Genomic DNA, 70,935 nt, shown 5'->3' with positions numbered 1-70,935 from the left:
CCCTGAGGTAGCTAGGCTTTATGACCAAGGACATCACTCGCCTCCAGATGATATTGGAGCCAATTTTTATCCACAGCTAGGTCCCTATAGCTCCAGAGATCCCAAGGTCCTTGATGACCACATGAGGCAAATGAGAATTGCCGGGGTGGGGGTGATTGTTTTCTCATGGTACCCCCCTGGAAAAGCAGACAACGAGGGAATCCCCAGTGATGCAATAGTTCCTACCCTTTTAGATGTCGCAGCTAAGTACAAACTCAAAGTCACCTTGCATATTGAACCTTACAAAGGAAGAGATGACCAAACGGTCCATGATGATGTGAAATACATTATAGACACATACAGTAAACACGAGGCATTTTATAAATACAAGACAGTTGACGGCAGACAACTGCCGATGCTGTATATTTATGACTCCTATCAAACCCCAGCAGAAGCTTGGGTACAGTTGATGAGACCCGAGGGATCACATTCAGTGCGTAACACGCCCTATGACTGCATATTTATTGCGCTGATGGTTGAAATGAACCACCGAAAGTATCTGGATGTGGGTGGATTTGACGGTTTCTACACATACTTTGCCACTGATAAATTCACCTATGGATCAACTTGGAGATTTTGGCCTCAGCTGGACAATGTTGCCAAACAGTCAAACAGTTTATTTATTCCAAGTGTGGGGCCAGGATACATTGACACACAGGTACGGCCATGGAATGGCGAAAACACGAGACTGAGAAAGAATGGAGAGTACTACAGAAATAGTTGGAAAGCTGCTTTGCAAACTAATTCACATATCATATCAATTACCTCGTTTAACGAGTGGCATGAAGGAACACAGATAGAGAAGGCTGTTCCAAAGTCTTTGCCTGGACAAGTTTACAAGGATTATAGTCCCAACTCTCCCGACTTTTATCTAAAATTAACTAAACAGTTTGTGGATAAATTTGCTGCAAAACATAAATAAAGTTTATGCCATAAGGCTTGTACGGTAGTTTTTCAAACTCATTAATAATTCATCATTCATCAAGGGAAAACAAAGAAAATCCCTACTGTGACCGTGGTTTGGATCACGTTCCTAATTACCATAAAATTTTGCCAACTTTGGCCTTGAATTTCCCCAAGAATTACTGATCAAAAATTATTTTTATTTTAAGAAGCTATATTAACCACTCGAAAGTGTGTTTTATCAGAAATCCAAACAGCTCAAAGTCGTTTTAAAAAAAATGGCTGGGCCTCGTTTTTTCAACCTATTTCACAACTCAGTGTTTGGATATCTGATGAAACACACCTCGTGTTGCATATATTACATGAAGTGTGAGCATTGCAATGGGGTGCAGTTTTGCCTTACATGGAAATCACTGTCATCACCATTTGCCCTTAATTTGTACATGTTCAAACAATTAGCTGGTGTCTTAAGTTACAGTAAAGCAAAGGCTTTTGCTATTTTGGCTTGAAAAAAGGAAAGCAAAATTTAGTCCAGTTTACAAGTGTGACTCAAGAACTATAGGAAAGGAGGGGTTTCCAAGCTGACCTCTGGTCTTTGAATGGTAAGACTATCCGATGGATGTTTTCAATTTGAGGCATCAGTAGCGGGTCTCACGACGTCACAGAAGTAACTAAGTGGGCGATGGTAGAGTTGATAAGAGAATCTGGGTACTTGAGTTTGAGGCGTTCACATTCTGTTGTAAATAGATCCCAGGTCAACGACAAGTGAAAAGCACGGTTTAAAATTGTCTTGACTAGGGACCTTTTGTAGCAGTTATCAACATGACTCTGATGGTGAAGGAGAAGACCGGTGTTTGCTGTCAGTAGCAACAAAGGACCAGCTTTTTCAATTCAATGGTAAGCTCTCAGGCAAACTTGAAGAAAGGGAAAACTTGATTGCTTAATCTTTGAAATGCTTTGGATCCGCAAGAAGAAACCGAGCCTAAACACCCAGTCAGACTCCATTCACGTGAAACGATTTGTCTAACGGGCAAAACTCTCATTTTATAACCCCTCTCTGAATGAATACCGTACAGTTATTTTTAGTCTTGATTTAATTTATTCTATTTCACACCTTTACTTTATGTATAAATTATCTTTTCTGTTGCATTCTTTACTTGATAATGTTTTGGGAAATTACACCAACTTCAAATCCAACAGAAGGTGGAACATTTTCTTTATTAACTTCTTAAAGCAAGTAAACTACACATATTTTACACTTTGATTAAGCAAATGTAGTACAGGACATTCTTTTCCAGAAAGTGGTCTTTACAGTACAACACATAAATCTGAACACTATTTTAACTTATCACTAAGTTGTATACTTTTATGGAGATTGGCTATCATCCAATCAGAATTGGAAAATAGCTTTCAGAAAACCAACTGAAAGCCACAGTTGAAGAGTGTGAATAAGTTACCAGTGTTCACAATTACATGTGTCACGTCGTTAACAACAGAATCTTCCTAATAGCCACCACAGTCAATCTGAACTCTTCCTAACTCATACCAAAAGCATTCCTCCCCATTCCTCATTTAATAAGAGTGGATTACACTCAAACACGCTGACATCCAACTGATAGCTCAAGTTTTTAAGATTCATCTGTAGTAAAAACAATTTCCTGTACTGTCCTACATTGCAAAATTATCCTATATTATTATAGATTTTTCTTTCTTCCTTTGAACTACACCTCCAAAGGGCATGTTTGTGGGCTGTTCTCAAGTCAGCAACAAAAATATCTTGAAATTTCCGTTACGCACACTCTTCAAAATTAAACTTGATATTCCACAGTATATTTAGCTTTACTTATGAGCTTATCATTAAGTTAAATAATCAGCAAGACGTCTCCAAACTTTGTCTCACTTGTGTGTGTCCAGGCTACAGCAAAAAGTGTGTTAATTAATTTTAGTGCTATGGTACTTTAGTTGAGAGACTAGATCAACTTAAGTGCTATACCATTAACATAATTATTGAAGGGGTGCCTGCAAAAAGAGCCCCAGCTGACTTCTCATAAATTTATAGATTCCCCTTCCAAATTGCCTTGTATTCACTTGTGAAATGAAAAGAGAATTTGACCTTAAATGAAAAGTTACTTAAGAGTTAAGACATTATTCTGTGCACTTCTTCAATTAGTATTGTTTTCATCATCAACCTGTAACACAGCTCTCATTGCTTGTGTTTTGCTTTATAAATAAAGTAAATTTAACTTAATAAAACTAGCACAAATGAACTCAATTAACTGGTTAAGTCTACCCCTCTCACACCCATACATGTAGCTCTAATAACAAATGATTGTCTGAGACACAACTCATACAATCAACAAAAAGAAGGCTATCATTGATGTTGATTAAAATACAAACTAAACACAATAGTGGGTGAGCTATCAGACCAAAGATTGTCTTCACAACTTTTCCACACATAGCAGACAATTATCGGAGACGAACTGTTTTTAATCAATAACAAAATAGGAGGCATTTCTCCCTCTACAATTTATGTGATGCAAGGTAAAAGTTTAGTGGGACAGCAGTTCATAATCACACTCACAATATTTAACTTGAAATTTCTATTTAAAAATATTAAGTAATATAAGCTTTCATTTTCAAAACACAAGTCCATGGCCCAGCTCCACGTCGCTATTAGCCTGCATTTCAAAGCAAGGTGCACACTCTTGCATAAGAAATGAGCTTTGAAATCAATTATTTCATATCAATCATTTTGGAACTTGGCCAACATTTGGATAAACAAGCTTAACCCAAATTGGAAATGGCCTTTATTTTATAGATACATGTATATTTTTATGGTTCTCATACTGTAACACTCATACTAACATGAAAAATCTCTGAAATTCTTCTTCTAGAAAGCATGCTTTGTTATGCCCACAAGGAAGTCATATAGAATAATATGAAGCACATAATTATATAAAATAACAACACCAGTTATCAAAGTTTCACTTTATGATACAATTAACTGCTCTCAAAGCAAAAATCTTTCCTTAGGCTAACGTAAAGTATTGAGTCAGTTTATTCCATTCTTCTGGTTGTATTGGCACTTCTTATATCTACAGAACACAAAACAAAGATTAGGTAATTATTAAAGTGTATACAACAGAATTTTTTTATTTGTTAGATCAATTCTTTGTTGTTGTTGTTATATGAAAATTAAAAAAAATTCCTTATAAATACAATACTGCAAAATAAGGGAGACTGTAGTAGTAGATAGTATAGCTGTGACGTCAATACAGGAAAGCTACTTTTGTGGTTTCTCTATTCCACAGATGTTTCATTGTGAGTACCGTAGTCATAAAATTTTGTTGTCTACACAGTTTTCTTCCTCTGCACACAAAAAACAACTGAGGAATAGAGAAACTGCTAACTAACGATCCTGTATTGACATCACAGTCCTAAAGTACTATCCCTCGTCTCCCATCTTGCGCAATGTTGTGCCCAACCAGACGTGAAAACCACGTTTTTACACATCTGAAACCAGAGGAAGGAAAACTGATAGGAAATTTTTTTTTTCAATTTTCATACAAGAACAACATGAAGATTTCATCAAGCAAATAAAAATAAATTCTGTCATACACACTTTAAATATTGTCTAGTTAGCTCATTAACTGGGTTCCAGCCTAGAGAGCAGAGGTCAGATCAGAACTTAAGGACGGTGCCTACTTTTGTTACTGTGCATACATTCTGTGCATCTTGTGATACTTGGGTTTCCTATGATGGAGAGGTGCCTACTAATACAGGGATATTTTTGCGTGGTTTAAAACTATGCGGAGAAAGCAGAACTTAGCAAGTGCTCTTGTTATTTAAAAAGAAAATTGGTGGTAGCCATGCATTTTTCAGAGATAATAAAGCTTCAATTTGATAATAAATACCATACATTGCTTTGTAGTTTAGCACTTTTATGAATTATTGCTTTTTTTTAATTATCCCTAAAAAAAATGCATGGTTACCCTCAATTTTATTTTTGGATTCCAATAGCCCTTGCTAAGATCTGCTTTTTCCACATAGTAATAAACTGTGCAAAAATACCTCTGTATTAAAAGGACATAAAAGCAGCAAATTATTTTGTAACAATCTTAATGAAGAGAACAAGACTTTTAAATTTGAAAGACATGTTTCGGCAACTCTTCACCTCTGTATTAGTAGGCACCGTCCTTAACAGGCAATCATTTGCATGATGGTGGAGAATAATCCTTTAGGATCCTGTGAAATCCTACAGGATCCCAAGATCCTAACCAGGAACCTAAACTGGCAGTAATTCTTTAGGATCTGCACAGCCTTTTCCTACTTTCCTGTGGCCTACAGTCCAAGTCATGTTAAGTAAGAATACTTCACAACCCGTGCTCCCCCCAACCCACCCCCCAGCCCCCCTCCCCCGCCACCTCTCAATTTTTCTTGTAATTCTGCTAGCCAATCTTGTGAACTAACATTGAGAGGGCGGGGTGACAAGATCTGCCCCAACAAATGTGACTTAGACTGTACAGGTCTCAAGCTACAAGATAAAGTATAGCATCCTGTGGGATCTTACATGTAATTACACTGTGACTAAGACATGAACAGTGAACACTTTATTAAAGAAATAAAAAATGCGCCGAGTGCATTGTAGAGTTATATAAGCACGCGGGAATTTTTAAGAACACGAGAGAAGTGCAGAGAGGCACGAGCCATAGGCGAGTGCCTCTCTACACTTCTCTCGTGTTCTTAAAAATTCCCAAGTGCTTATATAACTCAACAATGCACGAGGAACAAGATTTTTATTTCTTTTATAAAATATAAACAATCGAAACTCCTCAGACAAGTGCGAATTTTAATGAATCAACATCAAGTTTCTCCTTACACAAAATAACGCGTAATTTAATAGCGCGCGCTCTTGTCGATCACGACACAATCACAACAGGGCACGCAACAGCGCAATCAAGTAAAAAGTCAAACTGTTTTAGTTTTTCGTCATGTCGTAAGCAAGTTGAAGAAGTTAACTCCAAGTCAAGTTTAAGTTTTAAGGTGTTGAGAGACAAGTTGAAGTTAATTAAAAGTCTGGAAACATCAGTTCTTTGCGAATCGCTGGAGTGACAGCGCATTCTGTCTCTGAATTTCTCAGATTTTTCACTGGCAAAAAAATCTGATGTGTGCTCCGTACATATGTACAATTATAATGCACAAACCATACCTATGCTTCGTGCATTGTGGAGTTATACAGAACTCAGTTTGACCAATCACAGTGCTTGCTTGACCCTGGCTATTTTATAATATTGGTTAGGGTCCCACAAGATCCTGTTTGGATCTTATAAGCAGGATCCTACATACACTTTCTACCAGGGAAATAATCTGAAAAATCCAGATTATTTCCTAATGGGCAGGAAGTGGTCATCTTCTGTTGTGCAAAATAACATACCACCATCAACAAATTCTAGGGATGCATGATCTACTTTCAAACTATAGTTACTATGCTGATCACCCATTCAGCAAGAAATGTTACATGAGTCTCTGAAGACTACCAAAAATAATTTCATTGAACCCCTCCAAGGGGCATCTCTAGAGATGCCCTTTAGAGGGGGTTGAATGAAATTATGTTGGTAGTCCTTGGAGCACCTTATGTTCTCAATGGAAAACAGGGGATTGGAATTTGCATTAAAGGCTCTTGTTTTGTTGACTTTGTTGTTGAGCCCTTGTTAATAATATGCTTTAGCGAGAGGGAAATATAGCAAGGTAATAAAATTTCATGACGGTCACGTGGTGATTTACAGCTCCTTGACAAAAACATACCGCATCAATATCGGCTTCTTCTTCTCCACCATCTTCGTAAATATCATCAAAGAGGATTTCATCTTCTTCTCCTTCATTTCCAAACACGGTATTATCATTGATCTTGACTGTAAAAGAGGAGGAAGGAATAAACAATTAACCTCCCTAAACATAGAAAACCACAAGCACAGATACACCCCCTTACACATGTACCTCTTCCCACCCCAGATTTGTTTAACCTGTGTGATGATATAAATGCAAATACAGTCAACTCCCCATAACTCGAACCTTCAAGGGAAATTGAAAAAGGTTCGAGTTATTTGGGAGTTTGAGTTATTGAGGGTAAAATTATATAGAAAATGACCTGAAAGGAAAGGAAAATTGGTTCAAGTTTGCGCCAGGTTAGAGTTAGCAAGGGTTCGAGTTATCGGGAGTCGACTGTACAAGATGCAAAATTTCTGGTGAAGCAATGATTTTGCTGAACAAGTTATCTCAGGCACAGTTGGTTACTTCACTTTCCATAGATGATTCTTTTCCTCTCGTAAATTCACACAATTCTCCAAGATGAAAATCAATAAATAATTATTGTGAATCTGTGACTTTCTTGTACGTTTCAGACTCTGTTCATTAACTGTATGGGAAAACTGGATGTTTTGTGACCACAATTTATGATCTCATAAACTGACTTATCCATATATGATAGTCTTGGTGTCAAAGGCCATTGTTTCAAATCCTTTGGACTTTTTAGTTGAATGCAGTGCTAATAAGTTTTGATTATACAAAAATAAGGGGAGAGAAAAGGAAATAAAGCGGAGGGGTCACCATATATGGTGATTGCTGGCTAAAAATATTTTTAGACAATATACATATTCTGGTTGCTTACTTAAGTATAGTTAAAAAACATATTTCTGCACCGGTGCTGTTTGCAAAAATCGTAATCTGGAGCAAGTACCTGTTTCTGGTAATTCACCATAAGCTTTCAAGTTTCTTGCTTCATCGGGATTGTAGCGCAAAATGACGTCTGCTTTGCCATCCTTTAGATTTCAACAAACATAATTATCATTTAGTGACTAGGCAATGGACTACAACCAAGCAATGTAACAGGCAAATAAACAGAGAGAACACTTTGCCAATCACTGAAGTAGACGACCGCAGCTAAAACTTTTAGATTTGTCATACTAGTTCACCTTTAGTTAATGACCTAAAAGGAAATATTCCTTTTGGCATTTAAAACTCAATGAGCTTATGTTACGTGTTAAGTAACTAAAGACAATAACTTGGTGACTTTCCAAATAACACAATCTGTGAAATGCAAAGTCTGTTAGTTTTGAAGGCAGAAGTCATGCCTTGAGAAAGGCCCAGTTTTCATAGCATGAATCTGCATTGAGAAAGACATAAATATTATGACAGTACAAACCACGTCAGTTCAACCACCGATCTTCAGATTTGCAAATGAAAAAAAAAATTATTAGCTAATAAATTAATGAACTTTAAGGGGCTACATCGTGCCGAGTTTTACATGATTTGGTCAAAACTGGCTGCATAGGACTGAAATTAAGCACCTCTTCTCATTTAGAAAATGGTCTTGGAACACCAAGACCAAGATATCAATGGATAACCAAACTAGAGTATAATCAGTTTTATCGATTTTTCCAAACATCACTTACACCCATAACAATTTATTGAAAGGGTGGATGCATAACCGCCTTAAATGTATGTCAAATGTTGGGCCGTTTTCTTTTTCCCTGATTTGTCTCAATTTTTGCATGTGGGCTTCCTTTTGGTCAACAAATATTGCCCTACATTTTTTTCGCTGGTTTGCTCTTCCTTTTCAAGACATAATGTATGCAAAAAAACTCGGTTTTCCGATCGGCATCTTTTGGAGATCTTTTGTTGAACAAGAAAATATATTAAAAAAAACCTTTTGTTTCACTGAACCTTCTGTTTAGCTGGGATAAAGAAAAAAATAAGCTTGCTGGGCGAATTTGACCCCACAAATCACAAAGTAAAAATTAATGTTGTACTATGTTTCTGGCACAAGAATCAGTCTGTATGCATACAAAATTAGAGGGAATTCAGAGAAATTTGGATGCCAAGGCCAAATCAGCACTTACAGGTACATTGTTTTTGAACTGCATGCTTCAATAATAATAATAATAATAATAATAATAATAATAATAATAATAATAATAATAATAATAACAATCATACCTGATAGTCACGAAGACCCAAGAGAATAAAATCTCCTTGATTGATCCAAACCTGTAAAGAAAAGTTTGCAAGTAATTTTAGTGTTTTCTACACCTCAAGTAAACTGTAAGCATAAGAAGTTAAAACAATCATAAAACCACAATTTGAACTCTAATGGCACACACATTGCTGTCTCCATCAATGTTATTTTTATCTACAGCATTATGCACTTTACATCAGGAGGTTTCAAATATCTTTCTTGACTGTGTGGTGTAAACAGCAAGAATTAGACTGAAACTATTTCTGTTGCTTTGCTATTGTATTTTTACCCAGGCATTGCCGCGTCAAATTCACCGCAGCTTTCGGTTGCTTTTATCTTTGCTGCGGTTGGAGCTTTTGTCCCAACGCGGAAATCACGATTGGCAAAGACAACAACAACACTTTATCTATCCTTTTACAGGTATTTACATTAACACAAAAAACAGCTTAGAAAGAAAAGCAAGGGTACTGGCAAACTGAAATAACCATTGGGTGAAAGACGAGGTTCCACCGCATGCAAATGATCCAATACCCGTGGTTTCGACGAGACGAAACTACTCGAACCAAATCAAACGTTTCATTAATCACACATAATCAAACTCTATTGAACTTAATCGAACGATTGGGTTCGATTGAGTTCAGCAATCGAACACAATCAAACTCTCACAAAAAATTGGAGCAATGGAACCCAATCAAACTTTGATTGAGTTTGATTAGGGTCGATGGCTGAAGTTGGCATACATTCAATTAAAAATGTGAGTTACATAGGAAAATTGCTCCTGTTTTGCTGAATGTGGAGGCTTCTCAGTTTACCTCACGTGACTTAATAATCCAAGAACAGGTTGTTCCCATCAAATTGGCAGTCTTGTATTGTAAAAAAATACTCAGTGAAATTATGCACAACAACAACAACAACAAAATGTTATACTGTTGAATCAGCTTTGTTTCAGTTCACTGCATTGCTGGGCTTGCTACATGACTTTGTTATAAGGACTCTATAGGATGATAAATCAGTTTTGTTTCAGTTCATAGCATTGCTTGACCCATTTGTTACGTGACTTTGCGCTAAAGTGACTCTATATGATCATAGTTAGTAGTGGATCATAAACGATTTTTCAGTAAAGCTACATCAATCCATTGTTTATTTCACCTAATTCTCGGTTGTTCTTGCATGCTTAAAAAGACTTTTCAAAATTTTTGTCCATTTCGAGTGATGGTTTAGAATGCTTGATTAAGTTCGATTGGGTTCGGAAATTGAACACAACTGAACTCTCACACAAATTTTTTGGTCCGATTGTGTTTGATTGCCAAACTCAATCGAACCCAATCATTTGATTAAGTTTGACTTAAGTTCAATTACCAAACAGTTCAAGTAGTTTCGTCAGGTTTCGAGCGGTACTGTAAGTTGCTAGATAGCTAATTGTGAATAGGATCTCTGTGCATAGATAATGTACACCTGTTTCAATCCATATATGTACAGGACAGATGGAAAACATTTTTCTATCCAACAGCCACACGTACGTAACAGTGTACTTTAATCAGGTTATAATGATCGATAACTCCCTTAGCTCAGTTAGCGTTACAAACAATAGAAATTTACTGCACGTTCGGGAGTATACAAGTTATGAACGCCACTTGGTAATAACTTTGTGTATATATGGTATAAAATGCGAAAATGTACGTGTAAAATGAGTTCAAGGAAGTTGATAAATTTCTATAATATAAAGACCAAAACAAAGACAGAACTGGTGTATGTATAAGAAGAATAAAACGTCTGACACAACGACTGAAATCCGAGTTTTAACACAACAAAGCATGAAGAAATAAACACTTTGATTTTTCAAGTCTTACAACAGACCTTTTTACGAAGTTTTCCACGAATATGACAAAGTCGTTTGTTGCCGTCGAAACACATCGCTTCCAGCCTTCCGTTCCCCAACATCTTGGTAACTTGGGCATATTCTTTGAAAGTAAATCGAACAAACAGAAACGTTATATAAGTTATGAAGCTAAAATGTACGTAAGGAGGAAAAACTTTCAGATCACCTTGGCCGTCCTCTTTGAACACGAGTTCGCGTTTCTCTGACTCATTTTCATTCTTTCCTCTTCGTCGATTTTTACCTCCCTTTCCTGGCGAAAAACACAATTATTAGACTCTTGAACACGATATCTAATGACAAATGAAATCAGATCACTGAAAACCTTTGTTTTTCGGCATCCTGAGTGTTAAAAGAAAGCTTTTCTCCTTCAAATGTTTTAACCCACGTTATTTTCGCAGCAAAAATGGCGTCAATTGAATCTACTGTTCGTACGAGCAGCGGAGACTATCATGGCAAAATGACGACACGTTGTGCAATCGCTCAAAGTCGGCAAGTTTCGTCCACTTCCGGCAGGGTTTCGTAAAGTCACAGGTTACCCATCCCTCTATCTAACCTACTAGCTACTGTAAAGGTTTTCAAGGAAAACTACTGCTGCTGCAGGTTATAAATTTAGCTTCTCTTAGGGACTCTTCATATGAGCACGGTCGACCGGGCTGGCTCGGTTTTTTTGCGACCGTGAGATCTCGGTAACCCGAGTTGGAAATTTTTCCCATATGAACACTTACTCCAGCCCGGATACCAGGACTGTCCGTGACGAAACATTTTCAACTGCGCATGGCTTGTAAGGTCGCTGAAAAGTCGGAACGCGGTTCTACGGGCATTTTGGGGTCCTTTTGGACATTTTTCATCTCGGTAACCGGGATTGAATTTCCCATATGAACAGAAGACAAAATTCATCCCGCCTACCGGGCCAGCCCGGCCCGGTTACCGGGATCATATGAAGAGGCCCTTTCGGATACTTAGGGCTTTTGAACAGACCGGAATGTGAAATCAGAACGTTGAAAAATGTTGAGCTTTGTTATTCAGTGTTTGTTTGTTTGTTTGTTGATTGGAACCTTGTGAGAGCGGATTTACCGACTAATTATTATTATTTACTTGAAATCATAGCAGTCTGAGGTTTCATGGGAAGAACAACTCCCCCCCGGCCGACTGTAGGTCAACAGTCGGTCAACAGCGGGCCGACACTTTCTTCCAGTTAGATCTTTCACAGATACTGCGTATACTTGCAGCATTTTTGTCCGCGGTCCTTTGCAGTTTACTCTTTACCATAAACCGCGTGATGTTGGCCGTCCATCGGGTGACTGGCGGATGGCGGTCACGGTCGGTTGGGGGGAGATGTTCTTCACACTGACCGTCTCAAGCAATTTGAAGTAATCGCTTCATACTTTTCAGACCAGTCCCTATAAACTTTATCGTATCAGTCTGGGTGCATTGAAAAAACGTGTACGGTAACTTCATGTTGGCGCTTAGGTAGGTAGGTAGGTAGGTAGGTAGGTAGGTAGGTAGGTAGGTAGGTAGGTAGGTAGGTAGGTAGGTAGGTAGGTAGGTAGGTAGGTAGGTAGGTAGGTAGGTAGGTAGGTAGGTAGGTGGGTAGGTAGGTAGGTAGGTAGGTAAGACTTCATTTATCGAGGGTTTCATTTGACAGTGAATGAAACTGACAGCTCATGACCCTCAAAACAAAAGATAAATAAATAAATAAATAAATAAATAAATAAATAAATAAATAAATACAGTCGAGCCTCCCGTAAGTGGACATCCTTGCGGGACCAGAAAAAGTGTCCGCTTAAGAGAGGTGTCCGCCAACGGGAGGTCTCCGTTAGCGGAGGTTCGACTGTAAATAAATAAATAAATAAATAAAAATTTGAGAAAACACTGTGAGCGCTATACATACAAACATATTTAAGCAAGGAATATAAAACTTACTTACAAGAATGATTGCGTAACAATTTGATTACTTAAATTGATTTAAGAAGTGAACGTTTAAAACTGTTCGCTCTAGGGCTCCGTCTGAGGTCGGCATGTTCCATTCTTTGATAGGCCCGTTACATTGAATGTCCGTCCACCTTAAGGACAACTCTTTGTGGCAAGGGCAACTTAAATTAAGATTACAGAACCTGGTTGTCCCATTATGAATGTCACAGTTTCCCGTAAGTTAATAATTTTTGTCAGTCACGGGTATTGTCATTCAGTTTTTTTTTTCTAAGTTAAGGTACAGCAACTCACATACCTTCAGCACAGAACTTTAAAGTGTTAAACAAATTAACAGAAGAGGCTGTTATTTTGGCGTCAAGAATAATTCTAGCCGCTCGCTTTTGAAATCGCAGAAGTTTCTGTTGAAAATTTTCCTCACTGCAAGAGGTCCATTTCGAACTGCTGTAGAGTATCAAAGGCTTAACGAAATTTCCGGTCGTCTCTTCTCTCCCGCCGGCGGGAGAGAAGCGACGACCGGAAATACGTCTGCTGTGCGCGGGCTACCGCCATAACCAACATAGACTTAATTCATAAACACTCAGATAGTTTCTGAGTGTTTATAATAATCTCAATCCCGGTTCTGACCACTCTGCTTGACGTTTAAGATCTTCCTTTAAAGCCTGGATAAGATGCAGGATGGTCAGTTTCCACTGAACCGGGGCACTATAAAGCCCTTGTCTTTAGCAGAAATGTTCAATGTAGAGTGACATGTATTTAAAGCCGGTTATGTCATTAACAAACAAATCAAAAAGAATCAGGGGAACCCAACGGATCGTTTCGGTAAATTATCTGTTCGGAAGGCCCTTAATCCCCTACAATTTTCTAAAAATAATTTTCGCCTCGAACTTTCGTGATATGGGAAATTTAAGGCCTGGTGTTTTCGGATTGATAAAAATGTCGTTTCGGGTACCGAAAAAAGGTCAGCTAAGATATTTGGAAAGGAAATAAGACCTAAGTTTTTTGGGAAAAGGACAAAAATGCCCTAGTAATTTCGAAAAGACTCAAGTTCCCCTAGAATGACCGAAGATAAAAATATTATAGCGCAGCTTTAAATGAATCTACAGAGCTTTAAAGGCACTCCAGAGAGCCTAAAATAGCGTTTCAAAAGATCTGAGGGAAAACTCCCATTGGGTGCCCCTGAAGAATAGGACCCAGGATCGATCCTTGCGCCGGGCACTCCCTGCAATAACTACTAACTTGATCGAGAAGCAGTGGTATTGTTTTCTGAAGTTGAAAGATATGACTCATTAACAGCAAGTGCCTCTAGCACCTAAATTTTGCTTCAGTCGAGAAAAAACTCCCTTTGCTTCGGATCATTTTGGCGAAAAATATTCGGCCGTAGGACGTTACTTTTAAATCACGCGCACCATAAATTGCTAGCTTTTAAAAGTAAAATCTTATGATTTATCAGATCAAAGGTCTTTTTGAAATCAATGAAAGTTAATAATGAAGTGCAATTTGGTCTGAAATCATCCCTAGTTTCCCAATTCCTTCATAGAATCAAAGTAGAGATCATACCTATCCTGCCAGTGCAACTCCGACTCAATTGAAGCCATATCACGTTTGCTAGAAAGATTTCCTTTAAGTCAGCTCGCTTCTGAGATTTCGAAAGATGCGCGGCCAGAACGCCATGGACACATTGAACGTTCGAACAGCAAGCTGGGTATAACAAAAGTTCCCTGGCACGGGGGGAACAGCGGCCAGCATGCAGTTGTCCACAGGCAAACAGATTTGTTCCCGGGGCCTCCTCGTGTCCTTTTTGTCAAGACCGTCAAAAGACCATTGTTTTCATCGACCAATCAAAATTACTACCGGACTATTCAACCTAAATTTCCGATACAGAATCAAATATATGGACAACCTGTTGTCCTTTTTCCCAGAAATTTGGAGATTCCGGGAATTTTCTGTTCCATTGGTCATACCCTGACTGAAATTATCAACCAGTTGAATATTTTTGTTCCATTCAAACTTAAAAAAACCATTGTGACTGTTCCAATAAAAAGAGAAGTTAGCATGACGTGTAAGAAATAATACAAGAAAAGTGAAGTTTCTACTTACACATTTCAATCAAACAGTATTCGGTCTTAACAAGTAATTCGTTCTTCCCAGTTGTAGTTAAGGCTTTCGTTCAGGTGTTGTTTTGAACGCAAGTGAATGCTGTACGATTCGCCAGTGAAAAATCTAGTGTCATGGAATCTCATCTCACAAAAATCGCCCCCACGACAGAGTCAGGAAAGAGCTCTGGGGGCGAGTATCCATTGAGCGCCTCTTTAAAAACGGGTGGCGGGAAAAAGCCCGCATTATAATTGGACATTCGTATACACCATCCTTTTCGTTATCAATGCAGTCGTTTCTTTTGTGTTCACTTGTCGCCTTTTGTTGTATTCGTTTCTTTCAATCAACCCTAATCATACGTATCATTCGATGAGTTTCCTTTGTAAAGGTTACCGAATTATTACTAATAATATGACAAACTTTGTTCACACTAATTGTTCGACGCAGCAGTACCAGTAAAAAGGCTAATTAGCTTGCATGGCGTGTTGGAATGCACGAAACATGAGGTTTTTAGCATATTATATATTCAAATTTAGCAGTATTCGAGTTTGAAAAGTTATTCATTCAGATTGACGGTTAACTCAGATCTTGGTTTATGAACGAAAGTGAGTGCTGTTCGATTCGCAAAGTTGAAAGTCACCAGTGAATCCACCGCGTTCACTGGTCTTCGGTGATTCAATATATCAAAGAAAGATAAGTATTTTTGTTGTTGTTGTTGTTGTTGTTGTTGTTGTTGCTGTTGTCCAGTTTTATAGGTTTAATCTTGAGTATGTGATAATGTACATTCCAGGATAACGGTTTTGGTTTTCTACGATTTCGCTTGGCGTCACTTGCAAGCCGTCCTTAATCTTGACCAGGCAGGCACACCGATAGACGTAAATGACACTCCACATTCACCAAAACATTTTAAAAAAATCTTGGAATCTGTGATGAAATTACGATTCGCGTCCCACCGTCAAAGTGAAGTGTTAACAGTCAACTCTGCAGGAGCAGTTCTGATGTTTGCTGCGGACTCGATTAACGCAGCACATGACGTGGTTTCCGGCCGGATCCTCAGTTGCAAAGAGAACAGAAGAACGGTTCTCTAAATAATAAAACATACTGGAAACGTGCAGCCCGTGGGCTGCCTAAAGTCTCTTCGTTTGTCTACAGGAATCACCAACAAATCTCATGTGACAGCTTCGAGCGTGATGCACAACAGCAGGTTTCCCTTTAAAAGTTTCTATAAAAAGTGTGTTTTTGCTCGATCTTGTGTTGAGTCAGGTGCATGGCCAAATTCTTGTTGATAGTTTTAATTGGATGTTCTTTGCCCGTAAGAAAAGTGACTATTAAATTTCCTTGTGGCATACAAAAACGACAATAAAACATATCTAGAGCTAAAACATGCTGTTGTGCATCACGTTGAAAACAACGAATATACTATGGAGAACGTACAGGAAAGAATGGTAAACTAGAGGCGCTTTCCATTTGTCCGAACTGGCCAGCCGAAGACTGGTTATTCCTCTGAAAAAAGCACGATTTTCAAGAACTGGCTCCTGTGCTACACCTTCAAGCTCCTTCAAATTGGGGCAAACCATTTCCAAAATGTGCATTTTGAAGAATCTTTAGAGCTAACTCTTCAAAATTTCTCGTTCTATTTTTAAACTGATTGGCCAAGCTGGTCCTTTCTGGCAAGTGGAAAGCACTCTAGTATACAAGGAAAAATCAGCGCTTAAATAACAATAAAGAAGATTGGGAAGAAAGAGTACTTAGATATATTAGTGACGGGGAGCCACGAGCGTTTGAAATTGGCGATAAGGAACTATTTTGGTGTTAGAAATTTTCTGGCGAACTATTTCGTGGACAAAAAAAATTTTGGTAGGGACCTCTATCTAGGGCTTTATGCAGAAAATTATGAACCCTTTTCCGTTAAGTACTGGGAAGTTGGACGTTTTGAGGTTTCGCTTTTAGTACGTTTGCAACAAGCCACCCGTCACTAATATACCTGAGTACCCAGTCAAGAGCAGCCAACATTGCTCCATGGTGACCCATACTGGCAATTGTCAACCCTACAAGATGGGTACCCATGGACCGATATTGGCCAACATAGGCACGCATGAACCAATATTGGCATATAAGGGTACGCATGGACCAATATTGGCCAATATAAGTACCCATGAACTAATATTGGTCAATATAGGCACCCATGGAAAAGTATTGGCCAATATGGGTAGCCATACACCAATATTGGCCAATATAGGTACCCAGGAAGCAATATTGGCCAATATCGGTAGCCATATACCAATATTGGCCAATATAGGTAACAAAAGACCAATATTGGCCAATATGGGTACCCAGGCACCAATATTGGCCAATATGGGTATCCATGCAACAATATTGGCCAATATTGGTCTTTGGGTACCCATATTGGCCAACATTGGTCCCTGGGCACCCATATTGGCCAATATTGGTCCATGGGTACCCATATTGGCCAATATTGGTCCCTGGGCACTAATATTGGCCAGTATAGGTACCCAGCGACCAATATTGGCCAATATGGGTCCATGCATGCCCATATTGGCCAATATGGGTCCCTGGGTACCTATATTGGCCAATATAGGTACCCATGGACAATATTGGCCAATATGGGTCCATGCATGCCCATATTGGCCAATATTGGTCACCGGGTACCCATATTGGCCAATATCGGTCTCTGGGCACACATATTGGCCAATATCGGTCCCTGGGCACCCATATTGGCCAATATTAGTGCCCAGGGACCCATATTGGCCAATATCGGTCCCTGAGCACCCATATTGGCCAATATAAGTACTCATGGACATATATTGGTCAACGGGTACCCATATTGGCCAATATTGGTCCATGGGTACCTATATTGGCCAATACGGGTACCCATTGACCAATATGGGCTAATATTGGTCCTCGGGCACCCATATTGGCCAATATGGGTACCCAGGGACCCATACTGGCCAATATGGGTACCCAGGGACCAATATTGGCCAATATTGGTCACCGGGTACCGATATTGGCCAATATTGGTGCCTGGGTACCCATATTGGACAATATTGGTCCATAGGTACCTATATTGGCCAATATTGGTCACTGGGTACCCATATTGGCCAATATTGGTCTTTGATTACCTATATATGCCAATATTGGTATATGGCTAACCATATTGGCCATTATTGCTTTCTGGGTACCAATATTGGCCAATATTGGTTTATGGCTACCCATATTGGCCAATACTTTTTTAATAGGTGCCTATATTGACCAATATTAGTTTATGGGTACCTATATTGGCCAATATTGGTATATGGCTACCCATATTGCCCAATATTGCTTCCTGGGTACCTATATTGGCCAATATGGGTCCCTGGGTACCCATATTGGCCAATACGTTTCCATGGTCGCCTATATTGACCAATATTAGTTCATGGGTACCTATATTGGCCAATTTTGGTCCATGCGTACCCTTATATGCCAATATTGGTTCATGCGTGCCTATGCTGGCCAATATTGGTCCACGGGTACTCATATTGTAGGGTTGACAATTGCCAGTATGGGTCACCATGGAGCAATGTTGGCCGTGAACAATGAGACCCAGCAGATTTATGGGTAGTGTTTAAACAATAACCTCATTTCCATAATCAATAATTTGCTATTCTCGCTCTTTGCAATAAAAAATACATTGCTGACTTAATTCTTCCCAATAATTTTCTTGTGGTACTCCTTAAGCTCATTTCCTGTTTTGAACTTAGGCAAATCGCGAATTGTATATCACTCAAATTGGCCCTTTTTGGCCAACTTGAACACTTTAAGGAAAGCTTGGACAGTTTTCATGATTCCCACGTGTAACTAATTTTGTCATCAGCCGTCGCACGAGAATAGAGTATTAAAATTTAGTGCACTTATACCCCATAAAGCCATTGGGTCTCATTGTTCACGGTTTATGCTTTTTAGGTGTCAACGTTAATGCAATCGAGTGTATACAAACGAAAAGACCTGAGTCAGCCCACGGGCTGCACGTTTCCAGTATGTTTTATTATTTAGAGAACCATATCATTATCCATATTAAAAAACAGCTCATCCATCAACTTAATAGGTGCAGCCGGTTTCCGTTGAACGATTTGCTGGAAAATCTCGGATTGGAGATTGAACAGGAAATCGTATGATTAAAGGTAATACAGAGGGATGTTGTCACATGTCGTTCAAGTACCTCCGAGAGAACAGGTAAAATTGATAATGGTCGTATCTTCACGACAGCCAGTTTTTCTGAAGTTGTGGGAAAAAAGATCCAGTATAGATTTGGAAATTGCTATCCTAGTCTGCTTTCTGCGTGGATTACAGTGACTAACTACGATCAGCTGATGCTTGCGGGTTTTATCAACAGAGTAGATGAGGTAATTTAGAAACCGTAAAGAGATTCACGAGTGCTGATGTTTTGAGCGTTAGCCCTTCGTCAGAGCGACTCCCGAGGGACTGACGAAGGGCTAACGTTCCACACGTCAGCACTCGAATCTCTTACGGTGGCTAAATTATCTTATCAACTCTGTTGTCGTTTCCACTCCCCACCGACGCAGCATTCCAGTTTCTTTGGAAACTAACCCGCTTGTCTATTTGTTATAGGATCAACTTAGCTGAGAAACAGGTTAGTTGAGGAGGATCCCAGTGCTCGGATATTATCAAGAGAAAAAGAGAGGAAAGCTCTTTTTAAATAGGTTTCAACATCTCATACTTACGTATATGTATAGTAAGTTTTAATGTATAGTCGGACATGAGTGTTTTACTGGAAGATACTCAACTCGTAGAATTCATTCGAAACTACATCCGGGAACCGAATGGCGTATTTTCCATATCCTCAATGGTGAGGATATTGATAACGTCGTTTCTCGCTTTTTCACTTTTGTTTGTGCAAACAGTATGTAAAAAGAGGCGAGCGATAGATTTGTACAGATATTTGTAGATTTCTATATAATAAAAAAAGTTACGCGATGGCTTGAAAATATGAATTTTATTTTCTCGTGTTAAAAGCAATATTTTACTCACTGCGCTCGGTGGTAAAATATTGTTTTACCACTCAAAAATAAAATTCGTCTTCGCTCCGCCGTGTAATGTCCTCTCCATAGTGTAACAGTTACCAAACAAACACGCCACAGAATAAATTGGGTCGGAATTAAGCAACCTCGCTCCCTGGGAACGAAGCTAAGAATTGAACTGGCTAATACCAGGGGGAACCAGGGGCCCGTTTCTCGAAAGTCCCGGTAACTTTCCGGGTCCGATAAGTGTCTTTTGCGATAAACGTTTCCTTTGAAAGGGGCATTGTCACGACGAATTTGCTGTGTTTTGATCAAAACTGCTCAAATTTATATTTTACAACGAACTTGTTTTGTAACATGAAATTGCTTTTAAAACACTGGGGAGAAAATATTAAGGTTTTAGTCCTAGGAAGAATAAACCATAATAAATTTTTAGCGACTTCTCTAAAATACACAGGGAGAAACTGAAAAATTTGGCCAATTTTTTCAAGTTGCAATCCACTTCCATCCTAGCCATCCGCAGCCAAACATAATTAACAGTAGTTTCTGTGTACAAGTAGGGTCATTGTTAACAAAACTCAACCATCATTTTAACTCGCTCCATTGAAATTAATACGTTTGTTCGCTGTTCCGGCACAGTGACCTAAAAAATCGGTGACACGGCCCTTTTTTGTTAGCTCAGTATACTAAATATAATTATATGAAAACATTGGCCAAGTACTATGTCTGTAATCACTGTGTAATCGTCGAAAAAACATTTAAAAATAGACTTATCGGTAAGCTACTGGGACTTTCGAGAAACGGGCCCCAGGAGTCACTGGGCTCCTACTAGAACCCCACCCAGCCCCCATCCAAGTGGCAAGTGGGTCACCCAAGGTTGCGCATACTATTAAACATTACTAAACTTCCGATAGAGGATCTACTCTACCTTCAGCCGATGTAGTATCACTTTCTCGACTTTTAAATATCATTGTTTACTTTATTTATTCCGTGAGGGAAGAGCTGTACAAAGTGATAAGAGATCAAATAAATGCCTAAATCAGTAATCTTCCTCGGACTTAACCGTAACCTTAGGCGGCCACAAGACGTCCAAAAAAGACGATAGAGTACGTCTTTGCACGCAAGAAAAAGGAGAATCCAATGATCTTGGGATCACGCGAGTAAAACTGTCAGTCATACGAAAATAATAATTATTTCAGTAATTCCAAGGTTAATTCTAATAACTATGAATAGTCTTGAAGTCTGACCGACACTGATATGACAATCAGGTGTTTGCTAAAATCTCGACGGCAAATGTTCAACACAGTTTTGCCGGTGCATGCGAAAAAACAAAAAAACTGTGAGCATGCATCCTTCGACACCGAAGCAGCTAAATTCCTCACTTTGTTCCAAAAAGCTCTTTCTAAGAGCAAAGAATATTTCTTTAAAATGCTTACAGTACCCCATCTCTAAAATGTTGTCTCTACAGACGAGAAAAGAAAATATCTTGTTTTACCGACAAAGGGCAGCGTAGGGCCTTAAATGTCGTTTTATAGCAGGAGTGCAAAGCTTAATTAACCTTGCAGATTTCTTATTCGATTTCACGTTTCTTAAAATTGACGGAACGTAGAAAGTAATCATAAACTGGCAATAACAAGAACACTTAGTTGCGTTGGAAAATTCAGTGTGCATTTTAGCTATAGCTACAGGTTAACGTTGGTGCTCAACTGAGCACTCAACTGTGTAGTAGCTATCAGCGCAATTTTGCTGTCTGTGGTTTACATGGTGTAAAGGATCCTGGAACACTGAAATGAGGTACCAACTTAGCTGATCATGAGAAATAGGTCAGTTGATCCCAGCCCTAGGATTATCTAGAGAAAATAAGAGTCTAGTCACTATTTTCCAGTGTCATCATAATATGCAAACGGTCGAAGTCCGTGGTGACTGTCAGTTAACGTGCAGGAATATGGATGGTGCAGTGGTTAAAGCAGCAGAAAGTATCTGATCTAGCATTACTGCTTACACCAGGAGCAAATTAGGCCACAAACATAGTGCAGTACTAGTTACAAGTAAACGCGATTCCACATCGATTCCATACTGCTCAAGTTAAATTTTTATTTAGGCATGCATGGTGGCCCTTTCAGCACTAGGCTGGTACCAATAGAGGCCCCGTTATTCTTGCTCCAAGAATTGATGTCAGATTTTTTGTTCTAACTATTTCCAGTCAAAACTAGTAGGACAATAAGCAGCGACGACGGACATGCCAACGAAAACACGGCGTCGCTTGAAAATATAACTTGATTTAGTTTGTGCTACTTCGCGATAATTTCAACTCGTTCAACTTTTACAGATCGAAACGGTGAATTACCCAGAAACAAAATTGGTAGGAGTGGCGCGTTCAGGTTAATTAAGAAATAGAATGAAAAATTCACCGTCATGTGCTCACGTTCTCCACAAAACCTTGAATTTGGTCATTTCACGGTGTTGTTTTGCAAAGAAAGACAAAGCAAAAAAAAATGTACCCGCAAAATTTAAAACGCATGAGTACAGAGTGATTGCCGTTGCCGTAACCATTATGAGGGAGCTCATTAGCAACGACGACGGCGACGGCAACGAGAACGTCAAAAAAGCAATAGGCTTCATAACCAAAACAGCATCTTAAAAAGTGCACTACACTTTTTGGTGCATTTCTTTGCCGTCACCGCACGACTAGGACGTGAAATTGGGTGCGGTCTCCAAAAATTAAACTTCAGGAAATTTCATCGACATTTGACATTTAGAGCGAGTTAGAATAATCGTGGAGACGTCAGAAAAAGCGCGAACTGGTTTTAATAGTGACCTTTTCGCTGCCGTTGCCGTCGTCATTGCTTAAGTTTACTGGTATACGTCCTCTGTGGCAGACTTATAAGGGAGGAAAAGGAGTGGGTTAACGCGCGTGGACCGCGAGACACGAGCACGAAGGGCCTCATGTTTTGCCCTCGCTAGAATTTTCCCTATTCCTTCCTCAGTTTGTACACCTGGTACGTTCAATTCAGTAGTGGCAAAAAAGGCCACAGCACTTAGGACATGAAACAAACAGTTATAGTTTAAAAAAAAGAGTAGTTAATAAAATCCCAACAAGACCAGCATCATCCCTAAGCTGCATGCAGGCGATATCGCTTTGGAGCTTCTAAAATATCATTGTTTACTTTAGTTTTTTAGGGAAGAGCTGTACAAAGTGATAAGAGATCAAATAAATTCCCAAATCAGTAATCTCGTCTTTCTGGGCCTTTACCCTAACCCTAGACGACCACAAGACTTCAAGGCAGATGTCTTAATTGTTCTGTCTCTACACGCAAGAAAAAAGAGAGCACAATGATCTTGGAATCACGCGAGTGAAATTGTCAGGGTCTGTCATGCAGTCATGTGAATAGAATAATTGTTTAACTCCAAGGTTAATTCTGATAGCTATGAAGAGTCTTGAAGTCTGCCCGCCGAAATTATGATGGTCAGGTGTTTGCTAACAAGTCTCGCCTACAGATGTCAGCGAAATGTGCCGCGCAGTTTTATTCACACAAAAAAACCTGGGATCACGTCGGTAGTTGATATCACGAGACAGAATTCATTTCTATGTTCTAAAAATATTTATTGTAAAAGAGCAAAGGACACTCTAGTAAAATTACAACGGAGAGACTTTGATACAAGAAAAGAAAATAACGTCAGTGTTCACTTTCATGATCTGAATGAACGCACAGGGCGAAGTAGGGTCATTAATGTCGTATAAGATTGCCAAGCTAAACCATACTTCATGATTTCTCTTGCTTTTTCCTGTTCCTTAAATTCAAGGAATACTCTGAAGTTCCAATCTTTTGCTGTTATCAATAAAATTTTGGAAATCTTCGAAGATCCAGCAGCATAAGTTTGGGGTTCGCGAGAATGAGGTCAAAGCATGAGACACCGAGCCTTAAAAAATAGTCGCTCGTTTTACCATTCCGGTATGGGCGCTCTCGATACAAATCAAAAAAGTGTATCGAAAATGGCTTAAATTTTACCTGACTAAAGCTCCGTCGCAAACGGATCATTTTCACCCCTTGGGGACTGGAGACAGTCTGGAGTCAGGTGAACAAGCCATATTCCCAATTCCCACAAATGTCACATGACAACATGTTCGCCGATGTTTGTCAGTTTCTGTTCACTCGTCTCCTCGCATGATCGCATATGTTTGTGTCTGGGAAAAACGGCCGACAGACTGGAGTAAACGTAACTGACTTAAAAATCAGTAATGTTCTTTTACGTAAAACCTAGCTTGTCTTAAATTGGTTGTTTGTCAGTTGATTAACTTGACTTGGAAACATGTACACATCTCAGCTATTTTTAACTCGCTATCAGTATATTTTTCATTGTGTGGTCTGATATCAGTAGAATATCAGGGTTCCAGTCGAACAATCAAGCACTTGTATCATGCATGCTTATGTCATGCGGAAAGTTTTGTCGTAAAGATGGTCTAAATTGTCGGCCGCACATCAGTGTCATGACAATGGTCACTGATCAATTTTTTCCTAAGCCATGGCGGTTTGTTGCAATATAATTTGAGGTCTCGTTTGAACCAGTTCTTTCCGATCGTGTCAGTCTTACTTTCTATGTGAGCAGACTTTATAACGAAACCCGCGAGTTTCGTGGCGCTAACCAGGAAGATCAACAACACAGATCACCTCTAATCTCTCAAGGACATTCAAATCTGATCTCTTTGCAGAATAAACTTCTTTGTCAAGCCAATAGGAGAGGAAAGAAGAAAACAACTCCAGGATATATAGCTGTTTGTCGTGTTCCAAAGCGTTTTCAGAACTAATACAATATAACGTTTAATTAAACGATATTTAACGAAGACAACGTCCATTTCTATTTTAGAGCGCTAGAGTTACTCTCTGTGGTCTAAAGTCAGTTAGACCTTTTGTGTCGTGCCGTTACTGACTGTAGAAACAAGACAGTAGTAGCAGTGTGCGGAAAAGAGCAACTCTGGAAATATGCCGCGCGCATCGCAGGCAAGGCGGGTTTTCTCTGTTTGAAGCTCTCAGTCAAAGTGCGCAGTCCGTCCACAAGGTTGCTATTTTAAACTTAAAGTGAATTGACTTGGTGATGACTGGATGCCCTGTCTACACTAACTCGGTCAAAAAGAGAAGCGCGTTCAGTTTCAAATTAACTGGACAGAGCCATGCAGAGCGAAAGTAACTTTTCCCAAACGCGCGTCGAGCAGTGGTGCAGCACGATTCAAACGTTTTCAAAATTTTCAGTCGTGCATCACGTTAACTAAAAATTGATCCTTTTCGGCCGGAATATCAAAACACACATCACTTCGTAAAACGTATGTAGGAAAGGTCCACTTAAAAATTATTTTTAGTTTTACAATACTAGCAAAAACAATCGGTTCTTGTTTTGATTTTTATCGCAATCAAATCGCACGATACCTTTTTTATTTGTTAAGTATTACTGAAACACACAAATGTTATCTTGGATAGTGTCAAAATAAATCAACTTTGGTACTTTTACTCAACCAAATAATCGGGCAGGCAGCTGGCATTTAGCGGCCATTAACCCACTCTTCACTTCCATTGACAGCTGTCTGTACTGCACGTATGACCAAAAACACTTGCTATTGTTTCATGCCCAAGATAATCCGAGTGCTGTACGGATCAATTAGCTGTTCGAAAGCCAACATTGGGCGGTCCTGTTTTGGGTAAACATTCACCTCCAAACAATAACTTCTTTGATAATGGAAGCTTGTAAATTGCTTCAGTTTATTTAAAGGCGTCCTATTGTCGCAAATAACTCGATTTTGGTCAGCTTATATATATTTGATTCACCTATATCTCGTCATATTTCCGTCAGTATTGGCAGTATTGGTGTAGCCTTACGTGAGCTTGTAGAGCTTGCTTTGCTTATTCTGAATGGTCTATTGAACGGTTGGTGGGAGTGAGTTGTGATTATCTTTCTTAAGCCTAACCTGAACAAATAAAACTGGAAAAGACCTCTTCTGTGCTAGTTTTTATACCGAACCACACAAGAGGTGAGACCTGTCATTCTATTCTTTATAATAACTAGTGGTTCCTTGACCGCACACCATTGTTTTTCGTCTCCAGATCGTCAAACATATTTTCAAAGAGTGCCAATTAAACATTTACTCAATCAAGTCTTTAACAATTAAACAAAAGACTTAAAGACCATCCTTTCATTTTGGAAAAATGAACTTCCAAAAGCAGAACAATGAAGGTACGACACGATGTCGCGACGAGATAAATCTTATGAAAAAGGGTGTTTGTTTTTAGAGACCTTTACAGTAGTACAAAAGGACAAAACGAAACAGTTATCAGAAGTAACTTGACTTTAACTGTCGCTCATTTATAGCTGTCCTTTTGACAAAATTCGTGCATTTAGTAGCCTAGACTACACGGCATCAGGCGAATTGCATGCTAAACAGCCTAATGAACTCCATCGACAATTTTAAAATCGCTCTTTTAAACGGCCATTAATTATCTTTGGACAAGCGGAGCGGGCTAAAACCCATCGTTCCGTAAAATATCACTTCCAAAATCAATCAAAGGCTTATACTAACAGCTGTTTAAGGCGAGTAATTATATCAAATGAACGTTAAAAAACAACCTATGCATGCTTCCAAAACATTTGTACAGCTGTAGAGAGGATTAGCAGGTCTGTCCGCAAAAATTTGATACGCAATCAACATGTTAAGATTACCTCAGAACACAGAACCGCAAAGTTTCCGCCCTTGGTTCAAACAACAATGGGCGAAAAAGTTGGCAAAAATCCGGAAACTATATTAATTGCTCTATTTCTGTGGTCGTGTCAGATGACATGACATGCCCGCGACGTTAATGAAAAGGACCAGGAATTAACATTTGAGAAAAACATCCCCCACACTGGATTTTACAAGGCTTCCATTGTTTGATGGAAATTCGGACTATTTTAGGCGATGAAGTCACAGCTCATATTGTTTATATTTCATTAACGCGCGCACCCGCCGCTTCTGTTATTCCCGTTCTTGTTCTATCTCGTTGCAGAAGATTTGCAGGTAAGTGACCCATACCGAGGGCTGTCTTATTGGTTTTATGCTCAATGACTCTACGGAACTAAATTGACAAAACTCACAAATAGGCTCTAATTTGTTGATCGAAGCCGAACACGCGTAAAATGGGCGTAAATAGCTGAGAGTTTTGGACTGAAGTCAACTTTTGCGAATGATATGACCCGGGTAGCTTTAAGGTGAAGAAAAACATTCGCAGCCGCAATTTCCTTTAGCAAAGATTACGGAGGAAAAAAGTCGTTCAGTTACTTAAAGTAGCGGCTGTTCAAAACATGCAAGTTGATCTTGCAGATCTTGTCGATCGATGTCCAGTTCAGATGTACAGCGAATTCGGATCCGATTGAAGCGCCTTGCCGAAGTAAAAAGAAAGATATTCTGCGGTCTGATTACTTGCTGCAAGTGCTGGCGACAAAGCTTAAGGCAAAACCGGTCGTAGACGAATTCAAGTTGGAGAGTTAAATCTACAGTGGTATCAGTCTGATCATCCATCTGACCACGTAAATTCTCCCGACATTTTTCAGGAAAAAATAGGTATTATAATTATATGGTTTCCTCCTGTAACTACAACAACTACATACTGAAAACAGGCTGTATCGCTTGTTATTCTGGTCAAGTTACTTAATTTCGAAATTTAAACATGAAGTCGACTCCTGTAATGTTTGCCAATCAAAACTGCAATGGAAAACCTTTGCCGGAGTATCTGTTATTTTAATACCCGGGTTTAATAGTAATTCTGCTTCAAATACACCTTGCCACGAGTATTCAGAAACGACAGAGCTCATCACATTAAGATTTTGTTTAGAAGTTCATTAAAATTATCTAAACTTCACAATTTTGTTTTCCGTCGTCTGTCATTGTTTCTAAGGAGTCATTATAATTCATTGCTATCGTTTCCTTCGCAAGTGAACCGTTACAGTTGATATCTTGTTACCCGCAGACAACCCGGATAATGTTCCCTAACTTTCTTTACGACTGAATAAAAAGTAAAATTTCCTTCCTTAACAGGCTTTCGTTAATCGGCATTTGCCCCAAAAATTCATAAGATCGCGTCAGACTAAAAAAAATCATGACTTAGAAAATAAGAGTGAATACCCCACTTTCCCCTATAGCAGAGAAATGGCGGCAATTAGGATAAAGCTTTGTCAATTTAGCATCCGTTTTGCGGTGAATCACGCGCTAGGCGAACTGCCGTGTTGACGTTGTCTAAAGGTGAATTTTCACTGTTGCTTAAATTTCATGTGCGTACAGACGTAAATTTAGCTGGTTTGCGTACGCAAATAAGTAGCAAGCGATGTGTTGAACAGCGCTCATTAGACATTACCGCTTTTTACTTTTACGTAAGTCGTTCATACGTCGTTTGTTATTTTGTTTACGTACGTATAAAAGTTAGTCCGATGTACATCTATACGGACGTAAAACTAGTTACGCGACAGTGGAAATCCACCTTTAGATTTCATTACGAAAAAATTCTTCAGTGAGATTTTTCTTAAAAATGCGGATGTTTGGAAATGCTTTCAGTGCGAATTCCCTCCAAAATTGTCTGGTTCGGTAGGCTACGTAATTGGTCGTAATTCCGCAATCCATATAATAAAGTCGTGCATTCATTTATTCTGCGGGCAGTTCTGAGTCAGTTTACAAAAATAACCTTTTCAAACGTCGAAACAGACATGCAGCGTCAGAAAATTTTTAACGAAAATCTTAACATGCAAAAACTGTTGAGCGTTGCTTTTCTGTGATTTTTTGTTTCTCAAAATTGTTATAAACGTGCGATTTGTTTCAATTTCGCAGGTTAACTTTTTGTAACTCTTGGCAGTAAAATAATTATTATCCTCGCCGCGGATAGCTTGATATTGCCTCCCTGTAATGTTGTAAACAGGATACCTCACCTGACCGCAAGAAAAATTCCACTCAAACTAATATAAACCTTCTAATATCTGATCGTTCACGAGACATTGCTGTGACTCGTGAGTCCGTGAGATCACTAATGTATTTCGAGCGTTTTGCCAATTAAAGTGCAAAGTTTAGCATTTCAATTGTTAGAACACGGGCCGGGTATGGTTAACCGCTAGACGAAAAGCGTGCCCTAAGTAGTGCACAAGAGCATCGGATTTGAACCATAAAGAGACGGCATTGACGACCACAACTTCAAACAGTTGCTTTTTCTTCTGACACAGCTCGCATCTGCCCAGGCTCAGATTGTCCCGATTCCGTAGCGTTTTGCACGGTTGAAGCTTGAGAAATGAAGTTTCCTGTAACCGAATCCTCCACTCAGTCGAAGGAAGACTTACTGAGTTCAAGGACTGAGGGAAAGTCGACCGGACAGGTGAATATTTCATACTATACATTGTTATCAAATCTAGAAGTTCATCGGTAAGGTGATAATTAATGGTAAAAATACAAGACCACGAAAAATACCTGACGGAATGAGGTGCTCACTAAAGGATGATATTTTTTATTAGCCGAATGTTAGCACTGAGGATGAGAGCTAGAAATGGTCAGAAATTAAAGATGCATGACAACGGTTGAGCTGACAAAAATAACAACTGTTTCTCCCATGGTGGGGGCACTCAAGCCTCACCCCTCCCATCACAGAGTTTTTGAAACTAGAATTAATGTAGACTGATTTGAAGCTTATTTCTAGCGATAAATTTGAACCTCCAAGTGCATTTGTGTAAGCAAAAACTTCTTCACTGAGTGAACACTTTATTTTTTATAACGCAGTTTTTTTTCAAACAATGTTCAATGGTTTAAAGCCGCACAACAATTTATCAAACAGACTCGGCAAACAATAAACAGAACTAGTGCCTAAATGGATTTTGCACAACAGAAATTACAGCCCCTAAAGTGACGTGACAATGAAACTTTCAAACAAAGACATACACTGTTAAACTTTAATTGTTCAAGCCACTTTTGCTAAGCTTAGCGACAGCACCGTTGTATGGTATGAAACTTTGGAGTTTCATGATCACTGTCTGAGCGCCATGCAAATGAGTGCAAACAATCCGTGCCTGAACTGATCTCTCAGTTTAGTAAAGCTATGAAAATTACGGCTAGCGGCATTACTACCGCAAAATCTATCAACAGATGTTGAGGGGTTGCTCCAGTCTACCCCCACACCCCCATCAAATTACTTGATTGTAGCTACGACCGCCTGGGAGCTGTGTTTCACAGCAGTTTTCAGTCTCAATATAGGGCCGCAATACGTGCAAACGATTAGAAAGTTACTTACGAAGTGATAAGAGTGAAAAAGAACAGGGAAGTAGAAAGGTAAAAAAAAAAAGGGAAACAAAACACAAGTTCATACTTTAAAAAGGGCGAATGTTCGTGAGCCTAGTGAAGTGAGATTTTTTATCTTTCAATTCTATAATCTGCTGCATCTGGCGCGTGTATAGTGGCTCGCCTGCTGACATACTTATGATGCCTTTCCACCAAATCAGTCTCATCTAAAGCAGATTATTAACAACCGGCCTGCGTAATTTGGACTGTTAAACTTCGCGTGCTCGCGTGCGAGAGTCGCTTGTGTGCAGACACGCCCAACTGCGATCAGACTTGTCGTTGTGGTTTACAGTAATTGACTGAGTTCAGTCATAATGACTCCGGATTTATCCTTCGTTCCTGTATAATTTGTTAAGAAAGCCAATTTACTTACCGCAATCCGGTCAATACCAAGTCATATCGGTCATTTATCAGCACCATATAAATGGCGGCGCACTGACTCAATGCAATACCGTCGCCAAATTGACGCTATTTTTCGGACACGTGAACCGCAAGCTTCTACAATCAAGACAATAGGATGATGAAGTTAGGGTGCATGGTCAAACATCTAAACTCAGGTCTCCATTCGTTTGTTTCAATACGCTCGTTTACTTGTCGTGATAAGATTTAAAAATTAGATAAATCTTTCCATGACGAGATAACGAGCTTGAAGGACTAATACGATATTGGGCGTCTTGTGGTCATCTCGCTCTTTAACGCAAAGGTCAGAGTTCTCTATCTGCAAAGGTGTTTTAGACTGTTGATGAAGTCTACTTAACAGCGACCTTTCAAATGATAATGAGCTAATGAACTTAATTTCTGGAGGTTTACTTTCGTGGTATGGGATCAGTGCAGGAATGGCAAGACTGCGTCGGAGGCGGAGAGGGGGAGCAGGAGGGGGGGGGGGGAGGGGGATTGTGGGGCGAGCGAATCTAGCCAACCACTGAAGATTCTGTTTTAAAAGCGTTTCTGCGTACGTTGACGCTTTACAGCTTCCCAGCCCCGACTTGCCTTAAATGCGATCAAGTTTGAGGGCCCTCATTGATGAGCGTGGTTCTTTCCCGTTATCTCCTTTAAATTTTAATTTACTAAGCGTCCCTCTTCGAATCATCCTCCTACTCTAACATTAAGGAACTTAAACAACGACCATGGGGACGGTAATAACAACGCGAGGAATACTTTTAAAGAGCAAAAACAATGGCTCTGTGCGTGCGTCATGCACTTTGGTACATTTCTGTTAGGCCCCTGAAAAACAACAACGTGAAAAACCAAATTTATGGAGAACATGAGCGCATATATTTCATTCATTTGATTCTCTTTCTTAACGTTAACTTGGATGACGCTTCCATCACTGTGTTTATTTCTTGGATACCTCCCTCTCTTTGTACAAGTTGAAGGAGTTGGGAGGATCGAGAACTGAGTGCAGTGCTCAAAGTGATAAGGTGAATTTATATTTTCAATTGACTGCGTTTTCGTTTGCGTCAATGTCTTCGTTGTCGTCGTTCCTTGGTGTTTCATCCTGCAGCTGTCCCCTCACCCCACCTAAATTACGTTCGTCGTACGCGTCTGGTGTGACTGAATATATAGCTCAACCTCTGTAGAAATTTCACGCTTGATGCAACTGCAGTATACCGCGTGCCCAAGGTCATGAACTATTGCTTTGTTTGTATGTGGAGTGTTGGGCAACTCCAATACAGCGTTCTCGGAAATAACGAACTTTCGGGCATAACGAACTCATTCTCCTGGATTTTGAAGATATTTATCAGCTGCTTTAAAACATACAAGTCGAGAAAAAGTCTGAATTTCGCCTTAACGGTACTCCCTATTCCAGAAATTCTTTTTACAGACTGTCGCGGTATCGCGAACAACATTTACTTCAAGGCGAGGTAAGTTCTCACAGGTATTACAATTGTCATCCGATTAAAACGCAATTTTGATCTTGTCTTGGGACGAATCCAGTTGGTCAAAATACCCAGTCCAGGCCAGTCTGAGAAAATATGATTTGATTGTTGCAAAAACAGATATGTCTTCTCTCGGTAAAAGAACGTAAACATTGAGATATAGGTTTCATTAAGATATTATATAAAAAAGAAAGATGATAAAAAACAAAGAAAACGGGTTTGAATAAGATATGATTAAAATGTGTAGCTGGCGGTATTGTCTGCGCGTGAATATAAGTTTTGCCGGCGGTGGAGCACGCCATGGGCGGCTTCAGGCGGCTTTGCAACTCGTTCGCCCAACTTTCACCTTCGCCCAATTAACAACCCGCCGACTGACGGCTTTTGCAGGATGATGACTGATATACTTTGCTTGCCTTGACCGGCTGCGTTTTCCGAAAAAACGCTTTTCCTTTTCCTTTTTTCGAACGTTCGTAATATTGGGAATGGGTTTCCTTTATTTTCGGAAGGACAAAATTCTCTTAAGTGCTGAATTTAAAAAATGAAAATAATTTAGCAAACGCTCTGAACTAAAAAAAAAAAACAAACCGATAGATTAAGATCGCAGACAGGTCAAAGTATACTGCTGTGTGTTATTGCTATCCGAGGAAGAAAAGATAAGAGGTCTGATTTTAGTGAAAGTTATATTTCTGTCTCGTGAATGATTGCAAAGTTATTCTGTTCATTTATTACGATGACCTAAAAAAAGATTTTTCAAATCTAGTGCATTCTTTGAGAGGCTGTGGTTGGCATTACAATACACGCATGGTAGATTCTTGAAGTGGATGGTAGCAATGGGCTAGCAAATTTTCCACGTTTGGATGGGTACCGTTTGAAAAGGCACAACTATTAATCAAAAAAACTCCGTGAAAGGAAGCTCTAGAAACAAAGAACTTAGGTTCAAAGAGATAAGCACGGTTTGATCACTTAAATGTAGATACCCTTCCTAGTCGAAAAGCCTTGTTTTGTTGTGGTTAGCGGATATATAATTTCCTATTTTAATTTGCTGGATTACACCGCAAAACACAAAGGAGGAGAGTTCGCTCAAAGCCAAAGAAAAGTTTCGTTAAGATTTTGGTTATTTTGCTGATGATTATAATTGCCTTAGGGGCCCACTGAAATAGATTCAAGACACTTTGAGCTTCTTAAGCAAACTCCGCCTTCTCGTTTTTAGAAGCGATATCATTTGAAAGAGATGAAGCCCACTACATTCTTGAAATGACGACTAAACATTTTTTTCTGTCCAATTGAAAATTTTTTTCATTCGCAAAGGACGACACTAATCTGAGCTGTACTGCCGAGTTGCTTATGTTTTTTTATTATTATTAGTTGTGTTTAATTTGCAATAAAAACAATTATGTGGGTTTGACTTGTTAACAGATCAACAACTTTCTTTAAGTGCACAGTGACGAAAAGTGTCAAAAAAGTAAACAAAGTTGTCGAAAGTTCAAGGCTATTTCCTTTTTACAACTGGAATTTTCGCTATCACATCCGCTCCAGTGTTCTTATCTTAGCCCTGCCTTTCCTTTGAGCTCCTTTGTCAACTTCGGTTAGTTCATTATTTGCCAATGACGAGGCCCAGTTCCCTTTACGCATTATTTTGGCGTTGCCATAGTTACAAATACTTATTTTGGTCATTCTTACTACGTTGAAAAAGATATAAGAGTATTCGTAGTAAGATAAATAAACGAAAGCAATGGGGTAGAAATGTTTTGCGTGGATGTTGTGGCCGTCCTACGCAGTAACATTATGCAGTACTGGTCAATACACGATGAACACGCTTCAGCGACTTTGCCACGCATTCAGGAAAACCTGCCCAAAGATTAAATTTAAGCCTTTCAATTTGAAAATAAATCCACTTGAAGTTCCATCCATTTAGAAGTATTTTCCAGAAAACGGAAAAACGTACGATAAAATTAAGGGACTTTCGCGTGCATAATTTTCAAACTTGTCAATTTAGTACAGAAGGGTGCATGCAGAGGTGACAATGACCACAGAAACCGAATGTCAAGATTAAGGTATTTATCTTACGCCCTATTGTGCAACAATCCTCCTTCATCGCTGATTAATTTGGAGATATTAGGCTTTAGACCCCTTGGTTTGTTAAAATCTGAGAACTTAGCCCAATGTCAGTTTTGATAGAGTAGTCGCATGACATGTTTCATATGACTGAATAACGACAAATACTAGCTTAGAGAAAATAATCGCTTTCTTAATTTTAAATCTCTCTGTTCTTTGTGTCGCCTACTTTAATACCTTCAAGGAAATATTACAAATAAAGTGACAATATACAAGTCAAATGACTGGACGAGTTTCTGAGCCGTGTGGAAAAGCACGAAACCTCGAACCAGTGACAGCTAAAACTGAACTCCTGCGGTGCAAGAAAGCATGTAAAAATGTTTCCATATTTAGGACTTTTGTCCAAATTTAGACCCACCTTTCGTAATATTTCACCAGGAGTAGCATTACCGAGGCAAATTTCTTTGGTTTTGTGATTTTACGGGACAAAAAAAGAACTGACCTTAATGCCAAAACGGATGGAATATAAAGTAGACGGATTAAATTTGGCGATAGAGACCTTCCTGAGAAAACGAGACTTAAGCCTGCCCTAGTAAAAGTTGTGTTTTCAAACAAAGACAATATATGGTAAGCGGGTCAAGGCTGTTGATTGTTTGGAATTTTAAACATGATTGCTCTTTAAAACAAATACTTTGCCCTAAAGCCATGGACAGCTGGTACGTTCAATACATGTATCTTTTGTCGCACGGGCGCGCGTCTGTCCCTAGTCCTTTTGAAAAGTGCCAAACCGCCGAAAAATTTGAAAATTATGTTTTGCCGCAAAATTGAAAACCAACAACGCCGCAAGAAAGGTTTATACCACTCAATAGCTCACATTTGAATGATTACACTTACGGATTTCGAATTCATGCACAGAGTCAAAAGTTAGAATCACAACCTTATACGATGCAAACTGAAAAAGGTTCAACAATATTTTTGAGTCAATTAGGTTAATTTCAAAATTTTTATAATCAGACATGTTTGGGACTGTTTGGCGTATCTTGAAAATATTTTCTAAAAGTTTTTAATTTGAGCGTATACCGTAAACAGAGGTCATGTTGACCCCCTAAACATTTCATGGAAACCGATCCTCTCTTTGTTGTTAAAGACAATTGAAAACTCTGACAATTTAGTATCTTTGACCGCAAAATTTTCCCGTCAAACCACTTGTAAAAAGAAAGCTATTCGAAAAATCCGCAAGGCAGACTGGGGAAATTTAATAATCCATGAATTTTGAGACAAAGTCGCGCCGATACTTGAACTCACGCAGTTGTGTCCTCTGTGCCTATTTTTTTTGTCGTCGTATTTAGATTTTGGGTCAAGTACACGCATGCGGTAACAATGTTGTTATTAACAAAGTCCAACAAACAAAATAAGATTTGTCGCTGTTTCAAAATTTATAGCTTGAGGGCAAACCCATTATGTGAAGAACAATTACAGTCTACCCCAGGAATGTCTACAGCTGGCCCGCATTCAATTTCCCGCCAACCGTCATTCTTTTTAGACGTGACTAAACTGAAATTGGAGATTATGCCACCCCAAATTTGGGGCGAAGAACGACAGGTATTTCTGTAGGAATAGAGAGCCATTTCCGGTTTACTATATGCTCGAGAGACGTAGCGCCAAAAATTCGCAAATCTGACTTGTATTTGCTGTCCCTTGATGTTAAGTAAATGTTTTTAAAAAACAACAGCAAGCGCGCGAATGTCTAAGGACATCCTGATTGTCCTTATGTACAGTACTTTGTTTGCAAAGGAAGTTGTTCAGCTATCAATGACGTCATTGACAAGTGTCAACGTTTCCGGTGAAGAGTCCATTTGTACCCGCCCTTTTTGCCAGTCGAATGATTGCGCTTGGGGCAAAACAACATGGACGGAGTTGGGATCAGATGATGAACATGTAAAAATGGTACAGAATTTCATAGAATTTGTCCTTTTAAAGGAACAAATCCAAAGCAGATTTAAGTTAGTCGAGAAACATGTCAATTCTCTGTTTGACGTCCAGCTTAAGAGGACCAAAGAAGAAGATAATCTTCGTTGCTGGGTGAAACTCGAAGGCAGCGAGCATGACATCAGTCGCGCAAAGGTTCGCGAACGAATCCTTAGTCTCCCTTCACTTTGATTTTAGCGTATGAAGTTTAATTTTGCATTCATTAACGTCTTCGTTTCTCTTCGCAGGACTACATCATCGCCGTTTGCTCGACGTGTTCACCGGCTCTTTCTTCCCTCGAGGAGGCAGTTTTGAACGAAAACAACAATAGCACGTCGCAATTTGACAGAGTTTTGACAAAACAAACCCCGTCTGTGGTTGAGATAAATAACCACGAGTGTAATCGCGACTTATTCACTCAACAAGACACTACTGTCGGTGAAACATTGATGCATCAGAAGCTAAATCTTGGAGATTCGAGCTCGGAGCTTATTTCGCGGTTCGAAGACTTGGCAGTGACCAGGGAAGAATGTGCTTACACAGCAAACGATAAATGTGCGACCCTCGGCCACGAAAAAACACACCAGCAGCTTGGCGAAATGGTCGCTAGAAATGAAGGAAACGTGGGGAAAGAGAAGACAAGCAATCCGGAGATTTCGGAGAAAAAAAAAGTGCACGAAGCCAGTGAGGAGTCCTTGAGGGACTTTGCCCTAAAGCTCGGATATTCTGAGTCGACTATCAGCGCTGGTCTAAGCAAGCTCGGCCCATCAGCAGACAAAAATTCCTTGCTGTCTGAACTGCTAAAAGCACAGTCATCGGTGAAGCAACTTGAGGAAGGATCTTCGACTTTCTTCCATGAGAAACCTCATCCAGCGCCCGAAGATTCTAGCTGCCTCCGAGCTATCGTGATCGACGGCAGTAACGTGGCGATGAGGTAACTTGCATGCAATTTTTCATTCTAATCTACCCTAATGGTTGAGACGTTCTTTACTTCGTACTATGTAAGGTTGAAATTTTTATTGTTGCAAAACATTAAATCTTATCTTTGGCGAAATCAGCGCGAAGAAAACAATTGCGTACTTCAACGGAACGACAATTGTGTTTGCACAAATACACGTAGTGTGTTTTGTATGAATGGAATGCATGATTAAGCGAGTAGGATCTAAATATCCGCTTGAAAATTGAAGTTACCCGAAATGTTTGCTCACCAATTGCCTACAATTTAAAGGTTCTCGCTTACTTGATAACTTGATTGATCGCTTTAAATCAATTAATCGGTTCGTGTACATGGTTGTTTTATAGCGGAAAGAATACTTTTAATTGTTGCACGTGCTCGCGTCCCCGCGACTAAAACAAATCATGGAATTCGTGCATTTTCTCTCATGCAAAACGTCGATTTTGTTTTCAGTTAACCTTCCGAAGAAACATGCCGGTAAATTATGATTCTCACTTCAACTGGAACAAGCTTTGAATCTGTCATTGTCATGCCATACGTGCCTAGAATGTTCGTTATGTCGGGTTGTTTTCCGTTCCTTAAAATTTGTTTGCCTTTTTTTTGAGCTGGAGTCTTGCGATTTTGACATTTATTAATCAGGAAGTCTTCTGGGGAAAAGGGTAATTTCAACAGAAATAGCGACGGAAAAAGAACGTGGAATAGGTTAGCAGGATAGTTGGCCGACCTCCAAGGAGAAGTCTTAAATTTTTGTGTCATTACACATACTGACTTCTCAAGTGTACATGTGTAACCCTATTTCAGTGAAAATTTTTTTTACGATTTCACACGAGCAAGAGTTAAGCCTACATTCCATCAAAATTAAGATATTTTTCTTTAATTCTTGAGAATGTGCTTGATCACTTTTGAAGAACAGGAAGCTTTCCGGGGTAAAGAGGTATTATTTTAGCTGAAACCCAACCTTGAAGACGTTTTGGGAAATTTTCCAAACAAAAAAATGTCGGAATTTTTTAGTTCTTACACATGTTTAAAAAAAGCTTGCGCTTAGGAACCGACCTAGAGGTAGCAGCTTTATAAAAGTGTGGTACTGAAGATTTAACCTGCTAGGAAGGAAACTATCTACCCACAAGCATTTTAAAAAAAGTTTGATAGCGAAACTGGATAATTCTTGGGATAAAACATAGCTGAAATGAAAATTTTGGTGTATGGAGGCCAATAGGTCAACTCTTAATTGGCTTTTTATCTGTACTAATTAATTTAAAGAAATTGTGTCATATCCTGAAAAATTGCTGTGTTGGACTCCTTGTCTCCATTCTGCTACAAGAAGAATTTTTCTCCCTTCAAATACAAAGAAAAATATTTAAAAACCATTTTGATATACATAATTTTTATTAAGAAAATGTTGCTGTTACTGCTAAAGACCTTTCATTTGAATGGTCATGCACATACAATTTTATTATTAAACTCAAAAGTTAAAAACTGCCTTCTTCAACAAAGTAAACAGGAAATCACTGCTTTCATTTGAGTGTCATCCCACTTCAGGAATTTTTATTTCACAGACTCCAGGCTGCATTTTAATTATGTAATAAGGTTTGCAGGGCTGCAAATAACTAACGGGCAGGCGCCGGTCACGTTGTCCGGTTAAACATGTTGTTGCTCGGACACTGTTCGTTTTTGGCCGGTCAAATTTTAACGGTCGTAACTCTGGCGATAGTGAACCCAGTTTGCAGAGTAATCCTTTTATAGCTAAGAAACAACTGAATCCAAGTCGATTTGGCAATAAAAATTACAAGTTCATAGTTTTACTACTCTTTACTGCAGAGGCAGCCTGGCATTCAGTACGTGGAACGGTTATGCAAGATACAACCGCAATTGTCCATTTTACTTTACAGTAAATCTGGCAAAATCACTTATAATTAAATATTACACTTTGGCAATCGCCACATCATCAATCTAGTTTTATATTCGTTTTTGTTTTTCTTGCGGAAACATGAATGTGGTCCCTCGTGATTATCAAATAGTTAAAAATGAAAATTTCTCTGAACGAGTCGTTAAAGGACCGGACAAGATGTCCTGCAATCAAAGGATTTGTCTGGTCAATACCCAATTTTGACGGGACATTGTCCGTTGACCGGCCGTTATTTGCAGCCCTGGGTTTGGCGTGGGTTTCTGAATCTGCTTGGCATGCTGGCGCATGATCATGGTCTTTTGGCGTAAGATGGGGTAAGGAGGCAATAGAGAGTTTTAGATCCAAGTTTACCGTGAACCTCTAACCGCAATTTGTGGTTACCCATTTCTGGTTGGACGTTCAGACTAAATTTGATTTAGTTCTTCTTGCAAATTTACGGCCGCCATGCATCCATGAATGGCACTTGTTTTCAAGATCCAATAGGATTTTTCAAATTTAGCATTTCGCCCAAATTTGTGCCTCTGTTAATGGATAGACTTGCTCCACAAGATTTTTGTATCATTATGTGAGATAAAACAAGGGTTATACGCTAATAGCTGTCAGGTAAATGACATACGTGAAAACCTACCTCTCCACGTTGGAAATGCACGTCGAAAACCTCAAACGTGACGTGAAAAACTGGTCACATGACCTCCAGCAGTTTGCAGGTCATGGTTAACTCGGATCTAAAACTCTTTAATGCCTTGCTTTAGAGTACCTCACAGGTGTAATGGTGTGACGAAACATTACTGAGGCTTTTGAAAACTTCCACTGTTCAAACAAACTGTTTTTGCCCAAAAGTATCCAAGATTTCTCTCTTTGTGTAGGAATTAGAGTGTTCAAGCAGCGCTTCAGCTTGGTGTGGAAGTTCGAAACTCGCGTATCTTTGGTGCGAGACATACACGGAATGCATCCTGGCACGGACCCATAAGTTAAGAAAAGCAATAATCTGTGAGAGGGTTTATAGTACATCTTTTCTGTTTTTTTCCTTTACAGTCATGGTACACAGAGAGTATTTTCCTGTAGAGGGATTGGAATCGTAGTGGACTGGTTTCAACGGAGAAACCACCGCAACATAAAGGTCTTTGTACCAATGTGGCGTGCCAAATCCTCACGGCCTGAGTCTCCAATTGCTGACCAACAAGTGCTCAAAAGACTTGAGGAGGATGGAATTCTGGCCTGGACGCCAAGCAGACCTGTCAATGGTCGCATCATCAAGTGTTATGATGACAGGTACATCATAAAGCACGCTGCAGAGACTGATGGTGTGATTGTTTCTAACGATAACTTCAGAGACTTGATGGCTGAAAGCCATGAATGGAAGAAGTTAATTGAGCAGAGGTTGCTTATGTACACGTTTGTCGATGACAAGTTCATGCCTCCAGATGACCCCTTAGGGCGACATGGTCCAACGCTGGATGAGTTTCTGAAGAAGGGGTGTGGCAAGTTGTGTCCATACGAGCGCAACTGTACATATGGGAATAGATGCAAATATCTGCATCCAGAGAGAAATCCAGTGAAAACAGAAGCAGATTCATTTGCACCTGGCAGTGAACACTTGCCACCGGAAGTGCCCTATGGCCAAGTTTCAAGACCTTCTAGACCACTGCCTCCTTGTCCACCTGAAGGGCAGCAGCACCAAAGGCCTTTACCCCCTGCACCGCTGGAATATCATAAACCACTGCCACTTCCACCTCAAGGAGAATTTCCAGCTCAGATGGCAAGAGTTTTCCCACCCACACTTCGTACAGGCCAGACAGTTGGCATTGGTGATAGGAGATCAGACCCGTTGCCATATCCGTCGAAGCTACCTCCTGATGTGCAGTCGATGCGGGAACAGTTTGAACGTACTGTTAGTGTCCCATGCTTCCCAGATCAGGCTTGTGGAGGTGTGCCTCGTGTTCCATTAGTACGACGCGGCAGTCTCCCTCACGTCCAAGCTTACCATACGCCACCCTACTCACCAGGGCCCCCTGAAATAATGATGCGTGGACCAATGCCAGTAAGAAGAATGCCAAGCGATGGCCCAATTGTCAGTGGTGATTGGATGTTGCAGCAAGATCAACGCATGTTCAATGGACCAGGGTACCAGCAGTACCCAGCCCATTATCCTCCAAATCCTCCAGTCAGTGGACCGACAACAGTTTACGAAAGCCGCCAGCCTCCTCCAATTCCAATGAATCACTGGATACCCCCGCATCCCCACCAGCAACCACAGTATCCCCCGGCACCTCCACAACCACATTATCAGTATGGCCACGGTCCGTTTCACCCTGGCTACGGAAGGACACCTTACAATGGCCAACGCAATAGCTATTTCAGATCAAGGGCCCCTCCAATCATTGATGGATGGTGTGGAGATGTAGCTGATGGTCCAAAAGACGGGGTCTCCTCTTTTGACGCGGAAAAAGAGAAGCTGAGGATAGAGGCATACGAAAAGCTTTGCGAAGTTTTCCCAGATGATGTGGAAAAGGTTCTTGCAATACTAGATAAGTATTCAGATGAAACGAGTGTTGAAACGTTGACACAGCATATGTTGGATGATGCAGATGATTAGTCTAGAATGTGCTGGTTATACCAATATTGTATCTGGTCTTCCTATATATAGTCTATTACAAAAGAAATAGCTTTGTTAAGGCAGATAAACTATTGTTAATTAAGTAATGACACGGCATGTCAACATTAATTTACTTCAAGTGGGTTTCGTTAAATTTTTTTTTGCCCCTTTAAGGTCTTCCAAAAGTTTTTTTAGTTACAATGTAAATATATGGGAAGCGTTTTGGAACTAAGTTAATGCATTGATTATCACAAAACAATACTTTTGCACTTGAGGACTAGATCAAGGGCATCCTTTGTGACTGTTCATTTACTTTAAATTTAATCAGAGGTCGGGTGTAATAGAACTGATATTCAAGCAAAATTTAACTGGCATTTTGGAGTTTTGTCTTTGGATGTAGAGACAATTTATTATTGTCAGCAAAGAAGTTTTAAACTTGCATTAATCATTTTATAAATGCCATTATCCCTTATGTTTTATTGAGGTTTGATCAAAATAAGTTGTGTATATTCGAGCAGGATGGTGGTTGAACTGGTCAAGTTCGTTCATTTTTATGTTGACATGCTGCTGTTTTATAAGAAAGTTTTACTAGGTGATAAAAGCATGTTCTCACATTGACTGTATTCTGAACAGAGAATGCAAAAAGCTTTATGTACAATGTTCTGGTTTACATGATATGCAGTGATGGTGTCCTTTTAGGCCTTTCCATCTACTCATAATCCCGAATGACATGGATTTACAGCGGTTACCAAGAACACACAACCTACTGCCTTCGATACAGTGAGATGAACTTGCATTTTGGTATACGTCAATCAGAGAAAAGTCGTTGTAATTATTTTAAATTCCGACAAGATTTTGAGGTAACAAATCCAAGGAATTGACAGTTTTATCCTCAACAGTTAGTTTCCATGCCAGTTTATCTAAAAGAAAGAGCATTGTTTAGAGGATACTATATTTTGGAATCACTGCACGTGATCAGCAATGCATTCACAAGTTAGCAAATTATTACGTGCAGTGAAATTAAAAATTTTTAATTCAAAAATACCTTTTCTTTTGGCTTGAACTGGCTTGGGAATCAACTTAAATAAAGTTTTACCTCCTCGTAGCAAGGTAAAATTCTCAATTTCTTGGCTCTGCTGTCATGAAATCTAGTCAATTTGAGCTAATCTCAATAGCTTAATTTTCTTTGATTGAAATCCATCAAGATGCGACTTTTGAAGGTGGTAGGTGCGTGTTGATTGATAACTACTATAATGCAATCAAAAACTACTAATATTTGGTATTTTAAAACTTTCAAGGGCATGCAATGAGTAAAACAATAACTTTTGAACACTGGTCAAGTGTGGTAGGCATGCAGCACAAAGGTTAGTTAAAAGTTAATGTTATGTACCAATAAATGTATCCAGGTATAAGTAAATTAGTGTTGTTTAACTGGCAAATGCCAAAGTTATTGATATTTTATTTCATCAAATTTTTACTTGAAGTTAAAATGCTTTTTAACAAAGTGTGAATAATTGTTTCATGGAAAATGCAATTTGTTCAAGATTAATACATGGGCATCAGGAATTTAAGGGAAGGCTGTCAAGTAACTTTCTGGTATGACACAAATCTTCGGCTTTTTCTGTCCAAGATTTTTTCTACTTGCAAGGAAGATATTAAGATCAAGTGGATATATATATTTTTTGTCAAAGCAAGGGTAATCAGTAATTTTTATAAGAAAACAAGAGGGTTTTTTAAGTAGGGCATGTTATTATCAAGATGCGTTTAGGACTTATAAGTTTCTTGCTGGTCAAGAAATTTTCCTTGCTGGGCAAGAGGTTCTATATACACAATTCCCTGATGTACTTTCCCTTGCTTCACTCATGATTTTAATGCATTTTCTGTTATTTTCCACCAATACTGGATGTTTGATCTTTTGATCTTTCTCTACTCGCAATTCTGTCGCCAAGTATTGTTGAATTTTAGAATGTTTTGTTTAAAGTTTGTCATTGCTTCAGTGTTCTCCTTTAAAAGTAAGGAAATGTTCTTTGCTTGCAATTTTTAACCTTAACCTTCCAAAGTTCTTATAAAAATAAAATGTGAGAAAGAAATTAATATTTGTTTACTCAAATACTTGGCAATGTAACAAGTGTAAGAACAATCATTGACCAGCAGATATTGTCATGATCTGCAGCTACTCTTAAATTCTCAAAACTAGATTTAAAATGATGAATACTGTAACATTCTAAATAGAAACTGGTGGTGCACCAGTGGTGAGTGGAAACGAATGTTTGGTTTTATCATCAGTGTTGATAACTGAAGGATTTGGCCAGGGTGAAGAGATTTGAGTTCTGAAAAGTTGAACACTTGCTTGTTTTTTAACTGCACTGCTGAAATATACTTACTCAGAAGTGTTCATTTTAATCACTTTTAAAAGTCAATCTACAGGTTCAAAAGTCCTAACAATGTGTGACTCGCGGTTTGATTTGGAAATTGAAAGGGTTAAGGTCGCCTGTGATTGTACAGACTTACTAGGTATATTTACGGTTCCATTTGGGAGTAAGCATCTGTTTTTCAAAGTGAATTTTATTTCCTTTCTGGAAAACATTATGTCTCCCAATTGGTAATTTATTGGTTTGTCACCAAGATCATAATTATTAACTTGTTTAAAGTATGAATCTTTGTACAGGTTTTTATATCATCTTTTTCTGATGTTTGCTAATATTTGCATTGCAAAGTGATCTCATATCATTTTTGTAGGTATGGAAGTTGACCATAAAGCTAATTGTTAGAACCCATGAATTGAAAGACTTCAGGGACGGGTTGTTCAAAAGCCGATTAACGCTTATCCACAAATATTAAAAGTTAACTGAAGTTTTCATCTCGCTCATTAAAAATGATTTTAAAGGCTCATTTTAAGCTAGTGGTAACGAAAAGTCTAAGGCAAAAGTTAGGGACAAATTCTTTTGGACGAATCCTTATGGATTAGTAAATATACTCGAATCAAAGTTCACGTTAACCCAGGATTAGCTTAATCAGGCTTTGAACAACTGGACCCTGGTGGCAATTGTATGTTTATTTCGCAGTTGTTACTTTAAATTTTTCTTTTAAAGATTTGTAGTTGTATTATAATGGAAGAAATTTGTCATTAAGGCTATTCAAGCGAAATTTACATTTGATGCAATTTTGCAGTTTTAAATGACTGTTTTGTACATGAGGGTGTAAAGCACTGTGAATTCAGTTAGCATAAGGGAAACTTAAGGTCAAAGTTTTAAATATTTTCAGCGAGTATAGTGCAACTTTACAGTAGTTTAAAAAATATTTTTAAACATCAAGTTTATTATTGCCCAAGCTTGGGCAACAGAATATTAAATAATTATAGTGTTTGTAATACCCAAGAGAACTTCTTCATTTGGAAAGCCTTAATAACAGACAAGTCTAGGAAGGATTCTAACCATTAGCTTCAGGTCCAGTGCTCTTTGTGAGAGCTTAATAATTAGTTTACCTTGGAACAAAACTGATGTGTAATTCTTTGCAGTTTGTAGAAATAGTCTGCTGATATTTTATGGCAACACGACGTGTTTCAAATAAAACTGAATAAAGTGTAAAAAATGAATAACAAGTGTGTTTTACTTTTTGCTTGGTTAACATAGATTGTGGTGGTGTTTACACCAAGTTATAGTAGCAGAGCCATCAATTATTCTAGTGTCAGGTCCACTGCTTATAGATGAAGCTATGCTGCCTGAACATTGATATTGCCCCCATCCCCAGGGGGTGCTGGGACTCTGAAACCTTTATCTTAAACCAGACCAAGTTCAGCTACACTTTAAAACTAGACTAAACTAAGGACTGAAAATCCCTATGCCACCCCAGACTTGCTATTTTCCAAAAACTGTTACACTATCACAGTCCAGCCAAAACAAAATCGTCTGACATGTATAACAACTACCGTTAAGCACATTTCTAAGTGTCAATTCCAGGGAAACCTAGTCTAGATTAAATTCTTCAAGCAATTGATCAGTTTCCCGGAAAATTATACCCTATTCTAGACCAAATCGTTATGATTTCTAAACCCTATCCCAAACTAAACTGCTCAAAAACCATACCCTTCATAGTGGCACATACCCATATAGCTTACAATGGAGTACCCACCCAGCCCCCTTCACCCCATGCAAACAACCTTGCCAGGTATGCAGACTTTTTTTTTTTTTTTCTGTCAAATGTTGTGTTTAGGGTGAGGTTGTTTCTTGAGCTGTCCTGTTGGTTTAGGTCAGTCTGTATTTTAGCTCTGTATTTCAAAGCTCCAATGCAAATTCTCTTCACGGCCACCATAAAAATTTTAATTATTTTGTTGAGTACCAGATGTTGTTAATGATCATTCCCTTTACTGTTATAATTTGTATACTTGATAACATGCTGACCAAAGGGTGGTTACACAAGGCCACAGTTGTTCAAGGGCCGATAATTTTTTTTTGGGAGTGCACAGTAAATCTCTACAGCTTTGACCAGTGGGTGGGTGGGGGGAGGGGGGGAATAGTCCCATATATTTATAACTAGAAAGAATATAAGAATTTTTTTATTGTTGGTGGTCCCCAAGTACAATCTTGAAACCAATGGAAAGCTCGCTGTTTCAGTCATTGCACCCACACTTTGGAATAATCTGTCCGTTTATATAAGAACTGCAGCTTGCTTAAGTTCTTTTAAAACCAGAGTTAAGACCCTTTTATTTAGTTGTTGCTTTTAAATGTTTAAAAGCAACGTATATTTTGGGGGTCTAGTCTAGAATGTGGTGTTAAAATGCAGCTAAATGTTGTCAGGGGCATGGGTTTCAGAGTGTCAGCAACATACTCCCACCCAAAACCCCCACATCTTCCACATATCAAAAGGACACGTTTTCAAAGAAAGGACAGTACAATGAAATAACAGGACAGTACAGACAGTACCAAGAATCAACAGTAAATGTAAAATAGAGCAACCTGATTAATCAGTAAGTCTGTAATCAAATCAGTACACCGAAGACAACCAAGCACAACTTCCAATCAACAGTCCTTCACTCCCATCCAGATCCTGGGGAGAAAACAGACTCTACCCCGCTCCCCTCAATTCCACAGGCCAGGAACTCCAAGATTTCTTGGGGTAAATAGGGTTTGCCCAGTGTCTCCTTAAAAGCCAGGTTGATCAGATCAGAATTTACAAGCATGAAAAACAAATTTCCATGTGGTAGCAATGTTTACACCAGAAAATGTGCTCCTCATCTGATTCTCCTTCAGAGAAAATATGGGCTTCTCAACATCTTGAAAATAAGGAAAGCTATACTCTCCTTCCATTGTACGTAAACAGAAAAGAGTGGCATACTCCACTTTAACTCTTTCACAACGATGACAACTATTTTTTGCCTTTGCCTTCTCAAATTTATTTAAAAAAGAATAAAATTAAATACACCAAATTGCCAACACTACTGAACTTATCACTATTATTGCTATTTGTCAGCCTGGGCCTTCTGTGCTTGTCTTTTCTTGACCTCCCAGTTGTAAACTCTAGCCATGTCTGCATCAAAGTCAAGGAGCAACCATAGTCAGTGCTGGTTTTTGGACATAAAATCCAAGGAGTATTTAAGCACTAAAAGCTGAGTTTTCAAGGAGTGTTCAATGCCAGTTGACTTTGTCTTGCGCTATGTTTAGAAATGTTTTCATTGGTCAATAGCAACTTTAAGAAAGCTCCCCTTGAAATAATGTCCCTGATTTTGAAATCTGCACTCAATCCCTGAATTACTTCAATACAATCCTACATTATTTCCCATCCAAACAAAAATGCAAGTGGTTCTCATTATTTTCAAGCACTTTAAGCAAAAATTCTTCTTTCCAAGGGCTTTTCAGGTGCCCTTGAAATCTAAAATTAAATTTGAGTGCTTTTTAAGGACTTCAAGGAGTAGCACGAACCCTGGCAACTTACACAGATCTACAGCTGTATACCTTTTCAAACTCATTAATAATTTATCAAGTCCAACAAAGAAACTTTGGCCCATGTTTATGTTCTAAACTTAGTGGTGCTAATAAAAACTCAATCAACCTTTAACTCTTTTAAGACTATTATATAATTTTAGATAAACTATGGTTCAACTTCTGTTGGGAGAACTCAGACTTCTTTAAATTTCTTTTTTTCCCATCTTGTAGATGTAAGCAACATGACATGAGCACATAGGACATCTAGTGTGAACTAAACAGCAAACAGATCGAGAATCAACTGTAGAAGGCAAAATTGCTGTATTGGGCCAGGGTACTCCCTCTAATGGACTAAACAGGGAGGCTCTGTCCAAAATGGGTATTGGTTGCAGGGTTGGGAAAACTGTTATTTAGGTATTATTTTAAAATGCCAAACAGACCCAATGAAAAAGATAGTGTTCCTACTGTATGCATGCGAAAGAACCTGGTATGTGAAAGGGTTAGCGTTCCTGTCAAATTTGGTATACAAAGAGGTAAGGGTTTGGACCTCGGGGTAGAGCCTCCCTATATAAAACTTTCTTGAGTACTCCCCCCTCAGTATCAGTATAAAACAAAGGAACTATGAAAGTATACTACTACCCTTGGCAGAAGGGTAATCAAATAGTCAAGTACGTTGCAGTCCTCTCAAAACGTTTTCTACAATGTCGAAGCAATGACTGTACCCCTTGCTTCTCAATAAACGCTGATCAGTTGAAAAGTAAGCGACAAGCAATCACCTCGAAGGAGCAAATGGCACACTGAGACCACAATTTCTGCCTAGGAGGGCTGCCTGAAGAAGTTTGCTGTGCACAGCAGAAATGATTTATTTTATTCTTTTAAAGGATACTGACTTCAGTTGTTGTGTACTGATCTCTTAGAAAACCCAAGTCCTCTTCAATTTCTGTCAAAGATTTCTGTGCTGCATTCAGATTTTTAGATAGCAAAGCTTCTGCTTCTTCAATGCTGTATTCTAACATCACATTTGCCTAAAAAGAATAAAACAGTAATAATTACAAAATTGACAGAATTATTCTATGTCATGTTTTCTTTCCCATATAAATATAACTCTTTGTCTTATGAGAGGTTTTTCATGTGGCCTTGATTAGAATTTAAAATAAAATAGACAATTTCATATTCATCAGCAGTTTGACCTATAGACAGTCTAACATGATAATCAATTTCTACTCATTAAAAGCAGAATGCATTCAAATAAGCCATTTAAGCAATAGAGGACTTTTTCCGTGTTTACATAGCCTCATCTAAACACGAGGGGGGTTGGGAGAATTCGAGACAGTTATGCAAACCCGAGACGCAGTCGACGGTTTGCATAACTTTCGAGAATTCTCCCAACTCCCCGAGTGTTTAGATGAGGCTATGTAAACACGGGAAAAAAGTCCTCTATTGCTTTTATAAAATATTTTTACGAAAACAATTCGACAAATGAAGGGAAATTTTGTTTATTTATTTCTTGATTGAAATAGATGTTCTCAGTACACGCTCTGGACGATCATTTTTGCTACTAGCCAATGAAAATGAGCATCTGACAACACATGAACCAATCAAAATTTGTGTTATAAAAGTCAAAATCAAGTTGAAATTTGTGGCAAGCGTCAGCGAGCCCCGTGTTGACGGCGAGTTCAGCTTTGAATTCTCGTGAATCTTACAGAAAAATACCCAGCATTCGGTGAAAACTAGAAGAAATGTTCAAAATATACGATTCTGTAAGGAAAGAACTTCAAGATGAGGAGTTTATTTAAGCTGGAAATGAATGTCATTGTGCATGGTCGCTCTTGAAAGTTACGTGAACTTTCCCGATGTGGCAGCCTGAGATGGCCGAGAAGTCGAGTCGCTAATCGTGCCTTGTGAAGTTTTGCTGTTTAGGAATCATAGCACAAGCAGCGGATCCAGACTGTGAAGTTGTTGCTGGTAATAGTAATCGTAGCAGTAGATTATTACGCTGAGAAAGTCTCAGAGAAAATACATTTTATACAAATTTGACAACCAAAACACGGCAACCCGCCGTACAAAGTTTGATTTAAAACATTTATAGTCTGCAGCATATAGTTTTGTGTTCGTTTTCGTGTACATTTTTTGAATGAAGAATGTCTTTTAGACAATTTTATTGTGGTACTCAGATGCAAAAATTACCTTGAAAAAAGTTTACTACGTATTTGTTTCATATTTTGTCGTCTTCACTTGAGCTCGCTTGACGAGGTCGTCTTGCGAGGCAGGCAAAGCGCGGTGGTTCTTCTTTCTTTTCTTTTTTTCCCTCGGGTTCAGGGGGGAGGAGATAGGCAAACGCCGATCAAAATTTTGGGAAATTTTTCACCATTTCCTTAACAGTTGTACTTGAAATTACTTTGCGAGTTTTGCGAAAGCTTTGAAATGTTTTCAAATTGTGGCGGCAGACACAGAAAGCGTGACGTCACAACCATGTTTACATACTCTCATCTAAACACACCTATCGACCAATGAGAGCGCGCGTACTATCACAAATATTTTATAAAAAGGCTTATTAAACAGCCCAATGTTTTGCCCCACTCTACACCTCTCAGACTTTTAAATTCCCTCCCCCACCCCCTGCAAGACTGAGGTAATTGAATAATTTTAGTCCCTAACCTGGGATTAGGTTGTCCCCCTACAACCTCCTCACCATTCTCTCATCAGAAAAGGCTCTATTTTGTCACAGGAACATTTGTCATTGTGATGCCTGATCAGAGGCCACCCAAGCTCAGTATCCAAAAGCAGGAAACTAATGTTGATTTAGAAACTTGTATGGGAAATTCACATCAGTTCTCAAAATGCTAAAATTTGCTGTGTGAAAGTCTTCTTGTCTAGCTTTCTTTACATGCCATGGAATTTTCCATAGTTTTCTTAATTTTTTTTTTAACTTCTTGAGTTCTTAGCTTTCAAAAAGGACAAGAAAGCCAGACGTCCAGTTGTCACTTGGTCAAAACATTCGGGAGTTGGAGTCCCAGCCACGGTGGAGAGAAAACTTTTTTCTACCAATTACTGGGTAATACACTGGCAGCCTAAGCTAACTATCTGATAACATGAATTTGAAATGGATGTATAGACTTTATTACATTTTTATTTTGGTGAGAAAAGAGCCATGTTGAAAGGCTCAAATAGATCAAGATTGCAGTTCAAGTTAGCAGGGATTTTGGGCAAAATGGAAGAAGAAAGTACTATGGAGAAACTCCTAGGGTTTTCAGCACTTGTTCACTTATATTTTTGGGCACCGCATAGTTGTTTATCTCTAAGAACAATGATTAAATAGTAAACTTGGAAAGGTCAAACTAACCACAAGTCAGGTCTCTATGGCACATCAGTGATTACGTTATTACAGGAAACTTTTGGTAGGACATCAAGTAGCATAACAGAAGGTCAGCAAAACAATACCAAGCTATATCATTCCAGATGACTAAACCTATTCAATTAGCTCAATTGCGCTGAGAGAAAAGGTTAAATAATCTATGAGGCGTAGAGTGGGAATAAATGAGGTCGCTTATTGAGTCTTTATGGCATTTTTGTTTAATTAGCCTTTTTTAATCAAAAGCTAAACAAGCAAAAATAAAAAGTCCCTATGCCAAACTAGAGCTTGTCTGGAACAACCTTGATATGAAGGCATTACATGTAGATAAGTCACACACAATTTACTCTAGCATAAAACTCTTCAATTACTTTCCTTACCCCAAGCCAAAGCATGACTTTCTCTGTGGGAGGTACGTCAGCAGTGCAGTACAGCTGATCAGATAACAAAAATCTGCTCTGAAGTGGCTTGGAACTGTCCTGAGAAGGGAAAATGAAAACATGAGTTCATTGCTTGCAAATAAAAATAGGGTCTTAATTAGTGATGGCATCACAAAAAATGAATTTACAAAATTATGGGTTTTGTTAAGGTATTCTGAAAGAGTATAATGAATAATTCCTTCTTACCAAAATCAGCTTCCTATTGCAATTTGGGGGTGAGATATTAGCTCTGATATGCCCTGATGACTCCATACAAATCCTTCTAATTTTGTCTCTGTTCTAAACGTTTGGAACTGAGACAAATTAGAAGGATTTGTATGGAGACGTCGCAGCATAACAAAGCTAATATCTCGCCCCCAAATTACAATAGGAAGCCAATATCACCAAAGAATCACTGATTTTTTTTAATAAATTAAAATTATTGCTTTGTTAAAAAAAATCAAGAAATATTGCTAGATTTTGCTGATTTCACTTTGCAAAAACAACCAGAAGACAATTTAATGGTCGCTATTTCTCGGGTATGGTATAATGGCTTATATGCCATGGTGACTGATGTGTGACTTTACAACAGAGACAACCTGAGTCACAGACAGGAAACAGTTTACAAGATCAAATGCTGCGACTGCCAGGTCACATATCATGGGTAATACTGCCATTTAAACAAGCCCTACTGAAATAAACATCCTGTAGCCTTAGATGTTTGGGTTCTTCACAACTTTGCTGTGCCTTCAGACTTCCTGTGCCTTTTGTAAGATGTGAACTGATCCAAGGAGAACAGATTTTTGCATTGTTCATTATTATTAGGCATAGTGTGTGATGTATAAATGCGTATAAAATGAGCCACATAGGGCCCAAAGCGAAATTTGTGTTGCTCTACAGGAATTCAAAACTAAAAAGTTGATTATGTCCTACAAGCACCTCCCCCCCCCCCCCCCTCTAAGAAAACACTCAGACTAGACTAAGATTAATAAAGAACTAAAATTTATATAAAGAAAATGAAATACTAAAACAAGCACAAAACTACTATACTCTACTATGACATCAGGGTCTGGGGCATTACTTGGTAATAACTTTGAATGTTCGCGCAATGTTCAGGGAGCTGGACAGCATGGCCTTCTACATCCTCTTCAGGACATCACTCGATCATGCACCAAAGATATTATTCATCTCGACCTCCAGCTCCTTGGACCATCCCCCCAGTACGTCCATTATGACATTCAGTTTACAATCTTGTAGCCTGGATATTGTCTGTTAAATTCCCACCACAATGGTTCATACTTCTTTCTCTGTCTTCTCGGTATTTTTCCTCAAAGTGGTTGTCCAACCAAGGGCATCTCATTTCCACAGCTTATTATCATTATTATTATTATTATTATTATTATTATTATTATTATTATTATTTTTATTATTGTTATTATCATTGTACTAACATGTAATAAGTATAGTGCATGTACTAGTGAAAATACCTTCCTTGAGGATAATAACTTGACCATTTCTAAACTAGAATTTAAATCTGGAACTTGAGTCTGTAGTCTGCAAAGGTAAAACAACAAAAATCCAAATATTTATTAACAAATACAATTTCTTTTGGAGTGACTTAGTTTTAGCTTAATTGGTCTTTTCTAGGTCTAACAATAGTTATTGACCTCACTTGCCCCTCCCCATCACTGATCAATACATCTGAGTACCACCTACCCTTCCCTCCCCTCCCTAAGTTGGTTGAGTTAATTCACAAAAATGGGCAATTTGTGGCCAGCTTGGTCTAAGAAGCTTATAAAAAGGTGGTAATCCACAGCAAGAACAGGGAGAATCTCGACTTCTCTGTGCCTTAGTTTGTGCTTGAATCGACTTTCAGTAAGAAACAAATAAGCATAGAGGGGAAGAATTTGTCTCCTTTTTTTAACTATAAAGTAGGGCAGTGCAGCAGCTTGTTGGCACCTATTGTGGGTACTTTCCAATCATTAATTTACTGTTTTGTTTTGTTTTTTCACCTTAAACAGGAAGTTCCGATATAAAAGGGGCCTGGCCTGGCCATTCTCACATTCAGTCGTCAATCAACCATCAGAGGATAAACAACTGATCAACAGCATGTGGCTTTTTCTAGCGGCCCTTACCAATAAAATAGGCTTACTTTTTGGGAAAAACCCTGTTGAACAAATTAAGCCCTGGTCAAACAGCGCATGGTAGTTGATGATAGTTGATAATAGTTTAAACTTGCTCACTCATTTGACCACTAACTATCATGCACTATCATTGACTACCGTCAACTATAATTCACTTTGAGCTTGTTGAAATACTTCATGATAGTTTTCCCATTTGTCCATGCGAATGATAATAAATTGATAATTGACAATTAGATTGTGAGCTCGAGATTTCTATCGCGTGATAGCTAATGAGGACGCAGCCCGAATCAGCTACATTGTATCACGCGATAGAAATCGAGAGCGAATAATCTAATTGTTTTAGTATAAATCTACTAGTCGCTCAAAACTAAACAAGTAAATTATCTTTATCCTCATCGCAGACACTTTGAAGACGCAATGAAGTGGCCGCCATTTTGTTGAAAACCGCTACTCACTATCTATCACAGAATAGATAGCGAGTAGCGTAGACAATCACAGAACGGCATTCGTGATAGAACACAAGTAGATTTATACTAATAGTGGATAGAAGTTTTGACTATCATCGACTATCATGCGCCATTTGGCCACGGCTTTAGAACTTGATATCTTATATTACTGTGGTGACATTATGAAATTTCGAGGCATATTTTTTCAGAATTAACAACTTGCCATGACTGAACAGAGTCAAAATTTGCACCTCATGCCCGCAAAGGTGTGAAATGAAGCAGGGGCTTGCCCTTTTATAGTGGAACTTCTTGTTTAAATGACTGAGAAGGCCTCAGGAGTTCTGTGAATGGCAAGAGAGGGGGTTTGACGAGCACTGTTTTTATAATGGGGTATTTGAACAGCTCATTTGCACCCATTTAGTACTCTGGGGCATTTGACAAATTCTGTTTCTTTTTGTTTCCTTGTTTGTTTGTTTTTCAAAAACTTTGAATGGTGAATGGGCACTGTTTGAATTGACTACAGTCGAACCTCCCGTAAGCGACCACCCATAATGTCAAGGATATATGGTCGCTTACGGAAGGTGGTCGCTTACCAGAGGTCAGACCACAGGGGGTCTTAATTTCGGGTTTATTTACATATGGTAATTGCGGAGACCTAACCCTTTTGCCAGTGCTTATCGAAACCCATAGTAATAACTTTTCTTAGCTACAGGTATATTAAGACTGTTCCAAAATTATTCTGGGCAAAAAATCTTAGGGTCTATGGTGATTATGGTTTTTATCTCACAAATTACTTAATACAGCGATTGAGACAATTATTGTGAAAGAAACTTGACTCTTTTCTTACTTTAGGTAGCGCTGTCTAAATTTTCAGGGAACGGAACATAAGCAAAAAGATAAGAAAGATAAAAGATAAGAAAGCTTTTCTTTCCTACAAGGGATTCAATCTGATTAAAGTTTATTTCAGTGTGAAGTAAAGTGCATGTGTATTTTATTGTTTCAATGCTAAGCTATATCGGTAAACACTTCTGCAAACTGTGAGCTTTATGGCATCCGCTGTAATGATGTGGCCAATATGTTAAAGCGACACATTTTTCAATTTCCGCTTGTGAGAGATACAGCAAATTGTGTGTCAAGTGGTCGCCTATGGGAGGTTGAAAACAATTGAAATTTCAAACAATCATCTCTTAAAGTGGTTGCTTACGGGAGGTGGTCACTTACGAGAGGTGGTCGCCTACGAGAGGTTCCATCTATAGCGATTTGACCTGAAAACTTTTGGTATTTTGGAAAAGTGGTCGCTAATGAGAGGTGGTCGCTTACGAGAGGTGGTTGCAAAGGGAGGTTCGACTGTAGTAAATAACGGGGTTTACCTTGGTGTAAGTCAGGTTTTTATTGATGTTGTAGGTAATTGTTTTCCTTTCCTGTATTGTTTTGTCGCTCTTGTTTCCTTCGTTTTACGTCAGCTGCGAGTTTCACAGGTTTTTACACCGAGGTAAGCTTAAAGCCAAATAAACGAAACGCCTTATATTATAAAAGTGTACCTTTTCTTCCTTGCAAGTAAATTCAATTCCATAAATTTATACTTCTGATGTTGCTCGTCTAAATCCTTGAGTACGGACTCGACTGCCTCGTGCCCACTTTTTTTCATGAATGCTTCAACATCTTCCTGTACACCGAGGAAAATGAATTACAGCTCTTTATACCTCTGTGTCTATGACAGCTCCGTTAGCTCGGAGAGAACTTCAACGAGAAATTTTCCCAGAAAATACTCTCAAATTTACATAAAATGAAACTTGCAGTATCACATAAATATAAACTTACTAGAAATAGTGCCTCAGGTATGCCACGGTGTTTCTTTCTTTCTTTTTTCTCTTCTGGTTGTTGTGAAGATTTCTCCTCTTCGGACGCCATCTTCCTTTTTTTTCTGGGCAAGGACTATAGTTGGTCCCAGGCTCCAGCCACTGAAAGGATCAAATTTATGCGCACAAGCATATGTTTAGTTGATTACCGCTAGCCTGAAGACGAGCGGGCTCGAGGCAAGAACAGGCAGGTTGGTTTCTCTTCGATCTCAATTTACGAGCGGAAGTGTAAAAATACTAAAAAAAGTAACGTGACATCTGTCTCAGCGACCTTTTAGAGACAAATATGCATTTCCAACAGAAAGTCGTGTGGTAATAGTGGTATTTGTAGTACATGGCTTAATCTACTCGCGGAACAATACTATTTCAATCCTGAAGTGCTGAGTAAGGTTTTGTTTTTTGTAAACATCGACGTACTTGTCGACCAGAAGCAAATTGTCATCCTGGCGTAAAGCGACTTTCTTCGTTATCGTTTAGTGCCTCGGTGAAGCGTTTCAAAGACTGTTCACTTGGAAGAATTTCGAATTTACAAGAATGTCGAGAGGACAAGAGGATCAAGAATTGCCTTCGATGGTTGAGTATTTGGATTTGCAGAGCCATAATTCAGGGCTCACATCTTACAGTTCGATTCTAAGTGAAGGAAGTCGAACAGGCGACAGTTTTAACGGCTTTGACCATCAACAAGCAATTCATATCAACAACGCGGACAAAGCAGATATGCTCAACCAGATGCTCGAGTTTGATAGCGTCCAGAAGAGGCTGGACACTTTCATAAGATGGCCAGTGGATAACCCAATAGAGCCAGCACATCTAGCCGCGGCTGGCTTCTATTCTTTGGGAGTGGACGATCGAGTTGTGTGTTTCAAATGTGATTTGCACCTTCGGCAGTGGAAAGCTGGGGACGACCCATGGATTGAACACAAAAGATTTCGACCACGTTGCCCTTTCGTTCTGGATTGCGAAAGTGAAAGAGACTTTGGGGTGACGTGTAGCCCCATGGAAGCTTCTTATTCGCAGAATTCAGCTCAGATTTCATTGACACAGGATTCCCCCACGTATGCGAACCCGGTCCGCCCTGAAGAACGGCGCGAAAATCACTACGTGCGAGAGTTTTCTGGTCCTGGTGTATCACCTTACCGTGATCCTGAGAGACCGCAGTTCGTTACCCAAGGAGGGGTAAGATATGAGCAGTCATTTAATGGACGCCCTGTTGACTCTCAAACAGGCTATCGCGATCAGCATGGTTATCACACAGGGAGAATGCAACAGTTTCCCGGCAAAGATCCTAGATTTATGCCGTTTCAGCGCCCCGAACCCCAAAGACCTGGTGCAGAAGTAACTAAGCATGTTGTAGTGGGGCAGGGTTCTAGCCAGGTTCACATAGTAGGATCAGCAGCTACAGTCTATCGCCTTAACTCCGAAGATAAGTTGTATATACATAGTGGGCAGGGTCCCCCTCAACAAGCCAGGCCTGTATTCACTGAAGAAAATCAAACCAGCCGACTTTCATCGAAAAGGGAGACAAGCTTTCCAGGTTTCAGGGAAGCCAGCCAGTACAGGTCAGAAGATCCAATGTCTGGTAGATACCAGCCTCCGCCATCAACAGCTTCATTCTTACCGAGCTACACTCGGCAGTTTGTAAAACAACCTGGTTATGACGAAAGAAGTTCATCTGAAGAAAAAGGAACTGTAGAAGGTGGAAGCAGTTTTCATCAGTTACAAGGAGGCAATGAAGAGTACACGGTTCAACCGTATCAAAACACGTATCATAAACAGGAGGCACTAAAATACTCCACCAATACCTTGCACAAGACAAGTATATCAAAGCAAATATCGTTTCCTCAAGAGGCATCACCTGGGCAGATGTACCATGAACCGCATTCGATGGAGAGAAGGGTATCAAATCCTCAAGAGGCCCCACCTGGGCAGATGTACCATGAACCGCATTTGATGGAGAGAAGGGTATCAAATCCTCAAGAGGCCCCACCTGAGCAGATGTACCATGAACCGCATTCGATGGAGAGAAGGGTATCAAATCCTCAAGAGGCACCACCTGGGCAGATGTACCATGAACCGCATTCGATGGAGAGAAGGATATCAAATGAGGGTGGTCTGCTGCAAGAAAACTGTTATAGGCCTCAACGGTATCCTGGTGAAAAGTTGAGAGAACCAAGCCCTTTGCAACCTCCCAGGGAGGTAAACAGATGGCAGGACCCCCCTGGTCATAGCGCTCCATCCAGACGACCTACCCCATTTTCAGCCTTCCCAGTAAAAGATCCGAGCCTGCAGCCTCCACAGCGGTTGATAAGACACGAAGATGCGCGTCATGTTACGTCATCTTCCGACCTGGCGAGCGAGCATCACCGTCTGACTACATTTGTTGACTGGCCGCATAATCACCCGATCCGTCCGTGGGACCTCTCGTCGGCCGGCTTTTACTACCTGGGTAGCAGTGACTCCGTAAAATGCTTCAAGTGTGGTATTTCGCTGCACAACTGGGACCCAGAGGACACCCCCTGGGGCGAGCACCTAAAGTGGTCCCCTCGGTGTCCGATGGTCTTGGAGCACTTCCGCGGTCGACCACGGCAGCTCGAGGAAAATGCTCCAAGGCAAGGCGTGATTAGCCGAGAGCGTCACACATCTCCACAAGAAACCATTCAATACGGGCGTCCAGAGCAGAATCATGGTCCAAATGATCGACAAGTGCCAATCAGGAGTAATGATCGCCCTGTTCATGGCAGCTGGAGTAGATTAGAGCAGTTTCCTGGGCGTGTTGTCTCCAATGTTAGCAGACCACAGAATCCACCACTGGAACAGCAACATCCACAGTGGCAAACCCAGCCCATGACTACGTCACAAGAAGAGGGCCAGGTTACCAGTGGTCGCCAATCAGGTTCAATCGGCGAATCAGGCCCAAGCCAAGACCAGCGCTCTTGCTCTCCCAGAGGAAGTACTGCGCTTGAAATTGACATGGAGCGACTTGCCGAAATGGGTTTCACCACGCAACAAATTAATGATGCAATAAGTGCACAAGTTGAAACTACTGGCTCAAATTTCACCTCTTATGCCGATCTCGTCTCTGCTCTTTTGGCGAGTCAAGCGCGACAAGTAACAAACCAAACGTGTGAGCCAGCAACGCAAGAAAGATGCCAAAGTGCGTCTCCCCCTCCCCCTCTCATGCTTCCCTCGGAAATTCCTGCTCCCCGTCGGCGAGAGAACCAAGACTTCGAAGGGAGGAACTGCGTGAGTGCCGTGACTTCCCCAACCACTCCGCTTCCGGATATAAACGGTCTGCGGCGATCTCTTAGCGAACCGGCGCCGAGGTCTTCCGAATCAGGTGAAGAATCGCTTGAGGAAAAACTGGAACGAATGCAAGAGGAGCGCATGTGCAAGATTTGTATGGACGCTGAAGTGAGCGTGGTGTTTCTTCCGTGCGGTCATCTTAGCTGCTGTGCAGTATGTGCAAACGGGATGGACTTCTGTCCCATGTGCCGCGCACCCATACACGAGAAGGTCCGTACCTATTTGTCCTGAAAGCAGAACCTCTTTTTGTGTGTTCAGAGGAGGATAGAGGGATCTTTTATCTCATCGATTAGACGGGTTACTACTGCCAAATACTGAAGCCTCGGACAACCCGTTGTATAAAGTAGTCTGACTAAAAGAAAGACGTCACACGCGGCGACTGAACTTAGAATGGCATCTGTTCATTGGATTACTAACAAGAGAGCTGCTTGCTTGTAACCGAGACTTTCCCAATTTTGCTATTGCAAATTGAATTAGCGGAGGGATGGTATAAAGATATGTGTGCAAGAACTCGACAACGAACAGTCCCACCCCTCGCTTTTGGTCAGTCGAGTAGGAAGAACGTGTGTGCACTAAAATGAAAAGTGCAACTATAAAACGCATTCAACATAGACTGTTCTGTTTACGCATTGTGTATACATTACATCACGGGCACCCAGTGAGAACAGTTACTCAAAATGCTTCCCTTTCCCCCTGTGTTTCGGGAAATAGGGACGTTCAGATTTTACTACGGGTACGAGATTGGGTACAAGTACGACTTTTCCAATCTAGTTTACGTGGTTTAGATAATCACTTGTCACATCAGTCTTGTTTCTAGGGTCTCCTTATCTGCTGGTAAACAATGAGAAGGAGCAAGAGTTCTGGGATATGACTGATTTGAAATTTGAAAGTCGCACTTGTACTTTGATCTGAAGATCCCTAATGTATTTAAGCTAATACGGTTTGATCTGTTCTGATTCTTTCGATAAAGTTTTTGGAAAGAAAGTTTTGGAAAGGAATCTTATTCCCCGAATTTTGGACCTTCTGTTGAATTTCCGAAAATGTATTTGCCGTCCCGAAAATAAAAGAAATTAGTTGACCATTGTAGCGAAATTTGGGGCTGACACTTCGTCAAAGACTAAAACTGTCAAGTTTTTCTTCACAACGAAATCCGAATTTCTGATGCAGTTATGGCCTTCCAAGCAGCATATACTCTGCCGACATTATTCGTTGGGTGCCCTGTGGTGTATTTGCTTTTAGATAGTGAAGTTAGCCGCGTCTTAATTAGGATTTAGCACTGTTCGGGCTTGTTTGAGTCCTATGACGCAAGAGGGTCGCGTGTAACTTAAAACGCACTTTGTTATACCAAATCAACAAGCGCATATCAAGTTCAAGTATTTACGCTTGCTGAAGTTAGATGCCGTTTTTTTCTCGACCTAAGGATCCTGTTACGCAAAGCAATTTTTTGCTGCAACTTGAAACGCGACGATGCGAGTCAACTTGCAGGGTGGGTGTAACATTAACTGACGCTGTAAGGCGTCTCTTAACCTTGCGAAAAGTAGACTACTTCTCTTCCTTTCTTGCAACTTGAACTGCAGTTTTCCTTTGCGAGACAAGTTGCAATATGGGGTTTGACAGGCGTAAGGGAAAACTAGTCTTTCAACGACGTTGCGATACAAGTTGCTGGAAAAAATTCCCTCTTTCCCATATCTGGTAAAGCGTAAAAAAAAATCTTGTGGGGAGTGATTTCAAGTCGTTGTGTATCCAATAAATAGAAAGGCGTGTGATTAGCTTGAATTGTTCCTCTTTTCTTTTCTCCTGCGTTTGTAGCAACGGTGTTACGTCTTTTTATGTGAGTTGCATTCAAATATTTACCTATGGCAGTGGAGGAGGTGTCGGAAGGGAGCCAATCTCGTACCCAGAGTCCTCAGGCTTTTGGTCAGCGGGTGGGGGCCAGGAGATACTTGGGACTTCGAAAAAATTTAAATTTTTTGACTTGGCTGCTCCGTAACGGCTTGCATTGTTTTACCGCAGAAATCCTGCGGTGATAAATGCCCATTTCCCCACCGCTGGCCCGCCTGAGGACTCTGGGTACGAGATTAGAAGGGAGCTAAAATCTACTTAGGCTCAATTACCAGACGCTGTTCGGGAAATGAGCCTGCGCTAACCCCACCCCCTACGGGGACTGGGAATAGTAGGGGTGTGACGTCTATACAGTTTCGCTTTCTCTATTTCTCAGTTGTTTCATTCTGAGTATTCAACAATCCCATTCATAGTTTCGTCCACACAGTTTTCTTCCTCTGCACACTAAAACAACTGATCATGAGGAATAGAGAAATCCCGAGACTAGCGTTCCTGTATTGACGCAATCTCGTACCCAGAATCCTCAGGCTCTTTGGCCAGCGGTTAGACGCCAGGAGAGACTCTGGGGACATCGAATTTTATTACCGCAGGATTTCTGTGGTAAAACAATGGAAACCGTTACGGAACAGCCAATCAAAAAATTTCACAGAAAGTCCCCCGAGTCTCTCCTGGCGCCCACCCGCTGACCAAAAAGCCTGAGGACTCTGGGTACGAGATCGCAGCCCTACTATCCCCAGTCTCCCGTATTGTGCCCAAACGAAAGTGAAATCGCCTCAAACGCGGGGAAGAAAAAATGACAAGGAATTTTCATACGAGAACAACGGAGGTTCTCAGAAATTACCTGATGAACAGAGCGCGGATTTAATGCCTAAAAAATTCGAGAAGAAATTCAAAGCAAACTCGACGGTAAGTCTTGTTTGCCTGAAAAGATGGCGCGATTACATTGGAATGAATGATAGAGACTGGAACGAAAGCACATTAGTTTGTACAACCCCCAATGAGGTGGGCGTCGAAACTCCTGGAAAACGTTACCGTGCACGCAAAACAGTTTCGAAAAGATGAAATAAAATTAAAAATAAATGACTTGAATATTTAAGTTTAGTGTCGTGGTATTTAACACTGTAGAGCTAATTAGGGACACTATAAATCAGTGAAATAAATATACAAACTGAACATATGTAAAAAAAAAAAAAAAATCCCAACCGGTGGGAGGCAAATTAGTTGCCTATTTACAAAGCGTAGGATTGGATTTCAAAAGGGGGCTACCGTAAAACAAATCCAAGCGGTCAGAGGGGGACTTGAACCCGGGACTTCTGGCCCCAGTTTTTCAAAGAGTGGATAACTTTATCCACTGGATAAGTCACTATCCAGCGGAGCAAATGGACTCCAGCTAACGCTTTTGGCAAGTTTTCCACACAATTCCATACTGAAATTTGACATATGTTTCTACTCTATCCATAAATTATAGGGCGATTGGGAAAATCACATTTCGTCTGCCGGATAGCGACCTATCCAGTGGATAAAACTATCCACTGGAGCCTGGATTACAAGGCCGGTGCCCTAACGACTAAGCCACGCCGCCTCCCGCAAATCAAAACGGAGAAATTTACGGAGAACGGATCAAAACGGAGAAATTTAAATACAACATGGGCGTGGGCATGACGCTATTCTTTCGTGTAAGATCTTGGCCTTTACATCCAGCAACCTACTGACAAGATAAAACCATCCTTTTTAACAATTAGCGCCAACTATAGTGTGACTTCTCTCCATTTAGACTAAATCATTTAAGAAAGTAGAATTTCAGAATATATTTAGAACATTTGGATGCCTAAAAAAATAATGACCGGGTTACATATAGGAGTAATGATCAAGTTTAAGGCAAGGATAAAAACAAGAAGCAGTTCCATTACCTTTAAAATATTAATTTTATAAACACGATACCAAGCTGTTTGTGCATAGCCTATTGAAAGCTTACACTCACAGTCCATTATAATATAACAGTATGAGGGGACTCACACTTCAAATGATATACAATCTACCTGCGTTAAAAATAAATTAATAGAGAGTAAAAAAATACATCTCTTTGGTTGTTCGATGGCATTTGTGCATGGGACTGAATTTATTTACAAGCTGAAAACGTCTTTACGGTACCATAAAATACTGAATATGAAGCCTGGGATTTGTGATCGGGTAGGGAATTTGGGCAGCGCTTGAAAAGTGAGAACACCCTGAAAGCCAAAGCTAACGGCCTAAAACCGTCAAGCTCAACAGTTCGTGGCTTACATTCGAGAAAGCTTATTATACAGGAAGATGCTTGCGTTTGAACTCTCCGTTTTGGGGGGAGGGGGATGGGGCTAATTTTCTGTGGAGCTTACAGTCGCAATTGCACAATACTTTAACTAATTTGGAGATAAAGGTTGCTTTCAATACAAACAATGGCAACAGTAATGCACGTCTCCTTCATTCAAACACTATTTTTGGGGGGGGGGGTGAAGAAGGTGGGTGTGGTTTGGTCCTCTTCCAAAGTGGTTGACGGTGTGGCGTCCGCAGAAAATAGAGAAAGGACATTTGGAACATGCGCAAAAGCGAGGTTTGTTTCTTCTCATGCGCATGCGCGTCTAAAAGTCCATTTTTCTTCCTCCTTGAGCTGCCAAAAGTAAATTAACGCTCCCTTCCCCCTTTCTGCATTAAAAGCAAGCTATCAAATAAAAAACAAGTCAGATGTAGGCCAAATCCTCGACACTCGAGACGATCTCGGTTAGCGTATTTAAAACCATTGTCAACTTTTACACTGTGATAAAACAATGTCATTTCGTTGTCATTCTCGGTCTTGTGGTGATACACGACTGCGCAGCGCAATCATTTTTTAACTTCCGTCTTTGTAACGCTGCGTCACCAACGACAACGTTTGTTGCATGAACGAAGCACTTCACAGCTGTCTTTTCACTTTCATGCTTGAATTCTCTCGAGCTGTGTCTTGTGTCTAGTCTACACTAAGAAGGAAGACCGCGGCCGCATTATGCCCAACTCGACTGTAGATTGAGCTGCAAACAAAAAGGGGTAGCGCCGATTTACAGACGAATTTACGTTCTCGATACTTAAATCTCTTCCCCTCTGCAGCTTTTCTATTTGACACATAGAAAGCCTTTTACACTTCCAAGAAACACATCCAGGCTTTTCCTGAACTGCACTCTGTTCACCCTGTCCAGTGATAGCTTCATGTCGCTGGGTGTGAGCTGATTGAAGGCGTGTAAGAGACGCTGGCACACCACTTGGTCTGTTTGCTGCGAGAGAAGGTTGCGAACCAGCTCCGTGTAATACATCTAAATCGGAAATAGAATTAACGGGTTAGTGCACTTAGATGGCGATTCTTGCCTTGTTTAGTCGCTAGATCCATACTCAAAAGCAAGTGTAACGACTGTTACAGAGTGAAAAGCAAGGGCCACATTCAAGTATGTCAAGAGAGGTGTTCACTAATGGGAGGTTGAAAATGTAGAACTTTTATGTGGCTGGGACCATGACTAAGTGCCTACTAGAAAGGTGTCCAGTTATGGGAGGTTAAAATGTAGTGTTTGTATGTAGCTGGGACCATGACTGGAGGTTTCATCAGCAAGCCCATTAGTTGACGAGTTTCTGTCTTCTCGTTACTGTTTTTCCTGACAATGTACTTATGTGGTGAGGAGAAATCAGCTGTGGATAGTGTAATCACCTGATGGCAGCAAATTAAGGCAAGGAACGCCTCAGCTGCAGGCTGAAGCAGATCCATGTCAAACGACTGGAGAAGGAGCATGTCGAATAGAGTCTACAACAGGAAAGTAAAACAACAAAATCAGATGTCAGCCTAGACTCGATACCGGACTCCCAAAACGGCTGGAAATCGAGCCTAATGTCAGCCCAGCATGGATCCAGAATTTCATGTAAGGTGGGGCCCATAGGCCTAGACTCTGAGCAGTCGTACTTTTTCCCTCAAATCACGCGCGCAAAGTGATGGTGAAATTATACAAATTAAAAAAGTGAACGAGGAGGGTTGGTCGCTCGCCAGATCCGTCGTGCGCTGCAGAACTTAGAAGAAGAAAGAGACTGTTCGGAGTCTACCGTGGGCCTGAAGTAAAAATGTTTCAGCTATATTTAAAAACATTTTGGCCGTCCGAGCCTTGTTTCCTTTAAGAACAAGGTGCCCCGCCCCTCCTCCCAGTCCTCCACAAGAAGATACCATAAACACTAAACAACGCTGTGAAATGTTGAACAAGGAGAAATCCAACAAGCATAATCTTTGGTAAGCGGGTTAGTTTCTAAAGAAACTGTGGTGCTGCGTTGGTGGGGAGTAGAAACGAATGTTTGGTTTATCAACAGAGTTGATAACTTAAGGTAAATTATCCACCGTAAAGAGATTCGAGTGCTGACGTTTCGAGCGTTAGCCCTTCGTCAGAGCCAATTTTGGGTAGAACATGCTAAGTGGATTTGTGGTGCTTTCTAGGTTACACGTCAGCTTTTGATCTGATGATCAGTGGTCTTTGCCGTCGTGTTGTTTCCTTCGACATGCAACCTTACAACATATTGTCTCTCTCTAAAAAGTGTTTCAATGCTAATATGGGTACCAGTGACCAAAAACAAACTGCTGAGGGATCTCCCTGTGAATGGACTTCATGCTTCATGCTACTGAAACTTGGTTGAACTCTAGCATTGTGGACCACCAGAGACCGAAATGTGAGCGTTTATCATAAATAACATGAACCGGTGAATATGAAGTTGCAGCTCATATTGGATACTCATTTCAGGAAAAGGGTCCAGCTAAGTAACTTTGAGAGTAAGTATCCACAGGGAACCCACACAAACTGTTTGTGTGAATTCGCAGAGTGAAGCACCACCGCCCTTCCACATTTACATAACGATATATTTCGTACCTTCAAGAAATGCTGCAAAATCTCGTGTGTAGGAACTTTGACGTTTTTCTGTTTTTCAAGGAAGCAATGCGTTGCTAAGGAGGACAAAGCCTCCAGGGACATTTTGGTGACGTCAGAGCCATAACTACATCGGCAGTCAAGGAAGCTTTGCAAGAAACGAAACAGTTTTTTAGCCTGCATAACAGGCGCATGAAAAATATAGGGCGCGAGAAAGAGCGAGGCGCACGAGGGAGGGAGACACGCGAGGGGAAAAGGAGTGCCTTGTTGTTGACGTCACAGAAGTTTCCGGATTGGTGCATTAGCTGTTGTCATAAATTGTCAGCGGTTTGACATGCAAACGAGGCAGCTGGGTCATTCTGAATGATATTGAATCTTTCCTTTCTTTTGCATAAAATTTTAAAGGAAAGCGTATTTGAATACAGGTTCAAAAGTAAATGACAGCTACTCTGTTCATATGAAAACGCTTGTTTCGACGTCTGTAGACCGCCCTTGATGCACAGGACATTGACATTGTGATTGTTTAAGGTTCCCATTAAAAGTCGAAAGCCATACCACTTCAGTCAAGGCTGAGTATCAGCTAAACTATCTTTTGCCCTTCCTCCATTACATTTACACTGTTTTTTTCTTTTTTGTCAAGAACTATTACTGTTTTGATGTATTATGTGAAGATAACAATAAAGATTAAACAAAGGTTGAAGTTATAAGGCCTTTTTGAGTTTAAACTATCTACAAGTCCAAAAGGATACTTTGTGAGTCCAACTTCTAAGGAAGCCATAAGGTTCTTGAACAGTGCTTCTGGTAGAAGAGACATCTTCTCTGGATACATCTCACACACGTAGGTCGTCAGTTTGAAAAACTCCGAGCACAGAACTGGAAACTGAAAAAATAACCAGAGAAATATCAACAAGAGAAACATTATACGCCGCAGTCTCGGGCTTTCGAGTTATCAAAAGAAACGAAGAGTTCAAATTCTGGACAGCCTGGCGGGACCCAAAAGCTATTTTATGTGCACAATCTTACTCATCAGGGCAGTATTTCTTGACGTTTGAAAATTAAATTTTAAAATCTTTATACTTTTTAAAATTTCAAAAAGTACTGACCAGGCCAGAGAGTTATTGGGACCTTCAAGAAATCGGGCCATGGCTTATCTATCCGCATATTCTCGGCTGTAATCATTGACTCTCGTGCACTTTCAGAGTTGATAAGTTTCCTGATGAATGGAGAAGAGTTTACCCATTTACTCTCTCAGGAAAAATCTGAATTTTGTGAGAATCAACCAGTTCCGAAAACCTGATCTCTGTTTCTGGACCTTATTTGTACACAAACTGCTATGAGCTCTAATCAACTGTTCTTGTCACCATCAATGAGAAGAACTCCGTCCCCTGTGGGAATATTCATCCTCAGGCTCTTGCGCAGTTCCCTTCAGCTCTCATAACTTCTACAAGCCAGAAATCTAATTAACTCTAGCTGTTGTTTCTCCTAACTTAACCCTTTTAGCCCTAACAGTGATCAGCATCAAATTTCTCCTTGTAATATATAACAAAAGAAACAACTGAACTGAAGAGCACATAAGCTCACCATGAGTACATCTGAGGACATCAGAGGTATGATTACATGAAGACCATATAGTGCCACATCGGCTGCTGACAATTTCGGTGTTTTGTCATCATCTACAAAGGAAGTAAGAAATCTTTCAAAACACTTTTTAGCATTTTTATGATGAAGGAAGTAGAAAGAACATGCAGAATGTCCAAGCATAGGACCATGTTTACTGACCTGAGCTTAAATCAAAAATGTCTTTAGACAGCAGGTTGGTCAGAAGCTTCATTAGCAGAAGGAGGTCATTCAACTGATCCTCTTCTGTGAGTGCTTCTCCGCTTACTTTTCCTGAAACAAAAACATTTTGAAAATATGTCCTTTACTTACCCCAAGCGAAGCAACGCGACATAGTGAAGGCAAGAACTCAAACTTTAAAAACAATGATTTTAAATGGAAGAAAAAAACAGACTGAAGAGGTGAACTTTGGTCTGCCGTGGCAGTCAGTTCCAGCTAGAGGACAGAGCAGGAGACGAATTGAAGCTCGACATCCTAACTATATGCCCACAGTTCCAATCATGAAAGAAAAGTGATATTATCTTTTAAACCTGATTTTAGCCAATCATAAACATTCCAATCTCAGCAGTATGCAGGATGTTTGTCCCATGATCCTAGTTTAATGGCCTAGCTCCCATGAGTCTCCTGTAGCACAGTGGTAGAGTGGTTCGATTCCTGTTGGGAGAACTCGGGTTTTCTTTCTCCGAGTATGCCTATCTTACTGACTGAAAAAAATACATCTATAAATACCAATAATTTAGACAAAATGGCAAACTCAAAACTGTCCATACCAACTTGATGTTGGTTTACTAGAGTCTGTATACAAGCAATGCAAGGCACAAGTGTCAAAACGTTTATCCATAACACCCTATGTAACATCCTTGTTACCAGCAAACAATATTTATTTCTCTTCAATGGAAAAGCTCACTTGGTACGAGACCATGATAATTTTATTGTTTCTTACCTAAATTGCATTTTCCATAAGTTTGTACGAGGGTCATACAAGCTTCATAGAGTTTGACTACCTCAGTCTGCCAACAATGTCAAATGAAAAAATCAGCATTAAACAAAAAGGCATCAAAGTTTAGGGTGCAATTTGTGAGTAAAATGTCACAAAGTTGTAGTAAAAATGTTGTGGAAATAAACTTAAGCTTATTACACTGGGTAGAAGAGTTGCCTACACAGAATTCAAATAAATTAGCTTCAGCTATGAGCTTTCAACACTGTCATGGCACCTTAACCACAATGAAGAATTTACTGGTCACATGACCTATGTACCAAGATATTTTGTTGATTATCATAGGTCACTTCACAAGTGAATTCTTCAGCACTTGATAAAGGAATACATTTTATTATTTTTAGCTACAAGCTTTCAACGTCATTGACACAGCACCTTCATCAGATGACGAGGAATTCACTTGTCATGTGACCTATGTGCCAATACATTCTATCACATGATGTTGATTATCATAGGTCACATGGCAAGTGAAATCTCCATCACTTGATAAAGGTGCAGGTAGAAAGCTTGTAGCTAATTAAAAGCTTTTTATTTGTTTGGATTCTGCCTAGGTAACTCTTTGTCTCAGTGTCAACACAACAGGATCGGGAAACAATATCTTCACCCAAAACTGATTACATTTCCTTTTAACGAGATCTTTCTTTTATATGAAAAACAAAGATTACTGGATGCATTTCCATTAAACAAAACAAAGGAAGCAAATGCAACCTACCTCCCCAAGAAAGGAAATTTGAGCATCTACCACATCAACATAAAATTCCAAAACAAGAACCACCATTTCCGGACAGTTTTGGTACACACTTAAAAGAACCACACAGTTCCTTAGCACAGGCAAAAGATAACCAAACAAAGTCTGAATATTGCGTGTACTTGTAGCCAAGGCTGCGCCTCTGAAGGACTCCAAAAGACTCTGGATTTGACTTTTTACACCTTCCTTTTGAGATGATTTTGCAAAGTCTGGTTGGTGGCAGATGTTCAAGAGGTATGACTGCAGAGTGTGCAAGAGCTGCAAGGAAAACAAGACAAAAAACACCACGATATTAACTGGTGTCTCATGAATGCTGGAAAGTTTCATGCTTACACAACCTAAATCTGGTCCACATCGCTAGACCTTAAGGATGTCCAGTGCTTTCTAATACAGAGGTATTTTTGCTCAGTTTATGACTATGCAGGAAAAGTGGATCTTAGTAAGGTCTAGTGGAATACAAAAACAAAATTGGGGCCAAGCATTTTTCAGAGACAATTCATGACTCACAATAATTCCAAACAGCTGAAAAATACATAACAGTGTAGGGCATTTTTCTCCAAATTGAAACTTAATTTTCTCTGAAAAATGCAGTTACCCCTTATTTTCTTTATGGATTCCAACAACCCTTGCCAAGGTCTGTTTTTCCTGCATAGTCATAAAGCACACAAAAATATCTTTGTTTTAGTAGGCACAATTGTTAGGAAACCCATAATTCTCAGACCATCCCTTGATGCACAGAACAAATGCACAGTAGCAAAGGAGGTCCATCCTTCATTCAGTTTCTGTATGATGAGGCAAGAGTATTGATGATCACCTTTGGATGGACTATTAGCTCATTGCAGGGTTAATTACTACTAACAGTACATGTACATGTATATCCCTGCTACCTCTATAAACATGGGGGAAGAGAGGCATGAGGCAATGTGTAAAAAGTTTCTTGTCTCTGACACAACTTAGCCAATTTCTAACTCCTGAACTACTTACTTGGTCCAAGTATTTCTTTCTCAGAGCCTCATCTTCCGCTGCTGAGCCAGCCAACACCAGTGCTTGTGTGAGGTACCGCAGCACATCAGGTGGCAGTTCGTGTAGCACAGCTGTTGTAGACAGGTGCTCCTCTGCCAAGAGCCACAGACTTTCAAATGAGATGGCCACCTCTGCCCTGAGAAAAGTATTCAACAGTCAGAGTTGCTTCTGACATCATGGTAAAAACTTAAAAATAATTTCATTGTTGATTGAGGTATTTTTTCAGTCAGCAACAGTCAGGCATACTTAAGTTCTTCCAGCAGGAGTCGAACCTATGGCCTACTGATTACAAGTTCAGATGCTCTATCACTGGGCTACAGAAGACTTGTGGGAGCTGGGCCATTTAACTACAGTAGGCTTTCTTGTTGGGCCTGTTGGGAGAACTTGGATTTTCTTTTTCCGAGTACACCTCTACATGTGTCACAGACTGAAAAAATACCTTTGTTTGAGATTCTCTTGTGAGAGATCATATTGTTTTAAGAGACCACCTAGATTGATCCAGATATTAGCTAAGTAACATATCAAACACGAGAAGGTGTGTTTCGTCGCACATCCAAGTACTGAGAAGTAGGTTGAAAAAACAAGGCGCAGCCAAGTTTTTTTTAAACGACTTCGAGGTGTTTGGATATCTGATGAAACACACCTACTCGTGTTTGATATGGCTTCTCAAATAATCAATAATTCTTGTAGAAATTCAAGGCTCAAGTTGGCAAAATTTTATGGTCCGTAATAATATTAGGAAGTCATATCCAAACCATGGTCACAGTTACTGTGGT

The 70,935-nt window shown here is 39.8% G+C and overlaps 6 protein-coding genes across 7 annotated transcripts in view; 3 read left to right on the top strand and 3 right to left on the bottom strand.

The window, feature by feature from the left end:
- Positions 1-981, top strand: part of LOC146483552 (glycoprotein endo-alpha-1,2-mannosidase-like) — a 1,564-nt gene extending 583 nt beyond the window's left edge. The window contains exon 1 of the mRNA XM_085105726.1: positions 1-981. This exon is cut by the window's left edge and continues 583 nt beyond it. Coding sequence (XP_084961852.1) covers positions 1-961 — 961 coding nt within the window. The 3' untranslated portion in view covers positions 962-981.
- A 1,160-nt stretch (positions 982-2,141) lies between these two features.
- LOC146483551 (eukaryotic translation initiation factor 1A, X-chromosomal-like) lies at positions 2,142-11,296 on the bottom strand. Its single transcript, XM_085105727.1, has 7 exons — positions 11,158-11,296; positions 11,002-11,085; positions 10,814-10,917; positions 8,938-8,988; positions 7,679-7,760; positions 6,748-6,854; positions 2,142-4,037 (listed from the first exon to the last, which is right to left on the bottom strand). The coding sequence occupies exons 1-7, from the start codon at positions 11,171-11,173 to the stop codon at positions 4,032-4,034; spliced, it is 450 nt and encodes a 149-aa protein (XP_084961853.1). The 5' UTR covers positions 11,174-11,296; the 3' UTR covers positions 2,142-4,031.
- A 17,824-nt stretch (positions 11,297-29,120) lies between these two features.
- LOC146483550 (uncharacterized) lies at positions 29,121-45,188 on the top strand. 2 transcript variants are annotated; one of them, XM_085105724.1, is made up of 3 exons: positions 29,121-29,274; positions 36,379-37,064; positions 40,027-45,188. In XM_085105724.1, exons 1-3 carry the CDS (start codon positions 29,191-29,193, stop codon positions 41,585-41,587), a joined length of 2,331 nt encoding a protein of 776 aa, XP_084961850.1. In that variant the 5' UTR covers positions 29,121-29,190; the 3' UTR covers positions 41,588-45,188. The 2 variants fall into 2 exon arrangements, with proteins under 2 accessions (XP_084961850.1, XP_084961849.1); XM_085105723.1 differs by lacking the exon at positions 29,121-29,274 and adding an exon at positions 36,025-36,286.
- A 1,766-nt stretch (positions 45,189-46,954) lies between these two features.
- LOC146483549 (prefoldin subunit 3-like) lies at positions 46,955-55,840 on the bottom strand. Its single transcript, XM_085105721.1, has 6 exons — positions 55,691-55,840; positions 55,411-55,535; positions 52,767-52,833; positions 51,241-51,339; positions 48,395-48,533; positions 46,955-47,113 (listed from the first exon to the last, which is right to left on the bottom strand). The coding sequence occupies exons 1-6, from the start codon at positions 55,778-55,780 to the stop codon at positions 47,046-47,048; spliced, it is 588 nt and encodes a 195-aa protein (XP_084961847.1). The 5' UTR covers positions 55,781-55,840; the 3' UTR covers positions 46,955-47,045.
- Positions 55,841-55,926: 86 nt separating this feature from the next.
- On the top strand, positions 55,927-60,807 carry LOC146483548 (uncharacterized). Its single transcript, XM_085105720.1, has one exon. The coding sequence runs from the start codon at positions 56,263-56,265 to the stop codon at positions 59,260-59,262; it is 3,000 nt and encodes a 999-aa protein (XP_084961846.1). The 5' UTR covers positions 55,927-56,262; the 3' UTR covers positions 59,263-60,807.
- A 2,551-nt stretch (positions 60,808-63,358) lies between these two features.
- LOC146483547 (exportin-4-like) overlaps positions 63,359-70,935 on the bottom strand; it is a 19,920-nt gene continuing 12,343 nt past the window's right edge. Inside the window, exons 13-21 of the mRNA XM_085105719.1 lie at positions 70,121-70,295; positions 69,101-69,394; positions 68,335-68,401; positions 67,554-67,664; positions 67,356-67,447; positions 66,524-66,654; positions 65,778-65,901; positions 64,583-64,675; positions 63,359-64,196 (exon numbers count right to left, since the gene is read on the bottom strand). Coding sequence (XP_084961845.1) covers positions 63,999-64,196; positions 64,583-64,675; positions 65,778-65,901; positions 66,524-66,654; positions 67,356-67,447; positions 67,554-67,664; positions 68,335-68,401; positions 69,101-69,394; positions 70,121-70,295 — 1,285 coding nt within the window. The 3' untranslated portion in view covers positions 63,359-63,998. The remainder of the gene's footprint in view (positions 64,197-64,582; positions 64,676-65,777; positions 65,902-66,523; positions 66,655-67,355; positions 67,448-67,553; positions 67,665-68,334; positions 68,402-69,100; positions 69,395-70,120; positions 70,296-70,935) is intronic.

This window comes from Pavona decussata, unplaced genomic scaffold, assembly GCF_977016875.1.
Source record: "Pavona decussata unplaced genomic scaffold, jaPavDecu1.1 SCAFFOLD_38, whole genome shotgun sequence".
Lineage (NCBI taxonomy): Eukaryota > Metazoa > Cnidaria > Anthozoa > Scleractinia > Agariciidae > Pavona > Pavona decussata.
The sequence above is the reverse complement of the archived record's forward strand: the minus strand, read 5'-3'. Positions and strand labels throughout refer to the sequence as shown.

Coding starts and splice junctions, on each gene's coding strand:
- LOC146483551 (XM_085105727.1), bottom strand. Junction 8,989..10,813: donor GTGGAAAACTTCGTAAAAAG/GTCTGTTGTAAG, acceptor TTTTCTTTACAG/GTTTGGATCAATCAAGGAGA. Junction 6,855..7,678: donor TGGTGAATTACCAGAAACAG/GTACTTGCTCCA, acceptor CCTCTTTTACAG/TCAAGATCAATGATAATACC.
- LOC146483550 (XM_085105723.1), top strand. CDS start 36,107: ATGGTACAGAATTTCATAGAATTTGTCCTTTTAAAGGAACAAATCCAA. Junction 36,287..36,378: donor ATGACATCAGTCGCGCAAAG/GTTCGCGAACGA, acceptor TTCTCTTCGCAG/GACTACATCATCGCCGTTTG. Junction 37,065..40,026: donor GGCAGTAACGTGGCGATGAG/GTAACTTGCATG, acceptor TTTCCTTTACAG/TCATGGTACACAGAGAGTAT.
- LOC146483549 (XM_085105721.1), bottom strand. CDS start 55,780: ATGGCGTCCGAAGAGGAGAAATCTTCACAACAACCAGAAGAGAAAAAA. Junction 52,834..55,410: donor TTACTTGCAAGGAAGAAAAG/GTACACTTTTAT, acceptor TTACCTTTGCAG/ACTACAGACTCAAGTTCCAG. Junction 51,340..52,766: donor AGTTATTATCCTCAAGGAAG/GTATTTTCACTA, acceptor TTCCCTTCTCAG/GACAGTTCCAAGCCACTTCA.
- LOC146483548 (XM_085105720.1), top strand. CDS start 56,263: ATGTCGAGAGGACAAGAGGATCAAGAATTGCCTTCGATGGTTGAGTAT.